Below are 68,186 nucleotides of genomic sequence, written 5' to 3' on the forward strand. Positions count from 1 at the left end.
ATCTGTCAATCTGGTGTCATAGAAAATTCCTCAAGTGTTCCAAATGATATTGCACAATATTAATAAAATCATTCTGAATAGAGAGAAAAAAATCTCTGGAATATGAGCACAATACTAAATGAACTATGTTTGACATATTATTCAAGTTCTTATATTTAAAATCCTAATATTTTTTTTAAAAATGCAGGTGATAGTTATGTGGTAAATTATAATTTTGGAAGAGTAATAAGACTTCTGTCATGCTAGATAGAATAAAACTCAAAAGAAAAATAAATGGACATTTACAAACAGAATAGACTGTTTTATTTTGAAAATGCTATGAATGAATGGATATTAAATTATGCAAATGTGATACAGAAATTCTCTAATAATTTCAAAGTTATGATTTGAACCTGCATATGCACATTGTGAATGATAAAGGTGTGGTTTTTCAAACATGTGAATTCCTTGTGTGTTCTAAAAAGTAATGGTGATGGGTTACTTGTTTCTGAGTATGAATTATCTACAATTCTTTCTTTAAATTCTCAGTGGTTTAGACAGGGGCACCTTTTTGGTTTGTTTCTATGGTCCTATGCCAAGACTGTTGGTGAAAATATTCACCAGACTAAAGGGTGAACACATAGTATTAGCAGTGCCTTGGTGGAGGAATGTTCTTATGATGAACGTACAGCACATCAAGTAAATGTAAAATTTCATAATCAGGTTTAGTCTTTAATAGGAGCAAATATCATCACTTTTTGAAAGCTGGTTACTTTTTTATTGAAGCAAAGTTCTTTTAGCCTAAAATAAACTATTTTAATGTAAAATATAAAAATTTTAATATAAAAATTGTAATATAAAAATTTAGTTTCTCTGATATATTGTGTTGTGCAATTTATAATGCTGCCTCATTCCAAACTACTTTTGTCACCTCAAAGGAAAATGCTATACCCCTTAAGTAGCATCATTGGGTAGACCCAAGGTCATTACAATCTGCCTGCCACAAAGGTCCATTTGGGGACCAAGACTTCTGTAGTTACCCAGCAATTGTATGCACCAGAACACAAATATGTCCCACCAGAGTGGCAGATGTCCTTCTCATGCTAGAACAGGTCTAAGAGCTCCATCAGTAGTTTGAAGCCTAAGATGAAGTACCATGGGGTTTTCCTCAATGGTCTGTTTTACTACTGTGGCCCTAGTGCTTGATTGCAAATCAAAGACCTCCACCCAACTTCCCTCTTCTTCCCCCAAGGAGACACTGCTTCTCTCCTTACTGTACTTTCTGGGATTCCAGATAGGGATGACAGATTCTAGCTGGTCACTAGAGCAAGGGTTCCATCAGAGGGAGCAACTCGGAATCAGAAAACATGAGCTTCTGACAAGTTCCAAGATTTACTCTGGACCTAGTGCTGAGGTCTAAAGCAAAGTACCCCACCCACTCCCCTTCCTTCCCTAAAGCATATGGCACCTTTCTCCATACTATGGTATCTGGGACTGGGGGAGAAGAATGGAGGCAAGGTGAGACTGCACTTCAAGATCTCTTCGATGATTTTTTTCTTATTCTGCTAAAAGAAGATACCATGATCTCTGATTCTGGGATTTTAGTTTTTTTTTTTTTTAAGTATATTTTTTACATGGATACTTTTTTCAAATTAATGTTTCTGAGTAGGGGTGATGGTTGGGGAGACCTACCCTGCCATATGGATCTGATATCTTCTCAGAAAATCTCAATAAGATGTTTAAACACAAAGAGTTATTTAGAGATTTTGAGCATGCATCATACAACATTTGGTACATTCAATAGGGCCACTAGAGTAAAACTTGGAATGCATAATTTTTATATATTGATGTTAATCTTATATAATTTGTGATTTGGCCATCCAATTAATCCTCTGTCTTTTAGTGGGAAAGAAAAGCAAGCGAGAAAAAAATGTAAAGCTACAAATGACACATTAAAACTCCTTTAAAGCTGGATGCACTTTCATTTTGGTAAATACTTGGGAATGGGCAACTTATTTACAGAAATGAAACACATTTTTTCCATAAAATTCTCAAATTTTACTTTTAATGTGAGAGTAGAAATTTTAACTGTAAAGCTCAATACATTTAAAGTAACAATTTACATCATTAACATTGGATTAAGTGGTGGCTATAGGCTATTTTTATTACAAATGAACATTTGATATTCTTTTATAAAAATTTTGGATATAGGATGGATAAATGTGAGAGTTTTTTTTTTTTTTCCCTTTGAAGATGTGTAGCAGAACATTTTCTGAGGGTACATATAAAGATTAACAAAGTTATGCAGATTATTGTAATTGAAGTGTAGAGTTAGTTTAAGAAAAAAACTAGAGAAGACCTAAAAAAATGTTGGCATTAACAAAAAGAGAGACAGAGACATAACTGATACCATAGAAATACAAAGGGTCATTAGGAACTCTTATGAACAACTTCATGCCAAAAAATGGAAAACCTAGAAGAAATTGATAACTTCATGGCACTTAAAACCTACTATCACTGAACTTTGAAGAGATATAAAAACTAATTAAGCCAACAATGATTAACAAAATTGAGTCAGTAGTCCAAATTATCCCATAAAAAACCCCAATACTGGGTCACTACACTGCTTAATTTATCAAAGCTATAAAGAAGTAACATTAATTTTTCTGTAATAATTCTAATAAATTGAATGGAAAGTTATTCTTTTAAACTAATTACATGAAACATTATTATACTGATATCAAAATCAGTAGTGGGTATAACAACAATCACAAAACTAAACAGGTGTTCCTGCTAAATAGAGAGGCAAAATTTCTCCACAAAAATTGCAAACTGAATCCAATGGCAAACTACAATCATTTATCTTGATCAAGTGGGAATTGTCCCAGGGAATTGAGGACGGTTCAACATATGCAAGTTAATATTTACAACAAATAACCTCAACAAAATGAGGAAAACAATCCATAATAACTTAATAGGTGCATAAAAAGCATTCAGTAAAATTCAACAACACTTCATTATTAAAATTCTTAAGAGATTATGTATAAATGGAACATACCTTGACACAGTCTGTAGGTATAACAGAACCACATATTACTGAATAGGGAAAAGTTAAAAACATTTTACCTAAGATAGAAATTAAGAAGGATGCTCACTTGCAACACTTTTGTTCAAAATAGTTCTGGAAGTCCTCCTATCCAGAGAAATTAGAGAAAAGAAAGAAATAACATGCATTCAAAATGTAGAGAATGATAGTATGATCTTATATGTGGTAAAACTGAAAACTCCTTCAATAACTCTTGTGGGATGGCAATAAAATTCAGTATATTTAAAGTCTATTAGTGAGTGTATTATCCTTTACATAAACAGATTTTCCTGTACTAGAAATACAAAAATCAATTATTTCAGACAAAATAGTATACATAAACATCTTTGGCCAAAATTATTTTCTATTAAGAAAATAAATGATGTGGATAAAAATATAAATGAATTGTTAATTAGCAAATGAAGCATTGGCAATAAAAGTTATTATGTAGGGAATTCTAAATGCAGACACAGAGCTACATTAGTAAAACTTTGTGATAAAAGACAGAATAAATTCAAAATAAATTAGTAATAGCAACCTCTGGATTATTTTTATAGCTATTTCCCCTTGTACATGTCTGTGGACAGTTGCCAGTCCTTGGGTCTGATTTTCACAACTCTATACAGTTTTTAAACCACACTACCTGCTCACATTGTAATAAATACAGTGTTGCCCATCTGCTATGCATCACACCATGATGTATATGCTTTAAATTCGTTACACAAGTTTCTACCTTCATCCCTAGTGATTTAAATATTACAGTTTTAATTTCCTCCTTTGAGTGTTGTTGAAATGACTGTAGCATTGAGGAATAATTATGGTGTCCTGTTGGTAATGAGTCTGTATTCTGATACTTATTTTTGACAAGGCTTTAAGCTTCAGTCAAAATAGCAGAATGTATTTTTCCATGACTTAAAATATATATGAATTTCTAGCATTTTCACAGTTTCTATTGTTTCTTGCTTACCCATCTTCTGAAATTTATCATATTGGAAAACAAATAGATTTTGATTCATTATAACTTTCACTATTTTATAACTGCACAAATTTTATTATGCTGTAATCACATTTTACTGAGTAGTACAAAATTCTCTGAAAAAGAAGTTTTTGAAGTTTTCAAAACTAGTTCAACATGAATGGAAATGTTTAGTATATTACCAAAGCACAACTTCAGAATGTGTTAAAATGTGGAGTGACTTGGAGTTACAAGACAGTGAGGAGGAAAACAAAAGGACTAATAAAATTTTAAATTCATTATTTTACAAGGAGGCTAACACTTTATAATTTTTTGGACAGTTCTAAGCTAATTCCATCAGATCTTAAGAGGTAAGTCAGTGAGGAAGCTATAGAAACCTGTTACATGTGTTCTTCCTGTGGAATTATGTTTACTAACCACTGATTCAGGCAAAAATTTAGAAGCTTTTCTCAGGAAGCCTTCTGTGTATTGTAAAAGTGATTCTTATTTTTGAATATAGAAGAATATATTCTATTTTTGTTCTGACTGTCTTTGTTTTCAACCATTTAAATTTCAAAATTATTTGCTGTAAAGACATAAGTAAACACTGATTTTTAAAATGTAGCAGCATTAACCCAATGTTTTCAGCAACACTATTTAAGGAGACAAATTACACTTCCCCACGTTTCTTCCTAACCTTTCCTACTGTAATTATTGAGTCTCACTTCTTCAGATCAACTTTCCCATTGTATCCATAGAACCCAAGAAAATCAGACTGCTGGAGTGACATTCATCCTCCTGGGCTTCTCAGAATACCCAGAGCTCCAGGTGCCCCTGTTCCTGCTCTTCCTGACCATCTACACAGTCACTGTGCTGGGCAACACAGGCATGATCCTGGTCATCAGGGTCAACCCCAAACTCCACACCCCCATGTACTTTTTCCTTAGTCACTTGTCCTTCATTGATTTCTGCTACTCTACCGTGGTGACTCCCAAACACTTAGAAAACTTGGTGGTGGAAGACAGAACTAGCTCCTTCCCAGGCTGCATCCTGCAGTTCTTCTTTGCATGCATATTTGTGGTGACAGAGACGTTCATGTTGGCAGTGATGGCCTATGACCAATTTGTGGCTGTGTGTCATACTCTCCTCTACATGGTTGCAATGTCCCAGAAGCTGTGTTCTTTGTTGGTGACCACATCATACTCTTGGAGTATAGTCTGTTCTTTAACATTCACATACTTTTTGTTGACCTGTCTTTTTGTGGGACTAAGTTTATAAATTTGTCTGTGAACATGCTGCCATTGTTGCTGTGTCCTGCTCTGACCCCTCTGTTAGCCGGAAGATTCTTTTCGTCTTTGCCACATTCAATGAAATAAGCAGCCTGGTGATCATTCTTGCTTTCTATGTTTTCATTTTCATCACTGTCATGAAAATGCCTCAAATGGGGGGCGTACAAAGCCTTCTCCACATGTGCTTCCCATCTGACCGCCTTTACTATCTTCCATGGGACCATCCTTTTTCTCTACTGTGTCCCCACCATCAAGAATTCGTGGCTCATGGTCAAGGTTGCCTCTGCCTTTTACACAGTGGTCCATCCCTATGCTTAACTCCCTGATCTACAGCCTCAGGAACAAAGATGTGAAGGAGGCAGTTAGGAAGTTAATCAACACCCAATTATTTTGTCATAAAATATGACTTCAGAACCTTTTTTTTCTTCAGCGTACTGGTTTCCTTTTTCTAATAAATCAGTGCATGTATCTTTAAGCTTCCTTCACCTAACATTTCAGCATCTTCTTTCTGTAATAAAGTATACTTTAAATGAAATTATGGCATCTGCAGGTAAATAGATGTACCTGGAGTGTTGGGGGCGTTTGCGGGCACCCCCCCAACATTACTCTCTCCAAGATGACGCCTGGCACGGTGCCAAAATGAGTCTGCAGCACAATGCTAGTAAACAGGAAGCGCGTCTGACTGGTGGTTGATTCCTTTCCTGGTCCGTGCTGAGCTCGTGACCAGTGCATGCACCCATCTCCTTAGCCTGGAGCCCATGCATCTTTCACATGAACGCTCACGTGCACTTACTCTGATTGGCTTATGCTTTGCTTCTGCTTATCAGTTTGTTTTACTAAAACGATATATATGAAAGCGAACAAAGAATGGAGAGACCCTTACTACATGTGTGTGTGTGTGTGTGTGTGTGTGTGTGTGTATGTGTTTATCGCCGCTGTACAACGATACTGGAGAACATCATGCTCTTTGACATAAGCCAAATGCAAAACACCAAAGGCTGAATGTTTTCTCTGATAAGCAGATGGAATCCAAAATGGGGGGTGGGTAGGGAATAATGAAGGAACTTTGGATTGTGCAGAGGGGAGTGAGGGGAGAAAAGGGAGTGTGGGGATGGGAAGGACAGTGGAATGAGATGGACATTATTACCCTATATAGATGCAGGATTACACTATCAATGTGACTCTGCACCATATTCATCCAGAAGAAGTTGTGCTCCTTTTATGTACAATGTGTCAAAATGCATTCTGCTGTCATGTATAACTAATTACAACTAATAAAAAAATAAAAATAAAGGTAAATTTTATATTTTGAATCTTATTAGAAATGAAAATTCATACCATTACTGTTACAACCAGCACGACCAAACTCTTGGGTCTGGCAAGGATCAAAGGGGAATTGGAAAATAAAGATTCACAGACACAGATTTTGAAGATGAGACTGGGATCAGGTGGAGCCTGCTCTCTGATGGAGATGCAGATATAAAAAGTTACACCAGCAATCTTTATTTTATATGTCTCATTTTCAGATTAAAAACTATGCATCCATTATTCTTTGTATTCAGGAAAGTTCCAGAAATTAGGACATTCTGTGTGGCTTTTCACAGTTGCAATCCACAGCAGCAAACTACAATGTTAGGAGCTTTGTGTAGCTCTCAAGAAAGTCCATTATTTAAAGTTACTGTAAGGCAGGCAGGAACTGGAGAAGCGGAGCTGGTGAAGGATTGCAGTTGTCTAGCATAAGAATTTCTTCCTTCCCAGGAGCTGTGTGCCTAAGATCAAGGTTAGAACGGATAGGGCTCTTGCACAGAACCTCCTGGTGCAAGGCATTGCTACAGTAGCTAGGCATCCTGTGCCCTTGCACAGAAACAGTCTCAGGAACCGGGCATGCCACAGTCATGAGGCCATCAGAGACCCCTGATCACAGTAACTGCTCTCCCATCCCTTTCTGCATTTATTGAGATGATCATATGGTTTTTGTCCTGTATTCTGTTGATAAATTGTGTCATGCTTATTCTTCTTGCTATTCTTGCACCCCTGGGTTGGATCCTACTGAAGCATGCTAAATAATGATTTTAATATGCTACTTTAATTTTAGTAGTTGATTAATAAGGGAGGAGTAACCATAAAATGCTCCATTCCAATTTCTATGTATGTATGTCTGTGCAAAAGTATGTTTGCAGTTGAATAATGATACTTATAAAAAAATTTAAGAAGTTTTGAGCATGCACAATGGAACACTTGTATATTCAATAAAGTTACTAGGATATAAGTTGGAATATGTTATATTTACATATTTATTTTGATGTTTTTATATTTAAATTTGGTAATCAAGCGAGTTTTTCTGTAATAGATATTAACCTCATAAAATCTGGGAAAACTATCTTGTTACAGTAAGAAATATGTGTTTTTTTTAACATCATGCATCTTCCTTCTGTAGTTGTTGTGTGAATCTTAATTATCAAGTTAATCACTTTTCATTCCCTTGGATAAAGAATATGTACATGAGTTGATATTAAAATTTAAAATAAATAGTTCTTGAAAAATGTTTACATCATCACGTGAGTTACTCTTGAAATCAACTGAGGTTTGGAAGTATTTAGACTACCACTAGTCTATTACTAACTATTGCTATCATGGAAGAGTTATCTAAAAGTTTACATTGCTTAAACCTTTCCTAAACCTGCATCCCTTGGCTCTTCCATTCCAGTATGCCTTGATAATTCCTTCTTTCATCCTCTCTGAGTCCTTTCAAGTACAGTCAACTCTCATGTCCCAAACAAATAATAAACTTTCCCAATTTGGATCACAACTTACTTTCTTTCAAAATATGTTCTGATATCTTAACTAGTCACTCAGGTATTTTATTTCTCTTGAATGCCACTATATTTGTTGTGGTGGTAAAAAATGGAAAAAAAAAAGCTAAAAAACCATATCCATCTTTTATTGTTTACATGACTGAGAATATTGAATAAGTTTTATCTTTGATTATGCAAACTCTTATTGAGATACATCTATGTTTTAATTCAAGGGTGCACATCACCACAATTAAGGTGTACACTTCTTATCTGTTTATATATTGCAAATATCACTTATAGGTTGATACAACCATAGTTTACTTTTGGATCAAAAATCATGTTCACAGCTCAGGAAATAATGCCTTAAAATCCTAAGGAGACTACATATGAGATGAAAAAAATGGTTAGTATCAGATATACAGATTCCTTAACCAAAATCTGCATGCTGTTTTGGAAAGTATATGTACTTTCTGTCAACTTAATAATATATAGAATTAATGGTTTTTAAAAGGTAGAACTAATTAATTGTACATTGCTACGGTGCACACATAGCTTCAGGTATCTTTATTCTTTTAGTTTTGCTGTATATGCCATACTGAGATGTAAAATAGAAAAGAAAAATGAAAGACTTTTTTCAAATGCCAATGCAGATGTGCATTTCTCAAGATTTTTTAGTCAGTCATTAGTGTGGATGGTATGTTTATGGGTAAGTCTTTGATACCACTATCTTTTTTACCCTGTCATGCACGCTACAAGAGTAAATGCAGCAATTACAATAGATGGATTAAATACCAGTGCTATGATCTATAGGGCTGTTCTGAAGAACATAACTAAGTCTATAGTAAAAGACCTGATAGTTAACATATGCCAATTCTGTGAACCCCCTAGCTGAAGGCATATTCAGAATACAATATTAACCCCACACTGTGGTTGCATATAAAAAGAAGTATAATGCTAAATAGAGTTCTATCTAAATACTTGTACACATATGCAAACAAATCAAATAAGTCTGAAAATGTTTATAGCATATAATGATATTATGGTTATTTCAATAATTATGATCCTGTTTTTACACTGATGTTTTTGTGATTGTCACAGTTTTAACCTCCATGTATAAGTCAGGTGTTTTTCAAGGCATGTCAATCATTTAGAAGAAATTGTACTCAACATAACAGAAGAGGAATTTTCTCTATTTTTTCTGTTTTTAGTTTTAGTTTTTCACAATAGTCAGGATTCTCTAGGGCCTGTGTCCCCAGAGGTAAGCAGATAGATATAAATAAACATCATGTTCATGGAATATAGGTTGAAGATCTGTCTTGGGCATTGCTATGCTCCCACTGAAATCTTTTGACAGTTGGAAAAGTGCTCTTATTTCCTTCCTTTTATTCCATTCTGCAAGAGTCACTGACTTAAAGAGAAGTGAAAATGTATAAGAACATTTCAATTGTGAGGGAGAATGTGCATGCAATTTGTTCTTCATGGCAAGAAAGTCAGCAATTAAAAAATGTTTATCAGGAGAATCTCTTTTGGTGACTTGCTTCAATGTTGGCATATTTTCATTTATCTATGAGGTGTGTTGAAATCCAGAAATTGTTTACACCCATGGGGGCTGAGTGAGAGAGAGTAACATCTACTTAGTTCAGCTAATTGTACATATTCAAGGTGCTAAACTCTATTTTCATTGTTCCTGGCATCATTTTGCTGAACACAAAATTTTGTCCTTAATTGCTATGTCTCATACACTAGGAATTAAAGTTAAATTTTTCTCAGGCAATTTAATGAAATCAGGATACTAATGTACAGCACATGCATGCATATATATGTAAAATTTTTTTAAAAAGCTATGCTATTTTTATAAATGTGAATTATGGGTGCAAGGAAACTATAGCATGGGAAAATAATATTTGGATAATTATAAAAGTTTTCTTGGAAGATCTATGTAGGGAAATTGTGATAAAACAAGGTATAGATTAAAACACAAGTGGAGAAATGGAGTCAATTTGGTGGATTAGAAGAAATAAATATTTTCATAGAATAAAATTTTAAGATGTGTGAATTAACAGAATTGCTTGTTTGTGCATTAAGGACATAGTGTCAAAGTTCATATACAAAAGTTTCTACTTAAGCCTTTTGAAAGAGAGTGGACCCAAAATGTCAATGATTGTATTCAAAGGTTAGTTGATAGTTTTTATTACATAGCAAAGTATGTTCTGTTGAAATGCCTGCTGGCAACAGTAGGAATGAAGAACAAGGGCCAACTTGGTATTTCCATATTTTTCTTTAACTCTACCTGACTTTACAAGAGACCCAACCTGAGCTTCTGAAAGGATAAGCAAAAGCCAAAAGCACCAGGCAGTGGTAAGGGAGCAATGTGAAGTGAGGATTATCTAAGCACTGGGGGAAGAGGCCATGGGCACTGGAATTTAATAGGGAATGTGAATTTGAAAACCAAAAGGAGTCAGAATATAAATGCCTAGGGCTAGGTTTTCAAGAGCCTAAGGGTGTAAAAATAGGGTTTGTGGCTTACCAGTAACCCATGGACATAATTTGACATGGTAGTGAACTAACCTGACTCAGTTCAAATAACTACAAAGTGTGCCTTTTTACAGGTATGGATATAATAGTGTCCTGAGTTTTTTCCTTCTTGGTCTTGATAAGACTTTCATGGAATAGTGAGTCTATTGTTAGTACTTGATGTTGGATAAGGAAGGTTAATGTTATAAGAATATTGATTAGATACTCAGATATATTCTAACCTGTATAAGAAAGTAAATAAATATTAAATAAATATAAAGTTGTTCATTCAGGCAAAAGAAGAAGACTACATTAAGTGTCTTGAAATATTTGGAAGTTTATATTGTGAGAATCAACCTATTTTTCTTTGATCCCCAGAATGAGAGATTTACATAACGGTAACCAAAAATTATAAAAGTCAATACTAATAAAGAACATGTGAAGGCACATTATTAAATAAAGAATTGATTATGATGAGTAGTGTTACAAAAATAATTTCATAGCAAGATTTGAAGAGTAGCTTTTTAAATGTAAGTTCAGGATTTCTATTATCAAAATGGGTGGTAGGAGCTTTGTTAATGGAGACTGAACAGAGCTTGTAAAAACAGAATTCTCAGCTTTTTCAGATCTTCATTTAGAGACTCCTAGAATGGGCACTTGGTATGCACTAGCCACTGAGCAGAATCTCCACCCACCATCAAGGAATTATTAAACTAAGCCACCTCGTGAACTTGTACTGGGATGAAGATTTCATCAGGCTTCCCTTTATGAGCAGGAGATGGTACTGCAAAATTGTTGACTAATGTGCTGTTAGCTAAATAAAAAAGCTAAGTTCCTAAATATAAAAGCAAGACATTTTCTCAAACATGTCTGACCAGCTGAATGCAGTTCACAAAGGTCACTGGCTCTCCTGTGCGATGGAGAGTGCAATGGTACAGATGGTGCTTTGTGCAGGGACTAACAGTGGTAGGTTTCATGGGAGCCTGTCACTGGGAACACATCAGCACAAAAGTTCTGCCAGTTCTCATCTGTTAAGATGCCACATCACAGTTGTTGGATTTCAGAGTCAAAATCACTTCCTCAGGTATTGTCCTGAGAAATTTTGAACACTTTGACTCCTTGTGGAGTCCAAATGTAGGACTTTTTAATTATTCATTCTTATAAGTCCTTTCAGTCCTCCTTGGTCAGCACTCCAAAACCCATGACCAAAGAGATTTAGATATTTGTAATGAAAAATTACATTTTTCATACTCTATTTAACTGCTGCTGATGGTCTATTTCTTTGTGTTTAATATAATATGCACTAGAAAATGCATAAATGAAGAAAACAATCCTTGTGAAATCTTTCAGAAGTTTTCCATATACCTACACAGATATCAGTTTCATTATTCAGCATTGTGAACCTTATAAATGACTATATGCTAGTATATAACAGCAACCCATTACTTATTAGTGGAAGTGTTGATGAGACTGAAAGTCCTCTCCAATAGCTGTTTCATGATTATTTGAAAATAGGGAGAGTGGGGCACATCTGTAATACCAGCTGCTTGAGTGACTGAGGAAGGATAATTGCGAGCTCTAGGCTAGCCTCAGGAGTGCAGGGAGATTAGGCCCTCGGCAACTTAGTGAGACCCTGTCCCCCCAATAAAACAACTGGAGATGGAGTTTAGTTGTAAAGCATGAATGGATTTATTCCCAAGGACAAAATTTAAAAAATAAAAAATAAAAGAAGGAAAGAAAGAAAGAAAAGAAAAGGAAAATAGGATATGTACCAATTCATTATGTTGATAAAAAAAAGTGAATGAATGACAAGATACATTCTGTCCCCCAAATTTTTATTCCATTCTTTTTATTTGTGTAGTAGAAGTATTTACTCATCGCAAGAACTCTCATGACATGATCATATGAATGATACGATCATCTGAATGATGGTCTGATATTTCTTTTGCTTGTCTCTGTGGTTGTCATAAATACTTCAATGTGAAGCCTTCCATGCATCAGATGCATTTATAGACAAGTTACATAAAAATAATAATGTTGATCACTACCAAATTTCATTCCAGATTAAAAAAAACCTGCAGTCATAAAGAACGCAGCTACGTGCTCTGAGTCAACAGTCAGTAACTGCCCACGTAGAAATGCAAACAGAAATAAAGACTTATAACTGTGAACTGTCTGCTCTCACCTCATGGGTCACACAGAACATCGCCAACGTCTCTGCCAAAATGTCAAGTTCTGCTGTTCTATTTCATTTTCTTTCCTCATATTTTTAATTTAAAGAAGAATCATGGTACATGAAGTCAGAAACCAGAGCTCTGTGTCCACATTTATCCTATCAGTGTTCTCAGAATTCCCACACCTCCAGGCACCCCCCTCTTCCTGCTCTTCCTCACCATCTACACAGTCACACTGGTGGGGAACATGGGCATAATCCTAGTGAAAAGGCTCAATCACAAGCTGCAAACACCCATGTACTTTTTCTTCAGCCACCTCTCATTTCTGGACATTTGCTACTCCAGAGTATTTATGCCCAAGCTATTAGAGATCTGGGTTGTAGAAGAAAGAACTATCTCCTTCAATGGATGCATGACAGTTTTTCTTTGGCTGTGCATGTGTGATTACAAAAACGTTCATGTTGGCAGTGATGGCCTATGACCAGTTTGTGGCCGTGTGTAACCCCCTGCCCTACACAGTTGCTATGTCTCACAAGTTCTGTGCCTTCCTGGGGGCTGGAACTTACATGTGGGGTGGTCTCTTCTCCATGACACTCACCTATTCTCTGGTAGAACTGTCCTACTGTGGATCTAACATCATAAATCACTTTGGCTGTGAGTACTCTGCCATCCTCTCTTTGTCTTGCTCTGACCCCTTCTTCAGCCAGATGGCGTGTTTCATCATTTCCACATTCAATGAAGCATGTAGCCTCCTGATCATCATGGCCTCCTATGTCTTCATTATTGCCACTGTCATCAGGATGCCTTCCAAGGGTGGCCTCCACAAAGCCTTCTCCACCTGTACCTCTCACCTGACTGCCATCAGCATCTTCCATGGGATTATCCTCCTTCTTTACTGCATGCCCCACTCCAAAAGTTCCTGGCTCCTGGTGAAAGTGGAAACTGTCCTTTTCACTGTCATGATCCCCATGCTGAATCCCCTGATCTACAGCCTCAGGAACAAAGATGTGAAAGAGACAGTCAAGAGGCAAATCCATGCCAAACTGCATTCTTTCCACATAAAATTAAGATAAATATATGTTTTTATTTTTCTTACCCATGTACTATATAAAAATGTTTTTATCAGACTTATATCAGCTGAATACTTGTTTATGTTTATATCCATCCATTATTGGATATGAAATGCTCTGAAATGTTCAGAGCACTTTCTAATTTTCTGTTTTGTTGAAAATATGCTGCTTTTATGTATTTCTTCTGAAGAATTTCAGAATTTCTAAACTTCCCCAATGAACACTATGAGAGTCAGAATGAGGAACGAGAAGTCCATATGAAGAACCCATTCCTTGTATTATAACCCAAATTTATCTTGTCCTTAATATCTAAGTGCTGAAAACACAAATGAAACCTGCCTGCACCAGATTCATACTCAGGTCTTCAGAACTTAATGTGTTGACTCATAAAATTCTTTAAGCATAACTTTTTTTTTCAGCCTAATAGAGTAAGTACCATGAGAACCTTTGGTTACATATGAAAAATACTGACCGACTTTAGCAAGTAGGTATTGAAAATATAAGCTACTATGTAAGTACATCACATTTTTTCTGAGTATCAATGTAACATATTACAGTTTAATGAAATGTATTGAGATAATGCTGAGAGCAACCAAAAATTTATATTTACTTCTAACAGTACTTGGATCCTGTTTTGTGGGACATGACACCATAGTTATGAAATTGTCCCTTTGATCATGCATTCTCACTATAAATTCATCTGATGCCAGGTTTTTCAGTAAATTGTCATATATACCCACTCAGTTGCCTAAACAAAAGAGTCACTATTACATATGTTCCCTCTTCTTCCAAAAATTATAGGATGCTTTCACTAAAAATGAAAATGGATAGTGCACAGATGGCTAGGAAATGTTTTAAGTAACATCTGAGTCAAGAGTCAGTGTTTCCTTGTCTCTATACCCTAAGTATATAGAATATGCAATTGTAAGCATATCTTGAAGTTTTCATTAATCTTGAAATCATGCAGTTGGAACACCAGAAAAAATTATAAGGGTAATACATAAAGAAGGCTTCACCTGTGATTTAAGAGAAGCAAAACTGAGGTTTGATTTTTGAGGTAACATTTGATTTTATAACCAATAACTCATAAATATTTTTGTAGAAATACTAATAATAGAGTGCTCCAATAAATTTCAACAATATATAAACAAACATTTTTCGAGGAATCTTAGGTTGGCATATCGTTTAAAATTATTGATGATCTATTAAAGTAACATAATAAGGGGAAATCAGATTTATTTTAATATACACAGTAAATATATTTCATCAATTAGTACAGGTAAACAGAACAGATAATGTGTATATGTATACCCACATAATCTCTACTATCAGATTCTGTCTATATGAGGGATTAAATTTAAAAGATCAGTTCATGTCATCATTAAATTTGACAAGTCCCAAGATCTGCAGCAGCAGGAAGTGGTTAGTCTTTATTGGAAGGTCAGAGACTAGCAGAGCCATGGGGTGTGGATCCAAGGCAAATGTGAAGATCCAACACTGAGAGAAGCCATTGTCTACATTTGAATTTCTAAAACAGAAAAATCTGATGTCCTTGTTCTAAGACAGTAAGTCAGAGAACTGATTTCTCAAAGAAGCAGGAGTATTTTTTGTTGTTCATTTTTGTAAAACCCAGGCTTTTAATTAAGAATCCACTTTATTCAGGTTGCTGCTTTAAGTGTTAATTCCATTTGGAAATATCTTCACAGAAATCAGACAGAATCATGTTTAACCTATATGTGAGCAACCCATGTCCTAGTCAATTGATATGCAAAATTAACCTTCACTTATTAATGGGAGAACAAAATAAAACACACTTCAACAAAATCAGGAATAGCATAAAAATGAATGAACTATTACAGCACAGTACAAAAGAAAAGAAAATGGTAATCATGATGAGGATAAAGACAATAATAATGATTGTGAGATGTTCATGCTTTGTTGGAATTGAACAGAATGTGATTTATCTTGTAGGAATAAAAATGATTATAATAGTTATTTTTATAATCTATGAATATAGTACGAGTTTGTATGGTCTACATTAAATCCTCTTAAAACATTTTTGAAAATTATGTTTAGAGGAACTTGGCTTTTTTGGATATACGGTGTATTTGATACTATTATAAACAGTAGTTTCTTAAACATCATTTATCTTGCTATTATTTAAACATGCAACTCTTTATTTTGAATTTAAGAGCATTGCAAAAATTTGACCTATTTTTCCATACTCCAGTTTATTTCAACATTATTGTGTATTTTTGTCTGTAAAATATCATACCTTGAGAAAAATAACAGGTATTATTCACTTTTCTCTCATCTTAACGTGTATATGTATGTGTGCAACCACAATGTTTCTAATTGAATGACTGACAAAATAAAAACTAAGAATACTATCTTGTTAAAATTTAAAATACGTTTTTACTGGTTATTTTTGGGTACATATGGCAGCAGGATCCTTTTTTTTTTTTTTTTTTTTTTTTTTTTTCGTTGTTTGGTGGGAGGATACTGGGGATTGAACCCAGGGCTTTATGTGTGCCACACAAGCACTCTACCAACTGAGCTGTATACCCAGCCCATTCATTAATTTTTTTTTGTTGTTGTTGGCAATGGATCATTATTTTCTTTATTCATATGTGCCATTTTGTTATGATTGTAGAAGCACGGAATGTATCTCATTCTAGTTAGAGTCCCTTTCCTGTGGATGAACATACTGGTGGAATTCCCTGTGTTGTTTTCATTTGTGTACTTGGGAAAACTATTTCAGATTCATTCCACTGTCTTTCCTTTGTTTACTCCCTCTCCCTTCCCTCCATTCCCCATTATGTACTCTATTACATTTCTCCTCACCCTTCCTTATTGTGGGTTAGCTTCCTACTACCAGAGAAAACACTTAACCTTTGGTTTTTTGGAACTAGCTTACTTCCCTTAACATGATAGTCTCCAGATATATCAGTTTGCTGGCAAATGTCATAAAGTCATTCTTCTTTATGGCTGAGTAAGACTCCATTGTGTATATATGCCACACTTTCTTTATCCGTTAATCTCTTGAAGGATATCTATTTTGGTTACATAATTTAACTATTGTGAATTGAGCTGATGTAAACATTGATGTGGCCCATCATATAGTATCATATAGTATGCTGATTTTAACTCCTGTGGTCATACACAAAGAGTGGGAAAACAGGTTCAACAATTGATTCCATTACAAGATTTTGAGGAATCTTGTTTTTCATACTGTTTTCCGTAGTGGTTGCACCAATTTGCTGTCCAACCAGCAATGTATGAGAGTACCATTTTCCCCACATCCTCGCTAACATTTATAGTTATCTGTATTCTTGATAATTGCCCTTCTGCCTGAAGTGAGATAAAAGTGAGATAAAATCTAAGTGTAGTCTTCATGTTGAACACTATTCATATATTTGCTGACTATTCATATTTCTTCTTCTTCTGTGAAGTGCCTGTTCATTCCTTTGCCCATTCTTTTGAATATTTGTTTTTCATTTGGTGTTGTTTTTGCAGTGCTTTATATATCCTGGAAATTAATGCTCTATGTGAGGTGCATGTGACAAAGATTTTCTCCCATTCTGTAGGTTCTCTGTTCACATTCTTGAGTGTTTCTCTTGGTGCAAAGAAGCATTTTAGTAAGATGCCATACCATTTATTGATTATCGATTTTACTTTTTGAGCTTTGAGGGGTCTTATTAAGGAAGTCTGTTCCCATTCTGCTATGTTGAAGTATTGGGCCTACTATTTACTTCCAGTTGTGTAAGGTTTCTGTTCTAATACCTAGGTTCTTTATCAACTCTGAGTTGAGTTTTGTGCAAGGTGAGGGATAGTGGTAAAATTTCATTTTACTACACATGGATTTTCAGGTTTCCTTACATCACTTGTTGAAAGGCTATCTTCTCTCCAAAGTATTTTATTGGCTCCTTTGTCTTGTGTGAGTTAGCTGTATTTTTGTGTTTTTGTCTGTGTGTCTTCTCTCCTATTCCCTTGGTCTTCTTCCCTGTTTTGGTGTCAATACGGTGCTGCTGTTTTTATTAGTATGACTCAATAGTGTAAAGTCTTGTATTGCGATGCCTCCTGCTTCATTTTATTTATTTATTTTTGCTATGATTGCTTTGGCTATTCTGGGCCTCTTGTTTTTCCAGATGAACCTCATGAGTGCTTTTTCCACTTTCATAAAGAACATCATTGAATTTTTATGAAAATCGCATTGAATATGTAAAGTGCTTATGGTAGTGTGGCTATTTTGACAATATTAGTTCTGCCTACCAAGAACATGGGAGGTATTCCCATCTTCTAAGGTCTTCCTCAATTTTTTTATTTTGTGCTCTGTGATGTTCATCATAGAGGACTTTTGCCTTTTTTATTAAATCAATTGCCAGGTTTTTTATTTTGAGACAATTATAAGTGGTTTGGTTTGGTTTTCTTCATTTCTTGTCAGCTGATTTGTCACTGGAGTATAGAAACAATGGATTTATGGGTGTTAGTTTTATGTCATGGTATTTGCTCATTCATTTATGGGATCTAGAAGCTTTCTGGAGTCGTTTTTTGAGTCCTCTAAACATAAGATCATGTTGTCTGCAAATAGAGCTAATTTTAGCTCTTTTCCTCTTTGTATCACTCTCATTTCATTCTACTGCCTAATTGCACTGGTTAGAGATTTGAGGACTATTTGAATAAAATGTGAAAGTGGCCATCCTTGCCTTGTTATTGTTTTTAAAAGGAATGCTTTCAGTTTTTCTCCATATAAAGTGATGTTGGCCTTGGGTTTGTTGTATATAGTTTTTCAATATTATTGTATGATTCTTTTTTGTAAATTTGTTTTAATCAGTTATACATGACAGTAGAATGCACTTTGATACATCATATATAATGGAGTATAACATTTCATTCTTCTGGTTATACATGATGTAGAATCCCACTGGTCATATAGTTATATATACATAGGATGATAATATCCGAATCATTCTACTATCCTTCTTACCTCCAGGTCCCCTTCTCTACCTTTACTCACTTATATCTAATCTAAAGTAACTCTATTTTTCCCTAGCCACCCACCCCCCATTGTGAATTAACGTCTGCATATTAGAGAAAACATTTGACTTTTGGTGTTTTAGGATTGGCTTATTTCACATAGTGAAAAGTTTATGAACATTTTACCCCTATTTTTTCTAGTGTTTTAATCATGAATGAATGGGGTAATTTGTCAAATGCTTTTTCTGCATCTATTGAGATAATTATGTGCTTCTTTTCTTTGAGTCTACTGATGTGGTGCATTACATTTAGTCAAATCTTTACACAGATCAATTTCAAGTAATGAAATTGAAGAAGTCATCAAGAGCCTACCAACAAAGAAAAGCCAAGGACCAGGTGTATTCTCAAGCCAACTTGTACCAAATCTTTAAAGAAGTACTATTGCCAGTCCTCCTCTAATTATTCCACACATTAGAATGGAAGGGAACCCGTCCAAGATCATTCTCTGAGTCCAATAACACCTTGATACAAAAATCAGACAAAGATAAATCAAGAAAACTTCAGAACAATGTCCTTGATGTACAGTGATGCAAAACTTCTCAATAAAATACTAGCAAATCATATAAAAATATGCATTAAAAAATTGCAGCATATCAAGTGTGTTTCATTCCAGATATGTGTTTTTTTTTTTTTTTTTTTCTCACTAACTATCTTTCTTCTGTAGTTGTTGTATGAATCCCCCTTATCAGGTTAATCACTTTTCATTTCCTTGGGTAAAGAATACATACCTGTGCTGATATTAATTTTTAAAATGAATAGTTTTTGATAAATGTTTACATCATTACATGAATTGCTTTTGAAATCAACCAACGTTTAAAAGTGTTTAAGCTACCACTAGTCAATTTTAATTCATGATATCATGGAACATTTATCTAAAACTTTACCTTGCTTAGACATTTGCTAAGCCCGAGTTCCTTGGCTTTTTCATTCTAGTCTACCTTTATCGTTTCTTCTTATAGCCTATGGAAGTCCCTTCAAATGCATTTCAACTCTTGCAGCCTAAACAAAAAAGTGCTGCTTGCCGCCTACCAGCGGGACAAACAACACATACTCTTCAGAAGTTCACGAAGCAGCTTCCGCTTTATTCGGATAACACTCTCAATATATAAGCAGTCTCATGCATAAGCAATTATAATCAGATATGTCCATCCAATCCTATTAAAGGTCAAGCGATCACGGGCTCAAGATCAGGAGCTCATGTGGCGTAACCCTGGGCCCCGGGTCTCACCTGCCGCAAATAAGATACTTTCTCATTTTGGATCACAGCATATTTACCTCAAAAATATATTCTGATATATTAACCAGTCACTCAGATTTCTTTTTTAAATTTTCTTGTTGATTTTCATTATATTTGCTATGATAGTAAAAATGAAAAATAAAACTATATCCATCTTTTTATTATTTACATGTCTGAGAATATTTGACATCTTTCTTTTGGACAGACTTTATCTTTGATTATTCAGAATTTTATTGAGATACTTCTATGTTTCAACTTCAGGGTACACATCACCACAATAAAGATGTGCACCCCTTATCTGTTGATATATTGTAAATACCACTTCTTTGTTACTACAGTCATAATTTGGTTTCTGAATAAAAAAACATGTCTGCAGCTCAGGAAAATAATGCCTGAAAAATATAACATGATTACATATGAAATGAAAAAACAGTATCAGATAGATCACATAACCAAAACCTGCATGCTTTTTGGAAAGTATATGTACCTTTTGTCAAGGTAATAATGTAATTAATTAATAGTTTTTAATACTTAGAACTAATTATACAATTACCCTAGTGCACACATCGCTTTGGGTGTCTTTTATTTTTTTTAGTTTTGATTTATATGCCATTCTGCAATTGAAGTAAAATAGAAAAGGAAAAAAAAAAGTCTTTTGTTTCTCAACATTCCCTTTTAAAGTGATCATTTGTTTTGATTTAGACGTATTTTTAGTGATTAATCTCTGCTGTGATTCAACTCATATACCAGACCAAATATACTGATGTGAGTCAGCCAGCCAAAATGCTCCCAAGCAAATATTTATAATTTGCTGGTTATCTTCAATTAAAAAAGCTGATGCTCGAAACGATGAACACAAAATGCTGCTTCACTTTTTCCTACCAATTTCTCCAACTCCTCCAAATGTTAACTCTACCAGAATTTCAAATCCCTTGTAAAATATCTTCATAGTTTTTGTGTTCAAATGCCAGTGCCTCTGTGCATTTCTTAACATTTCACAGTTCATCATGATTCTGGGTGATGATTTTAAAAAATTTTCAAATTTGTTCCAATTACTTATATATGACAGTAGAATATATTTATGCACTTTGATATATCATACAAAAATGGAGTATAATCTCTCATTTTTCTGATTCTACATGTTATATAATCACATTAGTCATGAAGTCATATATGTACATAAAGTAATAATGAATATTTCATTCTACTTTTGTCCTATTCTACTATTCTTCCCCATATCCCCTTCCTTCCATTCTCTCCCCTGTCTATCTAAAGTAACTCCATTCTTCTTTAGCACCCCCATCCCTATTATTGGGAATTAGTATTTGAATATCAGAGAAAACATTGGCCTTTGATTTTTTTTGGATTGGCTTATTTTACTTAGCATGATATTCTTTAACTTCATGCATTTACTCGTGAATGCCTTAATTTCATTCTTCTTTAAAGTTTAGTAATATTTCATTGAATACACACATATATATATATATATCACAATTTCTTTTTCCATTCATTTATTGAAGGACAACTAGGTTTAGCTGTGTGAATTGAGCTGCTATAAACATTAACATTGCCATTTCACTGTAGTATGCTGATTTTAAGTCCTTTGTGTATAAACCAAGGAATGGGATAGCTGGGTCAAATGGTGGTTCCATTCCAAGTTTTCTGAGGAATTTCCATACTGCTTTCCAGTGTGGTTGCATCAATTTGCATTCCCACCAGCAATATGTGACTGCATTTTTGCTCCACATCCTCACCAACATTTATTGTTGTCTGTATTCTTGATGATTGCCATTCTGACTGGAGTGAGATGAAATCTTAGAGTAATTTTGATTTGCATTTCTCTATTGGTAAGTTTTTGACATCACTTTTTTTTTTTTTTTTACCCATAGATACACCCTACAGAAATAAATGCAGTGTTTATAATAAACAGATTAAAAATAGCAGTGCCATGATCTATAAGGCTGTTCTGGAGAATAAAGCTAGGTCTACAGTGAAAGCCCTGAAATTTAACATATGTCAATTCTCTGAAGCCCCTAGCTTAAGGCATATTTAGTATACAATACCAAGTCCATAATGTGGTTCAATATAAAAGAAAATAAAGTACAATGGAGAGTCTGCTTAAATACATGTACTCATATGCAAGCAAATCAGAGAAGACTAAAAATGCTCATAGCAATAATCATATCTGGATTATTGCAGTAAATATGGTCCTGTTCTGACATTGATGCTTTTGTTATTTTTTTCAGAGTATAACCTCCATATAGAAGTCATATCCTTTTAAGACACACCAGTCCACATAGTACTGATTTAGAAGAAATTATATTCCAAGTAACAGAAGAGAAATGTTCTCTAATTGTGTTGTAGGTTCTTCCCACTAGTCAGGATTCTCCAGGGTCTGTGTCCCCTGAGTTGAGCTGCTAGATGTGAACAAAGAACATGGAATGTATGTTCAAGATCTGTCACTTCTTTGGGGCATCACTGTGCTCCCACCAAAAACTTGTAACTGTTAGAAAAATGTTGTTAATTCCCTCCCTTATTAAATTTTACTCTGGAAGAGTCACCGGCTTTAAAAGGATGTGAAATATATAAGATCATTTTATTTGTGAGGGAGAATGTGCATGCAGCTCGTTCATCATGGCAAGGAAGTTCACAACTAAAAACGTGTATCGGGAGAATCTATCTTTTGGTAGTTGCTTTAAAGTTGGGCATCTTTTCCTTCTTCTATGAGGTGTGTTAAAATCCTGAGACTGCTTTGAGAGAAAAAAACAACGAAAATATGGAGAGTGAGGGAGAGTAATGTCCACTTATGTCAGTGAATGGTGTATATTCAAGGTGCAAATCTCTATTTGTATGATTCCTAGTGAAGCCAGAATTGAGGACATGCAGTTAGTTTAGGGAATCTGGTAAAGTGGAGGAATTGAGTTCATGAGAGTCTGGGAAGCGGAGACCATCCCTGGGAGATTGGAATGTCAGGGTCTCCAGAGCACTTTTGATCACCAAGGTTACCTGCCTAACTACCCCTCCCAAAATGCTGCAGGCAGGGAATTGCTGATTAATGTCCCTGGGTCCCCACCTGAATCTCCATTTGGCCCTTCCCCTGCCATCTGCTTGTCACCTTTTTTGCTATGTCACTGGCATCTGCTGGGCCTCTCCTAGGCAGGAAGGAGAGATAAGGGGGGAAGAACAAAAGAGACCCTAATCTATAAAAGATGAAGGGTGCACTCACTTCTTAGGATTCTAGAACATCAGCCATGCCCCCTTCTCCTTCCCAGGAGAAGTCTGTATTATTACTACTTTTAAATAAAACCTGCTTAATATGCATGTCTTGGCTTGCTTCTCTAATATTCAAAATTCAACATTTGAAGAAGCAGAACTCATCACCGGTAACTGGCGTTATTAGATTTGGAGGTCCCACCAAGATCTACAACACAGTAAGCTTCTCTCCATGCTCCTCCATCTGTTTGAGGTGCACTTTCTATTTCTGGAGGGCAAAAAAGGCATCCATCAGCTACTTAAATCCAGTTAGTGCAGCCACCTTCCTTCAAGACACAGGTGAGGTTTCCCAGTCCAGGCAGTTCCTATTCACATGCTCTATGCAGAGCAGGCATGTTGGACTCTGCCAAAGCTACTTCCTACTTTTTCTGTCCAGGTCCGAAGTGCAATTGTTGTCAGTACACAGTGTCCCTAGTCCTGAATCTACCTTGGATGCATAGAGAGAGATGAAGGGTTGGAACAAATGAGGGGTTCTCTGACATGGGTTACTCTAGGGAAGATCCCAAAGGTTCCTTATCCAAACTCTGCTCCTGACTGCCCTAAGAGGTATCTAGGGTGATCAGTTGATGAATGGCACTGAGGAAAGTGCCAACCTTTGCCTCTGTATGGGCCACACAGCACTCACCCACATCCACTCTCTTCTGGGTGCTACCCTTCCCTTGCTTGGCAGACCTTAGAAATTCAAGCTGTAGGATTAAGAATGGTTAGTAAGAAAATGACCAGGTTCCCTTTGTTTTCATAGTTCGCCTTCACTAGTCTATCTATAATCTCCCCGTTACTGTTGCTGGGCTTAAATGTGCTCACTGTGTTCTCTTTAAGTTGCAAGAGGGAGGCATTTAAAATCAACCTCTTCCATGAGACCCTCCAAGAAAAGGGCTTTATATACCCAACAACCAATAGATGTCCCCTCACCCTCCGGCGATTCTTTTGGTCTACAGAGCAAAAAATAGGCAAAAAATGCGCAACTTTTACTTTTGTCATTTTTTTCATAATTAGGAGTTTACAGTGGCAGGGAGGAAAGCAGTAATGCCTTTAAATCTAAATTCTCAAAGAGTCTCTAGCACAGGGCAAACTGGGACCCTAGCACTTTGCCAAATATGGCCAGAAATAACTTGGACAAAGCCAGGTGGTGAGAGATGGGTCTTCTGAGTAAGGAAGCTCAAACTTAGGGATATGTCCCTAATACTTCTAACTCAGATGGAAGCTTCTCTCTCAACAGTATTGCCAGGTTCACTCCTAGCCTATGTACTGCAAAATTACAAAGGATCAAGAAAGTGCCTTTCATATGTTAACAGGTTTGGCCACAATAATCTCTACCATGAGAGGAGAAATCCTTGAGGAATCACCTACTAAGGGAGAAAAATCAAGGGGACCCCTAACTTAAGACAGATAGAAATGAATTTAGGGAAGATTTTGGAGAATCCAAATAAATTTCCATTCAAACAATGAGTAGGATATCTGGAAAACTATTATGTAAGACCTTCAGAAAAAACCTACAATTTTCATAGAGAGACTCAGGAAGGCAATAAGAAAACACACTACCCTGAATCCTGAATCCATAGAGGGCCACCTACTTTTAAAGGATAAATTTATCATTCAGTCCGCCACAAATAGTTAGAGAAAATTACAAAAATTGGTATGTGGCCCTGATCAGTCCTTAGATGATCTCCTCCAGCTTGCATCTTCCATTTTTTTTTTATAAAAAAGATCAAGAAGAAAAGAGAAAAGAGGTAGCATAAAGATGAGAAAAAGCAATTATTAAAGATCATTCAAAACCTGAAGAGAAACTTTTAATGCCTTTCAACAACCCATGCTATTCGCCCATTTTAGGAGTTCAAAAGGAAACTACTTCGTCCAAAACCTTAGAGTAATCAATGAAGCAGTCATTTCCCTCCACCTTGTAATTCTTAATCCATACACTCTGTTATCTTGGATTTCAGTTGCTACTAGGTTGATTGTGTTACATTTAAAAGATGCCTTTTCCTGTATATCCCTAGACTCTCAATAGCGATATATGTTTACCTTTAAGGAACAAGATAGTGTATCTCAACTAACCCAGAGAGTGTTGCCTCAGGGATTTAGAAATGCCCTCCCCTGTTCAGACAAAGCCTAGCTAAGGACTTAGCAAAATTCAGAGATAAAACATCTGTAATCATTCTCCAATATGTAAATGACATTCTTTATGTGCCACCACACAGGAGAAATATCCAGGCATTACAGAGTTCTTAAACTTCTTAGCTGATATGGATTATAAGATCTCAATGAAGAAAGCTGAATTATGCCATTAACAGGTTCAATACTTAGGATTGCAACTGTCTCAAGGAACTCACAAGCTAGGACAGGAAAATTAACCACCATAGAACAATATCCTCTGCCCAGGACATAAGGCAACTCAGAGGCTTCCTAGGGATAAGTGGATATTGCACACATTGAATTCCTGGGTATGGGAAATTAAGCCTCTTTACAGTCTCCTTAAAAATCTCTACACCAAGGAACAACTGCCCTAATGTGGGAACCAAACCATACAAAAGGTTTTTAAAATATCAAAAAGGGGCCTTTGATTAAGCTCCTGTCCTCAGCTTACCTATGGAGCAAGATTTAACCTGTTTGTCACTGAGAGGAAAATAACTCTAAAAATATTCACCCCAAAATACTGAATTGGCAGCCATGGACAAACCAGCTCAATAACCAAAGACATAGCTCAATAAGGAACTTAGTATAGTAACTTCAATCTTAAAAGTAATGGAAAATAAAGTCTCATAATTTCCTTTGACATCCAAATCTGTCCTGATAGAATTGGTTAAAGTACCCTAGGCATCAATTTTCTACTGGAACAAGTAATCTCAGCTCATTCCAGATCTCATTCAAGAAGACCAATCTCAAATCCAAGGAAAAAAAAGAAAGAAAAGGAAAAATGAAAAAGAGTCTTTTGCCTGAACTCCAACAAAAGTAACTTGTATGGTGCTTTACTAAAATAATTAAATAATTAAAGGTCATGCCTTTTTTCTAGAACTCTTGTTTTTTTTCCCTTAAATTCTATATTTTTTGAGCTCCTGACAATTTTTTGATCACTTCTATTTTTTATTCAACTAGAGTTTTTTAATATCTGTTCTATTGCAATGGAGATTCACCTATAAAAACTACAAGGTCTTTGCTTCTGTGTTACGTGTATATCATGTTGTTTGATAGCATGTTGTCTATGTATGTGTGTCCAAATATCATGCACATGATATCAAAATTGATATATAATGAGCAGTTATAAACTAAAATTAAAAAATGGATCCAAATGCTTTAAATCATGTGATTTTCAAAGGTTCAATTTAAATTGGGTAAATAAATAAAGGTAAAATATCTTTAAAATTACTTAATGCACAAATCTCTCTAGGTGGTTAAACTAAAGAAATGTTGCTCTCTATAAAATGTCTAATCCATTTTTTCCAGGGCTTTTCTTCAACAGGAAAGAGGCAGCAGATACTGTTTAAAAAACTTGTCTGATATCTTGGTTTTTACTGTAAAATAAGTAAATTAAATTATTCAAATGTGTTTGTTAGAGACATCTGATTAATTTATAAAATTAAAATGCTAACTGTTAAGTAAAACATCAAGTACTCTTAACTCCTTAAATTACATGGGATAACATACTTAAATGTTACTGGTGTTTTCATACATCGGTAAATAAAAAGGGTTTAAAATTGCTTTGTGTCATCACTAAAAAAGAGGTTCCTAAGAGTTAAGTCCTAACTGGTACAATTCTATATGCAAAGGGATCCAAATTTTCAACTGTTTTTCAAGTATAGTACTATAAATAACATAAGGTATTTCATCTGATTAAAATGGAGTAATTTACCTAAATTCAAAAATTTCAAAAGAGTTGTTTTAGAATGTGAACAAAAAGGGCTCAACAGGAAAGACAAAAATAAAAGTAGAAGGGAGAAGAAAATGTTTCTGGTTAAGAAAGTGTTTGCATGATGAAATACATGAGGGTCTAAGTCAGTGCAAAGAAAGTCTGTGTAAATAAAGGGAAAATTTCAACAAGTTTGTGTGCAACTAAGTTGGTTATAAGTATGTGAGACAATCAGTGAAAGCTATTTAAGATTTTTCCTAAGGTCAAAAACTAATGTACTGATATAAACCAAAGTTTATTTCATATGTTAAACTGTCAAGGATTTCTTAAAAACACAAATTAACTCTTAACACTGTGTCTGTTATGTTTTATTCTTCAAAACAATTGGTCTTAAAGAAATTGGGATTTATACAATTACAGTTAAACAACTTCTAGATGTTACAAAGTCTAAATTTTTCTTTAAAAGCTGAACTTGTTTAATATAAAAACATCAAGATAATTGTGCTATTACTCTTTATTTTAATTGTGTTCATATTTTCCAGGTAAACAAGTCTTTAAAGCAGAAAATTTATCAAGTTGCTCTTCTCCAAAAAAAAACTTGTCTGTAATGGTAATTTTAAACTTATAAGAAAAATAAACTTTATTGAGCACTTATTTATATCATTTAATGTTCAATAACAGGACACATTATCAATAGGGTATATGTAAAATTTGTTACCTTTTACACTGAGATAAAAAATTTAAATGTAAATATATTTCTAAAAGTTAGTGACAGCCTGATTTGTTTAAAGGTTAATATTGTGAAACATGAAAGCATTTTGCCTCTTTGTCACACAAAAGAAAAGTTAAAAGCTCTCTCAGTCTCTCCTTGATTTATGTTTTGGATTTAATGTCATCTTATGTTCACTAACATTCATATAGACTGAGACTACAATATATGTGAACTTTGTAAAATGATGTTTAAAAGGAGGCAAAGATCAGCTTCAGAACTAGAACACTTTACCTAAGATTTGTGAAGAGCCCCTTACCTGAGATAAGGCTCTGCTTCCCACATTACTGCATGCTAGAATGACTCCAAAATAAGTCAGACTTCAGCTCATTTAAGGTTATATTCAAAAGAATGGTTTTCATTTTATAATTACTGTGATATCAAACAGGGATATAATATATAACTCAGCCAAACTTCAAGATAGCTATTACACATACTAAAATGTTTTTACTGTTGTTACTTCCATTTTGTATTTTCATTCTAAACTCTGCTGTCTGATTATTGTTTTGCAAAAGTACTGCTTCAAGAACAAACAACCTAAATTAATTTGAGATAATAAGCTATCACCTATAGGACAGATAAGATGATATAGACACCGATTAAATAAAAGGGGGTAAGTGACTGTAAAGTTATAAATATTGAAGTTAAAGACCAGTACTATTACTTTATGACTGGTGAGATTGACTTGCTGGATATTTAAGACCAAACTTAGAGATTGAGATTAAAATACAGGAACCAAGCAAACCAATATTTGGCTCTTGCCCTCAAAGTCAGCCTGAAACCAGGTAACAAGAGAATTTCTCTAAAGAGCGCTGCAACTCTAGGCCACACAATCTCCCAATCAGGGAGACTGATGAGACCACTAGCCAATCACTGCACATGCTGCACAGGAGGGTCAGGGGAAAAGGGAGACATCCATGATGCTTCCAAGGGAAGCTACCTCATCAAGGATTTCCTACCTAGCAAATGGCACTAAAGGAGTTAAAAAGCTGCTTTCAAGTTCCCCACAAGTGACTCCTGTGGGAACTCAGCTGACTCTTAACAATCAACAGAAACAGATCAATTTGACCAGCTTGATCTTGTACACTGAACAAAAGAGTTAAAACCAAAACATAGCCTTTCTTGGACATTTTTTAAAAAGAAACAATAGTTACATGTAACTTAAGATGTATACTTGTGTTTGACCCTAGAATAAGTAAAAACTGGAAGCTATAAATGAGTGATTCTTAGGCAGGTGTGCCTGATAACTATCAAGGGAATCTGCCAGAGTCAGAAATTTTTGGTAAGTTTAAGGCCTACAGACCTTCCTAACCTCCTACACAGTCAAGCTTAACCAATGTTTCTTGGTATAATTATCTAGCCCTAACAGAAATACAGAAATCTCTAATAAACATTGGTTATACCAATAAAAGGATATTTTACAAAACTAAAATGACATTAACAAGCTTAACTATATTTTCTGGGGACATAAATGGCATTAAAAATTAAATGTGTTTACATTCCTGATTACTCTGACAATATTAATGTTCCAAAATAAAGACCTCGTCCTCTCCTGCCTTTGTTATGTCTTGTTGTAGGAAAAACTTCTCAGTTCTTCTGCCTCTTGCTGAGAGATATTGACTCCTGTGATCTTCATGATATTCACTGACATGTTCCAGATGCTACAACATTAATTTGTATTAATCTCAATTCAGTACTCATGTCTTTTTGTTTCTCTCTCATACAAGCACCCACCCCAGATGACTTTACAACCTGTTTTTTCCCCAACCAGACTTCTACCATAGAACCATTGATTGACCCAGTTTCTAAAAGGGAACTCCAAAGTGCTTGCCCCATGCTGCCCCTTCCAGCTTGAAGCAGCCAGAGCAGTCATCTCCCATTTCCTTACAGCAGTAAGGAGTTCCTAAAACTAGTGGGGGGAATGAAGCCAGAATTAAGGACAGGCAGTGCTGTAGAATAGAGAATCAGGACAAAAGGAGGAGTAGAGGCCATGAGAGTCTGGGAAGTTCAAGATAGCCCCTGGGAGATTGGAATGTCAGTGTCTCCAGAGCACTTTTGATCACCAAGGTTACCTGACTAACAACTCCTCCAAATATGTTGCAGGCAGGGAATTGCTAATTAATGTCCCTGGTTCCCCACTTGAATCTCCATTTGGTCCTTCTCCCTGCTTCTCACCTTTTTTGCTATGTCACTGGCATCTGCTGGGCCTAATCATGTAGTCAGGAAAGAGAGATAAGAGGGGAGAGAAAAAAAGAGACCCTAATGTATGAAAGATGTAGGGTGCACTCACTTGTTGGGATTCTAGAACATCAGCCATGACTCCCTTCTCCCTCCTGGGAGAAGTCTGTATTACTACTTTTAAATAAAATCTGCTTAATATATGCTTGCCTTGGCTTGCTTCTCAGATGTTGTATTTCAACATCTGAGGAAGCAGAACTCATCACTGATAAATGGCAGTATAACTAGAATAATTTTACTGAGCTTGATACTTTGTTCTCAATTGCTAGGTCATACTACAGAATTTCAGTGAAGTGTTACAGGTAAGGTTCTTTTTCATTACAGTTTTGGATTTAGTAAAATAAAGAACACACATGACTACAAATTTGAAATAGCAAATCTTTTATGGTCTCATGAATATTCTGATAATATATGTACAAAGACTAGCATGGAAAAAGTAATATTTAGATAACTAGAGAAGTGTTTTTGGAAGAGCTGTGTAGGGAACATGTCACTAAACAAGATACAGTTTAAATCATAAGTGGAGAAATGATGTCAATTTGGGAGATTAGAAGAAATAGAATACAAGTTTAAGCACCCCATATGAATTGACATAATTGGTTGTTGATGTATGAAAAAAATTGTGTGAAAATCCATAGGCTTCTATTCATGCACTTTGAAAAACAGTGGATTCTAAAGCTTTAATGATTGCACTCAAGGCTAGATGATAGTTTTTATTAGATAGCAACAAATTTTCTATTGAAATGCCTGCTGGCAACAGTAAGAATGAAGAATGAGGGACAACTTGATATTTCCTCATTTTTCATTAACCAGCATGATTTTACAAGAGCCCACAACTGAGCTTCTGAAAGAATAAGCAGAAGTAAAAAGCACCAGGCAGCCTTGTGTTAGCAATGTGAAGGATTATCTAAGCTTTGGGGGAAGAGAACATAGGCACTAGATTTCGAAAAGGAAAGTGAATTTGAAAACCAAAGGCAGTCAGAATATAAATGCCTATGGCTAGTATTTTAAGATCTAAGGGTATTAATATGGGATTTGTGTTTTACCAGTAACCCATGGACAAAATTTGACATGGCAAGAAATTAACCTAACTCACTTCAAATACCTAAATATGAAGTATGTCTTTTTACAGATATGGAAATAATTGTTTCCTCACTTTCTTCCTTCTTGGCTTTGATAGATTTTTGGGGGGATAGTGAATCTAGTGTTTGTACTTGATGTTGGATAAAGAATGTTAATGTTACAGGAATATTGATCAGACACTCTGAGATATGTACTAACACTATGAGAAAGTAAATATTGAATGGATATCAAATAAAGTTGTTTATCCAGGCAAAATAAGATTTCATAAAGTATTTTGAAATATTTGAAAGAACTTATAAAAAGAATCCACCTTATTTATTTTGATCCCCCTAAATGAGAAATCTATGTGTTATTAAATAAAAAATTATAAAAGTCAATACTAATAAAGGACATGATAAGATACATGTTGAAATGTAGAATTGAGAATGATGACGAGTGCTTCACTTTTTTTGCAAGACAAGTTTGAAGAGCAGTCTTTTCAATGTGACTTTAATGGCTTTATTGTTAAAATGGGTGGAGGAATGTCAGTATTTGAGCTCGAATTGAGTTTGTAGAAACAGAATTCTCAGCTTTTAAATGATGCTCTGTCATGCTCAGATCTTGGTGTGCGGACACTCAGGATGGGCACTTAGTATGCACTATGCATCCAGGAATTCTCTATCCAAGTCAACACTGAGAATCTTCATTGAGAGTATGGTTTCACTAGACTTCCTTTTTTGAGCAGAATATGAAGCTACAAAATTTTTGACCAGTGTAGTTTTGCTTAATAAAAGTAATCTAAGTTCCTGGATATAAAAATAATACATTTTCACCAATATGTGTGACCAGCAGAAAACTTAAAACAATGCTGATCACTGCTCCCTTTTTTTTCCAGATAAGAAAATTACAGTCCTGAAGAATGCAGCTACTTGATCTGAATCAATAGTCAGTAAGTGGTCAAGTAGGAGTTCAAAGGGAAGCAAAGACTGACAATTGCAAATTGACTCTCTCATCATCACTGGACCACACTCAATGTCACCTAATTCTCTGCCACTCCACCATGTCACGTCCTGATGCTCCATTTCATTTCCTGATATTTTATCTTTAAAGAAGAATCATGGTACACAAAGTCAGAAACCAGAGCTCCATGTCCACATTCATCCTAGTGGAATTCTCAGAATTCCCACACCTCCAGGCACCCCTCTTCCTGCTGTTACTCACCATCTACACAGCCATTCTGGTGGGGAACTTGGGCATAACCCTAGTGAGAAGGCACAATTCCAAGCTGCTAACACCCATGTGCTTTTTCCTCAGCCACCTCTCATTTCTGGAAATTTGCTACTCCAGTGTAATCACACCCAAGCTGTTAGAGACCTTGGTTGTGGAAGAAAGAACTATCTCCTTCAATGGATGCATGACACAGTTTTTCTTTGGCTGTGCATGTGTGATTACAGAAATGTTCATGTTGGCAGTGATGGCCGATGACTGGTTTGGGCTGTATATATCTCCCTGCTCTACACAGTTGCTATGTCTCACAAGCTCTGTGCCCTCCTGGTAGCCGGAACTTACATGTGAGGCAGTCTCTGCTCCATGACACTCACCTATTCTCTGGTAGGACTGTCCTATTGTGGATTGAACATCATAAATCACTTTGGCTGTGAGTACTCTGCCATCCTCTCTGTCTCCTCCTCTGACCCCTCCTTCAGCCAGATGGCATGTTTCATCATTTCTACATTCAATGAAGCATGTAGCCTCCTGATCATCATGGCTTCCTATGTCTTCATTGTTGCCACTGTCATCAGGATGCCTTCCAAGGGTGGTCTCCACAAAGTCTTCTCCACCTGTACCTCTCACCTGACTGCCATCAGCATCTTCTATGGGATCATCCTGCTTCTCTACTGTGTGCCCCATGACAAAAGCTCCTGGCTCCTGGTGAAAGTGGAAAGTGCACTCAATACAGCCATGATCCCCATGCTGAATCCCCTGATCTACAGCCTCAGGAACAAAGATGTGAAAGAGACAGTCAGGAGGCTAATCCATGCCAAACTGCATTCCCTCCACACAAAATTTGTATAAATGTTTTTGTATGTCTTAATCATGCACAATTTAAAAAATGCTCTTGGTGGTGTGTATTTCACCTCAGTATTTGATTATGTTTACATCCATTCATTATTGAATATGAAATGTTCTTAAATATATAAAGCACTTTCTGAATTTGTTTCATTGCAATTAGGCTGCTTTTGTATATTTCTTCTGAAGATTTTCAGAAGGTAATAACCTTCTAATCTTCCCCAACGAACACTACTAATGTCAGAAGGAGGTGCTAGAATTCCACGTTTAGAATCATTCCTTGTGTTACAAACCAAATTTAGCTTGTCCTTAATATTTAAGTGCTGAAAACACAAATGAAAGCTGCCTGCACCAGATTCGTACTCAAGTTTCAGAACTCGCTGTATTGACTCAGAAAGTTCTGTAAAGCATAGTTTTTTTGTTTGTTTCTCCTCAATAGATTAATCAAAATGAGAGCCTTTGGTGATATTATGAGAACAATTGATTGACCCTAGCAAGTAGGTAAATATAAGCTACTATTTATATGCATCACACTTTTTCTCAGTATCAATGCAACATATTTAGAGTTCAATGAAATGCACTGAGATAATGCTGATAGGAACAAAAATTTATATTTATTTCTAACAGTGACTGGATCCTCTTTTGTTGAACATGACACTATAGTTATGAAATTGTCCCTTTGATCACACATTCTCACTATAAACTCATGTCTTATGGAAGTTTCATCAGTAAATTGCCATGTATACCCATTCTGTTGCTTAAACAAAGGAGTCTCTATTACATGTGTTCCCTCTTCTTCCAAAAATCATGTGATGAAAGTCACTAAAAAAGTAAATGGATAATGCACAATTGTCTAGGAAATGAATTAAGTATCATCTGAGTTAAGAGTCTGTGTATCCTTGTCTCTGCACCCTAAGCATATAGAATATGCAATCTTAAGTATATCTTGCAGTTTCCATTAGTCTTGAATCATGCAGCTGCAACATCAGAAAAAAATTATAAGGGTAATAAATTAAGAAGATTTCACCTGTGATTTAAGAGAAGGAAAACTGAGGGTTGATTTTGAGGTAACATTTGGTTTTATAGTCAATAACTCATAAATATACTTGTAGAAACACTAATAATAGAGTGCACAAATAAATTTCAATAATATATAAAAGAAAACATATGTTTATTCGAGTACTGTTAGTTGGTATATCATTTAAAATTATTGATGATCTATTACATTGACATAATAAGGGGAAATCACAGGCTTATTTCAATATACACAGTAAATATATTTCATCAATTTTTACAGGTAAACAGAGCAGATAATGTATACATGTATACCTACATAATCTCTTCTATCAGATTCTATCTATATGAGGAATTGAATTTAAAATATACATTCATGTCATCATTAAATTTGACAAGTCCTGAGATCTGCAGCAGCAGGAAGTCATGAGGGCTGATGCTGAAGCTCCAGTCTTTATTGGAAGGTCTGAGACCAGCAGAAGCATGGGTGTGGATCCAAGGCAAATGTGAAGATCCAACACCTAGAGAAGCCAATGTCTATGTTTGAATCTGTAAAGCAGAAAATTCTAGTGCCCTTGTTCTAAGGCTATAAGTCAGAGGACATCTGATTACTTGAAACGAAACAGTAGTTTTTTGTTTGTTTGTTTGTTTTATATTTTTGTAATTAAGTTATTTAAAAATCTATTTTATTCAGGTTGCTGATTTAAGTGTTAATTCCATTTAGAAATATCTTCACAGAAATCAGACAGAATAATGTTTAACCCACATGTGGGCAAACCATGACCTAGTCAATTGATAAGCAAAATTAACCTTCACCTATTAATGGGAGAACAAAATTAAAAAAAAAAATTCAACAAAATCAGGAATAGAATAAAAATAAATGAACTATTACCATACAGTACAAAATAAATGAAAGTGGTAATCATGATGAAGATAAAAACAATAATAATGTTGAGATGTTCATAATTTTTTGGAATTGAAAAGAATATGATTTATTTTGTAGGAATAAATATGATTATAATGGTTATTTCTACTAATTTATGAATATAGTATAAGTTTGTATAAGTTTGTTTACATTAAATCCTCTTAAAATATTTTTGAAAATTATGTTTAGAGTGACCTGACTCATGTTGAATAATTGGTATATTTGATAATATTATGAACAGTATTGTGTTAAATATATCATTTAACTGGCTCTTATGTAAGTATGCATATTTTTGTTTATTTTGAATTTAAGTGCATTGCAAAATTTTTGTCAACTTTTCCTGTATTCCCTTTTATTTCAACATTATTGTACATTTTTGTCTGTAAACTGTCATATTTGAGAAAAATAACAGGTATTATTATACTTTTCTCTCAACATCTATACATTATGTGTGCAAGTATTCAAAACTATACTGTTTCTACTTCAATGACTGGCAAAATAGAAACTGAGAATATTATCTTGTTAGAGTCAAAAATACAAGTTTTTATTGGTTATTTTTGGTTTTCTGTGGAGGCAGAATCTATTTTGTTATAACTGTAAAAGCACGGAATGTATCTTATTCTAGTTAGAGTCCCATTCCTATGGATGTACATACTGGTGGAATTCCCTGTGTTGTTTTCATATGTTTACTTGGGAAAACTATTTCAGATTCATTCCACTGTCTTTCCTTTGTTTACTTTCTCTCCCTTCCCTCCATTCCCCATTGTCTATTCTACTACACTTCTATTCTTCCCCTCATTCTACTCCTCACCTTTCCTTATTGTGGGTTAGCTTCTTACTATCAGAGAAAATATTCTACCTTTGGATTTTGGAGACTGGCTTACTTCCCTTAGAATGATGGTCTCCAGATCTAACCATTTACTGGCAAATGTCATAAAATTATTCTTCTTTATGGATGAGTAAGACTCCATTGTGTATATATGCCACATTTTCTTTATGCATTCATCACTTGAAAGATACCTATTTGGTTCCATAATTTAGCTCTTGTGATTTGAGCTGATATAAACATTGATGTGGCCCATCATATAGTATGCTGACTTTAAGTCCTGTGGAAATACACCAAGAAGTGGGATAACAGGTTCAAAGAGTAGTTCCATTCCAAATTTTTTGAGGAATCTCCACACTGTTTTCCATAGTAGTTGCACAAATTTGCTGTCCCACCAGCAATGTATGAGTGTACCATTTTCTCCACATCCTTGTCAATATTTATAGTTACTTGTATTCTTGATAATTGCATTTCTGCCTGAAGTGAGACAAAATCTTGGTGTAGTTTTAATATTCATTTCTCTAATTCCTAGAGATGTTGAACACTATTCATATATTTGCTGACTATTAATAATTCTACTTCTGTGCAGTGCCTGTTCTTTCTGTTGCCCATTCTCTGATTATTTGTTTTTCCTTTGGTGTTAAGTTTTTTTAGTTCTTTATATATGATGAAAATTAATGCTCTATGTGAGGTGTAGGTAACACAGATTTTCTCCCATTCTGTAAGCTCTCTGTCCACATTCTTGAGTGTTTCTCTTGATCCAAAGAAGCATTTCAGTTTGATGTCATTCCATTTATTGATTATCTATTTTACTTTTTGAGCTTTGACGATCTTATTAAGGAAGTCCGTTCCTGTTCTGATATGTCGAGGTGTTGGGCCTACCTTTTCTTCTAGTTGTGCAAAGTTTTTGTTTTAATACCTGGATCCTTGAGCCACTCTGAGTTGATTTTTTTGTACGGTGAGGATGGGGTAAAATTTCATTCTACTATACATGGATTTCCAGTTTTTCTTACACCATTTGTTGAATAGGCTATCTTTTCTCCAAAGTATGTTATTGGCTACTTTGTCTATTTTGAGTTAGCTGTATTTTTGTGTTTTTGTCTTTGTATCTTCTATTCTGTTCCCTTGGTCTTCTTCTCTGTTTTGGTGCCAATACAATGCTGCTGTTTTTATTATTATAGCTCTATATTATATTAGGTCTGGTGTTGAGATGCCTCCTGCTTCATTTTGTTTATTTATTTTTGCTAAGGATTGCTTTGGCTATTCTGGGCCTCTTCTTTTTATAGATGAATTTCATGAGTGCTTTTTCCACTTCAGTAAAGAACATCATGAATTTTGATGAAAATTTCATGGACTATGTAAAGTGCTTTTGGTAGAATGGCCATTTTGACAATATTAGTTCTGCCTATCCAAGAATATTGGAGGTATTCACATCTTCTAATGTCTTCCTCAATTTAGGATACAATACTAAGCCCATAATGTACTTGAATATAAAAGAACATATAGTACAATGTGGAGTAGATGTCTGCTTAAATACATCTACACACATGCAAACAAATTCAGAGAGGACTAAAAATGCTTGTAGTATATAATTATATTAGGGTTATTGCAATGCTCTTACATTAATGTTTTTGTGATTTTGTGTAATCTCCATGTAGTAGTCAGATATTTTTAAGACAGGTCAATCAACATAGTACTGATTTAGAAGAAATTATATTCCAAGTAACAGACAACATATATTTTCTAATTGTATTTTTAAATTTCCCAACAGTCAGGATTCTCCAGGGTCTGTGTCCCCTGAGTTAAGCAGCTAGATGTAAACAAACTACAAGGTCATAAAATATATGATCAAGATCTGTCACTTCTTCGGAGCACCACTGTGCTCCCACCAAGAACTTGTAACATTTGAAAAATTGTGTTAATTCCCTCCCTTATTGAATTGTATTCTGAAATAGTCACTGTCTTTAAAGGGATATGAAAATGTATAAGAATATTTTATTCACGCGGGAGAATGTGCATGCAGCTTGTTCATAGTAGCAAGGAAGCCAGCAGTTAAATCTGTGTATCGGGAGAATCTGTCTTTTAGTGGGAGTTTTAATCTTGGCCATCTTTTCCTTTTTCTATGAGGTGTGTTGAAATCCAGAGATTGCTCTGAGAGGAAAAACAACAAAATCAACAACAAAAACCTCTGGGAGTCAGGGAGAGTAATATCCACTTAGGTCAGTGAATGGTGCATATTCAAGGTGCTAACCTCTATTTTCATTATTCCTAGAATAATTTTACTGAGTTTGAGACTTTGTTCTCAATTGCTAGGTCATACTAGAGGATTTAAATGAATTGTTAAAGGTAAGTGTTTTCCTCATTACATTTTTTGAGTTTAGCAAAATAGAGAACACACATGAATGCACATTTAAAATAGTAAAACTGCTATGCTTTTCATAAATATTCTGATAATATATGTGCAAAGTAATATTTGGATAACTAGAGAAGTTTTCTTGGAAGAGCCAAGTAGGAAATATGTCACTAAACAAGATCCAGTTGAAATCATGAGTGGAGAAATGAAGTCAATTCAGTAGATTAGAAGAAATAAATATTTTCATAGAATGCAGTTTTAAACATCCCATAAAAATTGACAGAATTGTTGGTTGTTGATGTATGAAAGAAATTGTGTCAAAATTCATAACTTCTACTCATACACTTTGGAAGAAAGTGGAGTTAAAAATTCAAGGACTGTGTAGAAGGAATTGAGAGGGAGGAGGTAGGAAAAATGGTGGAATGAGACAGACATCATTACCCTATGTACATGTATAATTATACGAATGGTATCTAAGCACTGGGGGAAGAGGCCATGGGCACTGGAATTCAAAAGGAATGTGAATGGACATCTAGAAGGTATTTCTAAGGCTGTGTTTTGTTTTGTGATGCCCTAAACAGGAGCGTTGGTGAGGCGATCCCAGCAGTCCTCCAGGTACCTAAGTTAATGACTTCTAAGGAGCACCATGACTGTCACAGGGTCATCACACAATGTTATTCTAGGAATGAATGTGGTGTGTGCATTTTAATATACCAGTTTATTTGTAAATAAATCATTACACACTCCAGACCTCCTCAAATTGATAGTGAGGTGGCTAGGGAAGGAATATCTTTATGTGCTCCTAAACCCTTCCATGTTCCCATGCCTCCCTATGGTAGCATACTAAAATCATAGTGTTGACCCACTGTGGACAATATAGTTGGGATGTAAGAAAAGTCAAAAATTGCTTAAGTAATTAATTGCTCAAATCATAATGGACTGTAGAAAACTGGATTGGTCTCTAAAAGAAAAGGAAAAAAGTATGAGGGCTGAAAAAACTTTTATTTTTCCATTTCTGACAATACAGAGACAAATTATCTCAAAGGAAATAATAATGTGGTGGCTTAAGAAACATCTCTAACAATTAGAGAAATGCAAATCAAAACTACTCTAAGATTTCATCTTACTCCAGTCAGAATGGCAATTTTTAGGAATACAAGTAACAATAAATGTTGCAAAGGATGTGGAGGAAAGGTTACACTCATACATTGCTCCTGGGACTGCAAATTGGTGCAGCCATTATGGAAAGCAGTATGGAGATATCTGAGAAAACTTGGAATGGAACCAACATTTTACTCAGATATCCCACGTCTCAGTTTATACCCAAAGGACTTAAAATCAGTCATATCAATGTTTGTAGCAGATCAATATATAATAGCTAAACTATAGAACCAACCTAGGTGCCCTTCAACAGATGAATGGATAAAGAAATTGTGGTATATATACACAATGGAGTATTACTCAGTTTTAAAGAAGAAAGAAATCATGGCATCTGCAGGTAAATGGTGGAGCTGGAGAAGATAACAGTAAGCAAAATAAGTCAATCCTCCCCCCCCCCAAAAAAAAAAAAAAAAACCAAAGGCTGAATATTTTCTCTGATATGTGGATGCTAATTCTCAGTGGGGGAACTTAGGGAAAAATAGAAGTACTTTGCATTAGGCAGAGGGGAGTGAAGGGAGTGAAAGATAGTAGAATGAATTGGACATTATTACCCTATGTACATATTTGATTACATGAGCAGTGTGATTCTACATCATGTAAAACCAGAAGAATGAGAAGTTATACTCCATTTATGTATGCTGTGTCAAAATGCATTCTACTGTCATGTATAACTAATTAGAAAAAATTTAAAAATAAACTAATTTTAGAGAAATAAATAAGATTGGTGGAAAGGGAAATAATAGTCCAGGATTCTAAGCAGATATAGATTTTTGATTTTACATCTTTTCCTTTAGGAGTCTTATTGAGAAAGTTGGTTCCTAAGCTAACAAAGTGGAGAGCTGGTCCTACTTTTTCTTCTAGTAGGCTCAGAGTCTCTGGTGCAATGCCTAGGTCTTTGAGCCACTTTGAGTTGACTTTTAAGTTGTTTATTATTTCTTCTTATTTGCATATTAAAAGTTTTTACTATTTCCAAGGACTTTCACGGTATGATAATATAAATAATACAGTCATCTCTATAATACTCTGACATTAGTACATTTCTCCTTGTTTATCATAAAATAATATTTTAATGTGAAGTCTTCCATGCATCAGACACATTTATAGACAATTTTTATAACATAGTAGTGTTGAACACTACCACTGTTTTATTCTAGATAAGAAAACTACAGTCCTGAGGAATACAGCTGCTTGCTTTGAATCAACAGTCAGTAAGTTATCAAGTAAGATTCCCACAGGAAGCAGAAGACTCATCACAGTAAACTGATCACTTTCATCCTCATTGGGCTACACTGAGCATCAACTCACTGCCAGTCCACCATGTCAAATTCTGCTGCTCCATTTTATTTTCATTCCTTATATATTTTTTCTTTCAAGAAGAATCATGGTACATGAAGTCAGAAACCAGAGCTCTGTGGCCACATTCATTCTATCAGGGTTCTCAGAATTCCCACACCTCCAGGCACCCCTCTTCCTGCTGTTCCTCAGCATCTACACAGTCACTCTGGTGGGGAATTTGGGCATAATTGTGATCATAAGGATCAATCCTAAGCTTCAAACACCCATGTACTTTTTCCTCAGCCACCTCTCATTTCTGGACATTTGCTACTCTAGTGTATTTACGCCCAAGCTGTTAGAGATCTTGGTTGTGGAAGACAGAAAGATCTCCTTCAATGGATGCATGACGCAGTTTTTCTTTGGCTGTGCATGTGTGATTACAGAAATGTTCATGTTGGCAGTGATGGCCTATGACCGGTTTGTGGCCGTGTGTAACCCCCTGCTCTACACAGTTGCTATGTCTCACAAACTCTGTGCCCTCCTGGTAGCTGGAACTTACATGTGGGGTGGCTTCTGCTCAGCGACACTCACCTATTCTCTAGTAAAACAGTTCTATTGTGGATCGAACATCATAAATCACTTTGGCTGTGAGTACTCTGCCATCCTCTCTTTGTCCTGCTCTGACCCCTCCTTCAGCCAGATGGCGTGTTTCATCATTTCCACATTCAATGAAGCATGTAGCCTCCTGATCATCATGGCCTCCTATGTCTTCATTGTTGCCACTGTCATCAGGATGCCTTCCAAGGGTGGCCTCCACAAAGCCTTCTCCACCTGTACCTCTCACCTGACTGCCATCAGCATCTTCCATGGGATTATCCTTCTTCTTTACTGCATGCCCCACTCCAAAAGCTCCTGGCTCCTGGTGAAAGTGGAAACTGTCCTTTTCACTGTCATGATCCCCATGCTGAATCCCCTGATCTACAGCCTCAGGAACAAAGATGTGAAAGAGACAGTCAAGAGGCTAATCCACACCAAACTGCATTCTTTCCACATAAAATTCAGATAAATATATGTTTTTGTATATCTTAACCATGAACAATTTTTAAAAAATGTGTTTCATGGTACTTAAGTTTCAACTGAATATATGGTTATATTTATATTCATCCATTAAAATCTACCTAAATGTTCAGAGTGCTTTCTAATTTTCTTGTTTCATTACAAATATGCTTCTTTTGTATATTTCTTCTGAAGAATTTCAGAAGATTATATGGTTCTAAACTTCCCCACTGGACACTACAGAATTCAGAATGAGGAGCTAGAAATCCGTATTTAGAATTCACATCTTGTGCTATGGCCAGTCTTTACCTTGTCCTTCATATGTAAGTGGTGAAAACAAAAATGAAAGCTGCCTGTATCAGATTCATACTGAAGTCCTCAGAACCCACTGTGTTGACTCAGAAAGTTCTGTAAAGAGTAACTTATGGTTTCACTTTAATGCTTTAAGTGCAATGATTAACTTTGGTTATTTATGAGAAATATTGACTGACTTTAGCAAGTAGGTCTTGAAAATATGAACCACTGTTCATATGTATCACCCATTTTCTAAGAATCAATGCAATATATTACAGTTCAATGAAATGTACTGGGTTAATGCTGATAGCAATAAAAATTTACACTTCTATCAATACTTGTATTCTATTTTGAGGGACATGACCCCGTAGTTAAGAAACTGTATCTTTGATCATACTTTCTCACAATAAACTCATATCTTAAGTACGTCTTTAACAGTAAATTGCCTTACATATTCACTCAGTTGCTTAAACAAATGAGTCAATGTTAATTATGTTCCCTTTTCTTCCTTGAACATCTGTAAATTACATTTGTATGTCTCCAAAATAGATCAATCTACTCATTTCCATTCTCTCTGATTCATCATTGTAATCAATTTGGATATTAATAATGCAACATTAATATGGTCATTTTATTTACAAAAAGTTATTAATGAGATTAACTATTATGTTCCTTGAAAATATGTCTGTATTTCCTTCTGCTCCTTAGAATTATCTTATAGTTTTCTATTACATTTATAGTGAAAAGTTCTCTTTTTGAAAAACTGTAGTAATTGACTCTCAGATATTGTCAGTAAAATTTAAAAATCTATTATAAGATAATGTTTAAATGCCCATTGAGCTCTCAAGTAGGTGGAGATGGAATATTACCAGCAATGTAAAGCTAATCACTTGCCATTTCTCCTGACTCCCAGCAACAGTAAAAATATTGCTTTTATCATAAAGATGAACTATTTTTTTCTATTGGTATTAACTATCTTTTAAAAACTCAAATTAATATTTTCAATTTCCAAACATTATGGGAAGTCATGTAGTGTGCAATCCATGTATCTTACTTTTATAATTTATCAATATAACTTTACAAATCATTCATTTTGGTGCATGAACTTATTATTTTAAAATTTTTGTTCCTATCTAATATTTCAACAAGTGAATACTCCATATATTTTTGTAACTCCATATAGAATGAAGGACATTTGGCATGCTCCAAATTAGAAAATATATTCTGTTGTGCTGCACATAAATATGCTTATTGTAATGAAATTGCACATGTATTTAGATCTCAATATTTTAAATTGGTCCTATCAATTTACAGTTTTAATAGTAGTGTTTGAAAGTTAAAGAGATGTCATCTTCTTCCTCATCAGCACTCAGTAATATTAGTCATTTTTATCCATTTGTTGTAGCTATTTCACTGTGACTTTAATTCGAATATTTATGCTTATTGAGATAAGGCACATCTAATGTGCTTATTGCTTTATTTCTTCTGAATACCTAAGTAGGATGCTTTGCCAACATCTTAAATTATTTGTGATTTATTTATCTGAAAATTTTCATGTACATTGTGAAAATTACTCCTTTCTCAGCTGTGAACCATGAAATATTTTCACATTGTGGTTTACTTTTCTCATTACTAATAGCCTTTGACAAAGAGCAAGTTTGAATACTGACTTAGACAAATATATTTTTTCTACTGTTTTAAACATTATTTAATATCATCAATTTCTTTGAAATCAAGAAGATATTCTCTGCAGAATTCAAGATAATATTGTCTACATATTCTGTCCTATTCATTAACATTTATTTGGTAGAGTTCCCCAAATATGCTACCATTAACATAAATGTTTAATGATATATCATTTTAAAGTGACATAATTTTTTTTTGCCAAAACAATTATATATTCAAAACATTTATCAGCAACCTCATTGAAAATGCGTATGCAATGTGAGTTTGAATAGATTAGAAAATCACTGGGGGAAAATGTCAAAGAGGCACAAATTAGATCAATATGCAGATATTACTGTTATTTACAAAACAAAAACAAATGCAAGCCCCTCAAAACAAACAAAAATTTGTATGTACTAAAGCAGGATGTGATTTTCTTTTTTTTTTTTTTTGAATTCCAAAGGTTCATATTTTCAATAAAGGATAACACATTTTCTAAAATATGGATTTAGTATTATGGGTTGGTTGTATTTTTCTAATGACCAGTAGGTCAACATCTTCATTTTTCCCATCTGATTTAGTGATTTAAATTAATTATAGCTTAAATGAGTAATAAGGAATTTTCTCCAAATTGTCTTGTTTATACTCATGGAAAACACCTGGTTAAGATTCTCTAGGGTATGATTCCCCAAGGTCAGGCAGTTCCTCTTAAAATACTTAACATGAGGCCTGAGTTTGACTTCTGAGTCTGACTCACACACATAGAGACTCTCTGATGCCCAGGTTTGTTTATCATAAGAGACTTTTTATATTCTTGGTACCTTCCATGGTATATATTTTGAATTAAATTCTCATTGCCTAATTACAAACTAGAACAATTTGTAAAATAGCTACTTTTTTGAGAAATAATTTTTAGTAATTTGTTAAATAAAAGAAGACTTCAATAAATAAGTTTGGATTTTATTGAATTATTTAGTCTGTTATATTATGATTTTCATGGGGGAAATTCTATAAATGAACATTATAATTTTTTTTTGGCCAGTGGAACACGTTTTTAACCTAGTGACAGTTGTATCTATCTCCTTCAACTGAGAATAAGCATTCAAAGTATTGAACTCTCTTTCCTACATCTTTAAGTCCTAGGCATGGTCTTGGCTTAAACTTCATTTGTGTTCTTTAATAATGATTAATAACTCTGAAAGATATTAATGTAATGTTGATTACCCATTCTCAATTTTTAAGAATGTTTAAGAGGGAGATTTTAAAGAGATTATAACACTGAAGAGGAAAAATAATGTGCTTTGTGTATAATTTCTTACTTTGAAGCCATGTGGGTGGAAGCAAATCTGAACGGTTTAACTGTGAAGTTCCTATTTATCATGGAAGTTTTCTGGAAGAGTGTACCCTGGAATCTGACATTAGGAGGTGATGCTTCTTAGGATTTGAGGGAAAATTTGTTGTCCTATTTGGAAGAGATATTTTGGTGAAGGTGTTGAATCATAAAAAATTGCATGCATGAGGGATCGAAAATGCTGGGTAAAAAGAAGGAACTGCAGTAGCCTATGGGTGTGAAGCTACTGTAGAGATTATGGGTCATCACACAGAAGTTCTTAGATGACAGTTGCTTTGTGAAAAGATCGTTTTGTAAATGTATAAGGATTTGAGCACCACAGTAATGTAAAATTGAAATTTAATGTACAGGGTGGGAGTAGACCTGTCCCCTGAGGATCCCTTGTTATCTAGCTGATTATATGTGAGCTAGGCAATACCTTGAGAGCACATTTTGAGGCCTTTCATTTGGCTCTAAGTTGTTTTTCTTAGCCTGAAGCCAAGATGAAAAGGGAGCTGGAGGGAACAAGAGAAAGACAGGGAGCAGGGAATAAAAGAGAAAATTAATGATTAGACTTTGTATTAGGTCAATCTAAGTGGAAATTCTGACTCAGCTGCCTTTTCATAAGTGACTCTGGAAGTTATTAGTGCTCTCTGAACTCTTCTCCTTAAATATGCAAATAAAATAGTCCCACAGGCATTGAATTATTATTAATATTTTTGTCATCATGATTATGGTCATTATTATTATTAGTGTCATGAATACATTTATATGATATCATAATGTATATGGGGCATCTCAAATTAGAAAATGATGTGAAAACATCCAGGACTATTCCACATTTAGGGAATGTCCCCAGAATTTAGTTTTTTTTTCTGTTCTTTGTAACATTATTTTTATTAATTGAGTAAGAAACTAGGTTTGAAGGTTGGAGATCCTGGATAAAATTTGTAAATAAGACCAAAGGAGCTCTCAGAATGAAATCAACGAAGAGTAACTGCTTTTACAAAAACTCTGCCAAAATTTTTGTACTTCTTGTTCCCTATAGGTGTACACTGATTTCTGAAATGATATCTGGCTCTATATTACAGAATTTTTCTTCATTCATTAAAAATTATGAGTAAATTTAAAAAGACATCTTTACAAAGAATCGAAAAAAAAAAAAAAAAAACTGAGTCCTGGGGACAATCTCTACAATGTAGAATACACCCTTGGATGCTTTAACTTCATTTTCTAATTTATGATATCCCATATATATCATTTTATCATGTAAATGAGGCAGTGACAGTAGTGATAATAATAAGGATAATCTAATGCTTGCAGATTCTATGTTTGTATAGATAAGGAGAAGAGGTGCAGAGAACATGAACAGTTTCTCACAGCAAATGCACACAGTCTGCTGAGGCAGAATTTCCAAGCAGGGGGATCTGATCTGAAGTCTAAGATTTTTACAAAGGTGTACATATTTTTAAGAAGATCCAGTAAATGACCTATTAAACAAGGTTTGACTAATCAACAAAATCATTACCAATATTTGAAATACTGGTAATCTGTCAGAAGGATGTCAGGATTGTATGACCAATTAAAAGGAAGCACACTTGAAGGGAAAAAAGGGGAAAGAGTCAGGTAGATTTGAAGATTCAGACAGTGTTTTATACACAGTGGGTGTAAATGTTCAGCTCTAAAATCTTATGAAAGTGTTGCATATGTGCTGGATTTGTCCCTTTAGAGAAAACTCAATAAACAGGCTTAGGGCTATCTAATTAAGTTATCTAATACTCACAGTTGATTTCAAGTGTGCTTTATTGAGGAAGAATATCTTTAGTTTTGAGAGTTGCTCTGTCATTCCAAAAGGTCAAAGCACAGTACAATATTAAGAGTTTAAAGGAAATCCAGACATTAGTATGAAAAAGTTTAGAGACATGGATTTGTGAGGAGCCACCGAGTAATCTAGGCACCCTTAGCCAGGCAAAGGTGAGAGCAATAAATACTCGCTCTTGGAATTAGATAAGTGGGGACTTACCATGTGCAGGGGTGGTCCTTTTCTAAAACATCCCAATGGACAGAACGAAACCCAAATCGAACTCTGCAGATGTGAACTTTAAGAAACAAAGGGAAAATATTACTGATGATGTTAACACAGAAGCATCATTGTGTTTCCACCTACCTTGGCGTGGTTCCCAATCTTGTTCCACAGACTTCAACTGCTTGACTTGTTTAATTATATCACACTCATGAAAATGAAACTCAAGTTCTGCATCATGTGTTGATCTCATAGATTGGTCTACATTTCTGGGATTTCTGATAGAAATAGTGATTTATATCTCAGCCTTCCAAATCTGCAAGTATTCCCCAAACAAAGCAAATCATTTCTGTATTTGAAAAGAACTATTTGTTCAACCACATGAGCAATACAGGAAGTTGAAAATGAGCCAACCCAATGACTCCATGCCCTTGATATGGGTGCAGTGTTTGTAGGGTGAATTAGCCATGGTAAAATATCGAGAAGGTCATGATTTTTATTTTTTATTTTTTATTTATTTATTTTTTGGGTACTGGGGATTGAACCCAGGGCCTTGTGCTTGCGAGGCAAACACTCTACCAACTTATCTATATCCCCAGCCCAGGTCATGATTTTTATAACTGAGAAAAGTCCATGGAAGTTGCTTTTTACAGTTCAGACTAAATATTTTTCCAGGTTTCATGTATAAAAATGTTAGAATTATTTCTGCTTGTGAACCCAAACTCTAGCATAATCTTCAATCCTTATTGCATGTTTATATAGTAGTATTTCATATCCAACATCAAACGTTGCTTTTTGTTAATTGGAATTTTTAAAAAAACTATTTTTAGTTGTAGATGAACACAGTACCTTTATTTATTTTTATGTGGTACTGCAGATTGAACCCACTGCCTCAATATACAATGTTTTATATGTAGTTTATATATATATAATTTCTCTGTATACAAGAGATTATATAATTTCTATGGTTTTAGTTAATGCACATTTTACTGGTCTGAATTTCTGGGAAATATAATATTTTCATTTTAAAAATATATAATAAATATATATTCAATAAATATTTGATATATATAGTAAAATGTATATTTTACTATATATAGTAAAATATATTACTATATTTTACTATATAGTATACTATATATAGTATATATAGTATAGTATAAATATATAGTATAATATATATAGATATATATATATATCTATATACATAGATATATATATATATAAGAGAGAGAGAGAGAGAGAGAGAGAGAGAGACTGGCAGAAAGACAAATAAATAGACATATGGAGTGAAATGAAGTACTATACCATCATAAACAAGATGATAATTTTCTGAAAATTAAAAGACTGCCTAGCATTTTTCCTCAGGGGTAAAATTGTTTAGATACTAGAGCTTTTTCAGATGGTCAAAGGGTAACAACAGCACTGAGAAATGCGTGTCAATATTATTAGAGAACATGGATCAGTTTCTGATGACCAAAGGAGATTCTAAGCAACTTTGATTACAGGATGTTTCTAGGAATAGTAAAACTAAAATATCCATAGAGAACTGCTCAGTACCAACGAAGCTGCAGGATGCTTATCTGCTGTCTTCCCCGACTGGATTAAAAACAAGGAATATCTGGCGAAACCCGCTGGGAGGATCCCCACTGGCAGGCGTGCTTAGCCACCTCGGCTCTGTGATGTCCTGAGACATGCTCCTCTGCTCTCCTTTCATGACACCAGTCTCTCTGCTCTTTCAGCTGCTCAGGATGAACTCTCAGATTTCCTCCAACAAGAGCTGGATGCAGGAGGGGAACCAGAGTGCAGTCTTTACCTTTGTCTTCTTGGGCTTCTCAGAATATCCGAAGCTCCAAGTGCCCCTGTTCCTGGTGTTCTTGACCATCTACACAATTTCTGTGCTGGAAAACCTCGGCATGATATTGATTATCAGAATCAACCCCAAACTCCACACTCCCATGTACTTTTTCCTCAGCCATTTATCCTTTGTTGATTTTTGCTATACCACCACAATTGCACCCAAACTTTTAGACCTCTTGATTGTGGAGGACTGAAGCATGTCCTTCAAAGGATGCATAGCACAGTTTTTCTTTGGCTGCACGTGTGTCATTACACAAACATTTATTTTGGCAGTGATGGCCTATGACCGGTTTGTGGCTGTTTGTAACCCCCTGCTCTACACGGTTGCTATGTCGCGAAAGCTGTGCGCTCTGCTGGTGGCTGGAAGTTACATATGGGGCGGAATCTGTTCCTCCACGCTCACGTATTTTCTCCTGGCACTATCTTACTGTGGCTCTGGGATCATCAATCACTTTTGCTGTGAGTACTCTGCCATCATCTCCGCATCCTGCTCGGATTCCTCCATCAGCCAGCTGGCGTGTTTAGTCATCTGTATGTTCATCGAGGTTTGCAGCCTGCTGATCATCCTTACCTCCTATGTCGTCATAGTCATTACAGTCATCAAGATCCCTTCTAAGGGTGGCCTCAGAAAAGCCTTCTCCACCTGTGGCTCCCACCTGGCTGCCATCGGCTTCTGCCATGGGGTCATCCTCCTTCTCTACTGTGTGCTCAAATCTAAAAGCTCCTTGCTCCTGGTCAAATTTGCCACGGTGTTGTACAGCATGGTCATCCCCATGCTAAACCCCCTTATCTACAGCCTAAGAAATAAAGATGTTAAGGAGACCTTGAGAAAGTTGGTGCACTTAAAAGTGCTTTCTCACTCATGATAGTTACACATATACATGTGTTTCTCTTCCAACTTCAAAATAACTTGAATTCAACATTGCATTGTTTTCAATTGTCTCTTCAAATAATGCTATGACATTGTTTAGAGAATTTGTGAGATTGTGATATATATATATATATATATATATATATATATGATTGTCAAATCAAGTTATAATTTAATGATCACTTATGAGTGAAGGGGAAAAAAGAGAAAGGTAATCCTGCTTTTGCCTCAACTAAAATGTAGTAGGCTAAACCATGGTCCTCTATGATGTCTGCAGTAGATATTTTAGAGCTTAAGTATTTATCTTTTATTTCAACCTTCCCTTCCTCTTCACTCTCTTCCCCTTCTCACACTTCATTTCCTTTCTACATTTTCAGTGTTCTGTCATTCTCTCTCCCAATGTGGCATCCTTACACACGAGAACTTTTTAATAATGATCTCTGTGTATACCTCCAACAAAGCGAAGGCAGAACACAAGCAACACTATTTAATTGGCATATAAGCACCTTCCACCTCCTTTGTTTGCTCTGCCTGGAGATTGTGGTATCCATAATCTTTCTCTTTACAGTTACAATCTGTACATATGGATTTTGAACATGTACCTTTAATTTTTTTCTGCATTTGAAATGCATTTAAACTAAATCTTAACATAGACATTCCATTTTATCTGACATCATTTTTAAGGATTTTGTTCACAACTGTGTTTAAGTCATAAATTGTAAATACGCTTTATTTTTTTATTGCTGAATTGTGTTCCATCAAATGAATCTCCCATAATTAGCTTATTCACACTACTGTTTATTTTTATTTGGCATTGTTTCCTTTTTAGTCTTTTATTGTAAATGCTTCTATGAACATTGTTCTGAAAGTCTGCCTTCTGTTGATTTCTGTTAATCTAATTTGAGTTATTTCCAAATTGTTAGAAAACTTGTTTGTAGAAGAAGAAATCATGTCCTTCCCAGGATGCATTGAGCAATTCTTTGTGTGCATTCTCTTGGGGGGCAGATATATTCATACCAGCAGTGGTGTGTTAAAAGTGGTTTACAGCAGTTTGTAACCCTCCTTTCCACACAGTTGCAATGTTCTAAAGCTCTCACCTTTCCATCCACTGTGACATACTCTAGGGCTTTCATCAGTTCCTTATTATCCATGTACTTGTGGTTGACTTTGTCTTTGGTGCAACTATGTTGACATATAACTTTGTGAACATAGTCCTGTTGATGCTTTTCCTCCTCTGTCCCCTAGATAATGCAGAACAGTACTTTTGCATTTGCCTTTTCTAATGAAATATGCAGGCTTTTGATCATTGTGTGCCCCATGTTTCATTTTGATCATGAAAATGCCTTCAACTGGGGGTGTTACAAACCTCCTCTACATGAGTTTTTATCATACTGTCATTGCTATGTTCATGGCACAGTCCTTTTCTTTGCTGTGTTCTTACTTCTAAAATGCAATGACTTGTTGCCAAAGTGGCCTGCCTATCATAGAGTGGCCACCCCATGCTCTGCCCACCATCTATAGCCTCAGGAGCAAGATGTGAATTGAGTCATCTGGAAGATTACCAAAACCCATTGTTACATCATAACTTTAGCGATACCAATTACTTCTGAGACTAGTAGGGCTATTGTTCAACAACAAATCAGCACATGAATCTGTAACAAATCTCCAAGCAGGATCCTGATGTCTGTTCGCCCTACTCTTTAGTACAATAACTTTCAAAAACTAGAATTATCTTGCTTAAAATCTCAGAAGACTTATATCAAATATTTGATTTAGATGTCATATTAAAGGTTTCTGTTTTACTATACCATGTCGTTGTCAGGTCAACATTAAGTTCAATTCAAATCTTGCGAAATATTAGTTTTGGGGAGTGTTATCAAAAATTATAATTTGCATAAGGACATGTGCCACATAGTGTAAAACTAGTAAGCAAAGAGCTGCTTATCATAAAAGATGAAACCTCTAAAATTATTCATATTTAGTTCCACATGGGTTGCTGGAATTGAATGTTTTGGAGGCAAACAAAAACAAAATCTTACCTATCTTTAAAATTTCAGATTTTTAAGTGGTCAAATTTTATTTGGCATTTTATGTATTTATTTTTGTTCTGTTTAGTTATAAATTCCAGTAGAGTCTATATGGTCCATTTGTATACAAAGAGTATATTTTAATCTAACTAGTATTCCAGTATAGTGGATGTACAAGATGTTGACATTCACTGTGGCGTATTTATATATGAACACAAGGAAGTTATGTCAGATTCATCCTACTGTCTTTCCTAATTCTATCCCCCTTCCCTTCCCTTCATTCCCCTTTGTCTAATCCACTGAACTTCTATTCTCCCCCCTCTCCCTATCATGCTGTGTGTTTGCATACACATATCAGAGAGAACATTTGATCTTTGGTTTTATGGGATTGGTTTATTTCAATTAGCATGAGAGTCTCCAGATCTATCCATTTACCAGCAAATGTCATAGAGGCATTCTTCTTTATGGATAAACAATATTCAGTTGTGTATACATACACCACATTTTCTTTATGCATTCATCTATTGGACACCTGAGTTGGTTTAGTTGCTTACCTATTATGGATTGAGCTGCTATGAACATTGATGTGGCTGTGTCACTGTAGTAAGCTTATTTTAGCTTTTTTGCATATGCATACTGAGGAGTGGTATAACTGGATCAGTTGGTGGTTTTATTCCCAGTTTTTTGAAGAATCTCTATCCTGCTTTCCAGAGTGGTTGCAACAATTTGCAGTTCCCCGAGAAATGTATAAGCATTCTTTTTTTTTTCTTTTTTCAAATCCTCACCAACATTTATTGTTACTTTATCTTGGTAACTGCCATTCTGACTGGCATTGTAATTCATGTTTTCTCTCTACATGCTAGCACAAGAAAATGTAGCATGTTTTATAAATATGCATCTGTCACCTAATTTTGCCATTCATGTCAATGTGATTGTGCATCAATTTTCCATCATTTTTGAAAATTTGACTAGAATAATTTTAGATGCATTTTCATTTGTGAAAAAATGTAATGGTCTCAATTATTTTTCACCCCATTTATTTTATAATCTTCAAGTGAAATAAGAATATTGAGGTAACACACACATGTTATTCAATTATCAGCTACTTTTTGATGAAAAATGTAATATGCAGTCTTTAACTACTAGATCAATGACCGAGGTAGTTCTGTTGATATGAATTGAACTGTTTTGGCTTGAGAAGGAGCTGACTCGCTCAGCTTACCTTCAACTTAAGTCTGTCTGTCATCTTTCCTGGACCATTTACCTACTTGTATTTGTTCATAGTAAAAGTTACAATAAACTTTGCCAATAAAAAGTATTACAAGTTGCTGATTGACTCTCCAGTGGTAAATTTTATGAGTCTGAACAAATAACATGGTTAAGTAAAAAAAATCAAGTGGAGAGAAAACAATCTCCCTCTTGTAGAAATAGAAAGTTATATGTCAGGGTACTGGCAGGAGTGAGGAATTAGACTCAAAATCTCCAAATTCATGAAAATTAGTATAACTCAACACATTCTTTCTTGATAGTTCCAGATGACTTAGTATGGATAAAAAATAACCCATGAATGTAACTTGATTTACTGAAGCTTTCTATTATTTTTTTTTAGTTCACTTGATTGCCTTCAATTAACAGCTCATTGAGATAAAATATAAGAACTTCTCTTGTCTTTGTTTCTTGACCACCATGTAGCATAGAGAACAGGGAACATACCCATACATCTTAGGTTCACTCTAACCTATTAGGAGATACCTGTTTTCCCTGAGATTTCTTTTTTCTACCAAATAAAACTTGAAAAAAATCTTCCTATAACACTATCTCAAAACACATGCCTTATACACTTACCATTTAGATATATTCAACACTTATTGAATATTGCAATATTTAAAAAATCACCTCAGATTTTAATTTTCAGTCAACCATAGATTACAATTTAATTTCCAGTGTATTAGATTATAAAATGCATAGGTGAGTGTACATATTTTATTAAAGATTTTTGAAATTTTTATGTCTAATTTTGTATAATTTTACAAATTTATAGAGAAGTGTTTTTCAATACACATGTATTTAACATAGTGGTCAAATTCATGCATGTAAAGTATTTGTCACTCAAACATTTGTATAACATTAATCTTTACATTTTTATGTTTTTTTGTGTGTGTAAAAAGTCATGTCTTCTGATGATGATACATTTATCTACTTATATAGCATCTCCCTCCCTATCATTTGTTTAAATGTATGTATGTATTACCAGCTATACCTCTTAAAATTTATATGTGATCAAATATGAAAAAGATTATAATATCTCATTATAATTTCAAAATTATTTGATGTTTCACTAAAACACAGTTTTTGTTTTCATGTGAATATCCTTTATCAAATCGAGTCACTTCTTATCGTTTTGACTGAAGAACTACATGGATTGCTGTTATATTTTTAAAGGAATAGTTTCTGAAAATATTAATATCACATGTCTTTACAATCTCAATCTGTTTGGATTTAGTGGTGTGTAAGTTAACACTAATTGATTGATAATTATTATTATCATGGAAAATTTATTGAAATTCCAAGAAGGTATGGACCACATATTCTGGAGACTGAGTGTACTAGATTTATTATCCTTGTCTACTTTCATATTTTATTTCATTAGCGTCCTTTTCACTGGGGACGAATCTACTTCTTAAACAAATATTTTCTTTCTTTTGAAAATTGTTTTCTATTGTTAAAATATTTTTATCAATAAGACTGGGTCCATTTAAATTTTCTTATAATTTGAGTCATACTTCCTAGATCATATTTCTTCGTTTTTGGGGGAGGGAAAGGCCTGGGATTGAACACAGGGGCACTTGACCACTGAGCCACATCCCCTGCCCTATTTTGTGTTTTATTTAGAGATAGGGTCTCACAGGGGCACTTGACCACTGAGCCACATCCCCAGCCCTATTTTGTGTTTTATTTAGAGATAGGGCCTCACTGAGTTGCTTAGCACCTCGCTTTTGCTGAGGTTGATTTGAACTCTTGATCCTCCTGCCTTAGCCTCCTGAACTGTTGGATTATAGGTGTGAGCCACCCCACCCAGCTACATGTATATATATATTTTTGTAAACTGTCATTTATTTATTTACTTATTTTCTGTATTTGCTGTGGGAATGAAAATGACACATAGTATAACCAAGTCCATTTTCTATTGGTTGCATGACATCTTTCTTCAAAGGCGATCTACCACTGACCTACAGTGAAGTTTTCACTTTTCATTTTGAGACAGGGTCTCCCGAAGTTACCATGACTTGTCTCCAACGTGCAATCCTCATCCCTCTGCCTCCAGAGTTGGTTATATGGATGTGAGCCACCTTGCCAGATGACATCTTTCTTTTAAATAAATCTTATCATCAATTATACAGAATCTCATTGAGATATTTCTACATTTTAACTGAAGCAGAGAACATCTAATCCACAGTTAAGACCTGTACTTCCCATCTGTTTATGTGATACATGTCCTGCTTCATTATTAATAGAGCCAGTGAGTGGGTTTTGGAATCTAAAAGCATGCTCATAGTTTATTTAAATTATGAATTAAAACCAAAAGAAAACCACATATTGGATGATGAAAAGAAGTGAAAACCATATACCCAGATTTCCTAAGCAAAACCTGCATATCAGGCGGGAAGCGCCTTTCCAGGCTAGCTTCTTGGAGCAGACTGCCCAGTGAGAGCTTTCTACACAGAGCCAGCCACAAGTCCCCAAGCCAGCGGAGACCTCCAGCCCGCAAGCAGCCTCTGGGACCAGGGCAAGGCAGCCAGAGACCTCTCCAGGTGGACCTGCCCCTCGCCCCCCCGGACGCAGGCTTTTTCCACGGGGTGATCCAAGATGGTGGACTAGAGGGTGACTGCATCTCCAGTAACTCCAGAACCCAAGATTCAAGAAGGGGAGGCATTGAGAGACTCGGACGAAAATAGAGCCACGGGGTGAGTCTCCCCCACCCGGTGAAGTGATGCCTGGCCTGCAGGCCCGAATTCAGATGGCTTATTAGAGTAGGGTAGGGCAGCTAGAGTCTTCCCCAGGCAGCCCTGTGCACTCCGGTGGTGGGCTCCTACCACAGGGACAGATTCTCCAGCATCTTGGAGCAGGCCCCCAGTGAGAGCCTTTCTGCACAGAACCAGCTCCAAGTCCCTGAACCAGGGAGGCAAGTTCCTGCTCGCAGGTTGCTTCAGGGACCAGGACAGGGCAGCCAGGGACTTCCCCAAGCAGCCCGCAGCCCGGCCCTCTCTGGCGGGAAGTGCCTTTCCAGGCTAGCTTCTCAGAGCAGGCCCCCCAGTGAGAACTGTTCCACACAGAGCCAGCTCCAAGTCCTGGAACCAGTAGCGGGATAGGGGCAGCTTTCCTTGGAAGCACTGCATTATGGAGTTACTCCAAGACTTCAGGCTACTGAAGGCAGGAAGGTGATACACTGGAAATCTACAAGGACACTATAAGCCAATAGAAGAATTCTGTAATATCACAAAGTCCCACTGACATCTGACCAATATGAGAAAACAAGGGAAGAAAATGTCTCAAACAAACGTAGATACGATATCAATAAAACCCAATGACAGCACAGCAGAAGAAATGTCAGAAAGGGAGTCCAGAATGTACATAATTAAAACAATCAGGGAAACAAACAAGGAGATGAATGAGCAAATGCAGGCATTGAAGGAGGAGATGAAAGAGCAAATGCAGGCATTAAATGATCGCACCAATCAACAGTTAAAGGAGCAAATACAGGAAGCAAGAGATCATTTCAATAAAGAGTTAGAGATATTGAAAAAAAACCAAACAGAAATCCTTGAAATGAAGGAAACAATAAACCAAGTTAAAAACTACATAGAAAGTATAACCAATAGGATAGAACACCTGGAAGACAGAACCTCAAATATTGAAGACAAAATATTTAATCTTGAAAACAAAGTTGACCAAACAGAAAAGATGGTAAGAAATCATGAACAGAATCTACAAGAAATATGGGATATCATGAAAAGGCCAAATTTAAGAATTATTGGGATTGAGGAAGGCTTAGAGAAACAAACCAAAGGAATGAACAATCTATTCAATGACATAATATCAGAAAATTTCCCAAATCTGAAGAATGAAATGGAAAACCAGGTACAAGAGGCTTATAGGACTCCAAATATACAAAATTACAACAGACCCACACCAAAGCACATTATTATGAAGATACCTAACATACAAAATAAAGACAGAATTTTAAAGGCTGCGAGAGAAAAGAATCAAATTACATTCAGGGGGAAACCAACAAGAATATTAGCAGATTTTTCAATCCAGACCCTAAAAGCTAGAAGGGCCTGGAACAACATTTACCAAGCCCTGAAAGAAAACGGATGCCAACCAAGAATCTTATACCCAGCAAAACTTACTTTCAGATTTGACGATGAAATAAGATTATTCCACGATAAAAAGAAGCTAAAGGAATTTACAAAAAAAAGCCAACATTGCAGAAAATTCTCAGCAAAATATTCCATGAGGAAGAGATGAAAAAGAACAATACAAATCAGCAATGGGAGGAACTAGGCTAAAGGAATAGCCAAAAAAAGCAGACACCAAATCTTGTTAAAAAACAAAAATGAGTCAAATGACTGGGAATACAAATCACATCACAATAATAACCCTGAATGTTAATGGCCTGAACTCATCAATCAAAAGACATAGACTGGCAGAATGGATTAAAAAGAAAAATCCAACAATTTTCTGCCTGCAAGAGACTCATCTCATAGAAAGAGATACCCACAGACTAAAGGTGAAAAATGGGAAAAAACATACCATGCACACGGACACAGCAAAAAAGCTGGAGTATCCATCCTCATTTCAGATAAAGTGGACTTCAAGCCAAATCTAGTCAGAAGGGAGAAAGAAGGACATTACATACTGCTTAAGGGAAGCATAAATCAGCAAGACATAACAATCATAAATATCTATGCCCCGAACATTGGCTAATCCTTGTACATCAAACAAATCGTTCTCAATTCCAGAAATCAAATGGACCACAACACAATAATACTGGGCGATTTTAATACACCTCTCTCACCACTGGATAGATCATCCAAACAAAAATTGAATAAAGAAACCATAGATCTCAATAACACAATCAACAATTTAACTTAACCAACTTATATAGAATATACCATACAACAAAGAACGAATACACTTTCTTCTCAGCAGGACATGGATCCTTCTCTAAAATAGACCATATCTTATGTCACAAAGCTACTGTTATCAAATACAAGAAGATAGAGATACTACCTTGTACTTTCAGATCATAAAGGATTGAAATTAGAAATGAATGACAGAATAAAAAACAGAAACTTCTCCAATACCTGGAGATTAAATAATATACTAGTATATGATGAATGGATAACAGAAGACATCAGGAGGGAAATTAAAAAATTTTTAGAAATAAAGGAGAAAAAAGTCACATCATATCAAAATCTCTGGGACAGTATGAAAGCAGTACTTAGAGGAAGATTTATTTCATGGGGCGCATTCAACAAAAGATGTTGAAATCAACAAATAAATGACTTAACACTACAGCTCAAAGCCCTAGAAAAAGAAGAGCAGACCAACACCAAAAGTAGCAGAGGACAGGAAATAGTTAAAATCAGAGCCGAAACCAACGAAATTGAAACAAAAGAAACAATCGGAAAAATTAACAAAATAAATAGTTGGTTCTTTGAAAAAATAAACAAAATTGATAAACCCTTAGCCACACTAACAAAGAGAAAGAGGGAGAAAACTCAAATTACTAAAAGTCAAAATGAAAAAGGAAATATCACAACAGACACAAGTAAAAGACAAATCATATTTAGAAGCTATTTTGAAAATCTATACTCCAACAAAACAGAAAACCTCAAAGACATCAACAAGTTTCTAGAGACATATGAATTACCTAAACTGAAGGAGGAGGACATACACAACATAAATAAATCAATTTCAAGCAATGAAATAGAAGAGGTCATCAAAAGCCTACCAACAAAGAAAAGTCCGGGACCAGATGGGTTCTCAGCCGAGTTCTACAAAACCTTTAAAGAAGAGCTCATTCCAATACTTCTCCAAGTATTCCATAAAACAGAAGAGGAGGGAACCCTCCCAAACTCAATCTATGAAGCCAATATCACCCTGATACCTAAACCAGACAGAGACACATCCGGAAAGAAAATTTCAGACCAATATCCTTAATGAACATTGATGCAAAAATTCTCAACAAAATTTTAGCAAATCACATACAAAAATATATTAAAAATGATAGTGCACCCCGATCAAGTGGGTTTTATCCCAGGGATGTAAGGTTGGTTCAACATCCGAAATCAATAAATGTCATTCACCATATCAACAGACTAAAAGTTAAGAATCACATGATTATTTCAATAGATGCAGAAAAAGCATTCGATAAAATATGGCATCCCTTCATGCTCAACACACTAGAGAAGATTGGGGTAGTGGGAACATTCCTTAACATTATAAAGGCCATCTACGCTAAGCCCATGGCCAATATCATTCTAAATGGTGAAAAACTGAAAGCATTCCCCCTAAAAACTGGAACAAGACAGGGATGCCCTCTTTCACCACTTCTATTCAATATCGTTCTTGAGACTCTAGCCAGAGCTATTAGACAAACCAAAGAAATTAAAGGGATACGAACAGGAAAAGAAGAACTCAAACTATCCCTGTTCGCTGATGACATGATTATATATTTAGAGCAACCTGGAAATTCCACCAGAAAACTCTTAGAACTCATAGTTGAATTCAGTAAAGTAACAGGTTACAAGATCAATACTCATAAATCCAATGCATTTTTATACATAAGTGATGAATCTTCAGAAAGAGAAATTAGGAAAACTACCCCATTCACAATAGCATCGAAAAAAATAAAATACTTGGGAATCAATCTCACAAACGAGGTGAAAGACCTCTACAATGAGAACTACAGAACACTAAAGAAAGAAATTAAAGAAAACCTTAGAAGATGGAAAGATCTCCCATGTTCTTGGATAGGCAGAATTAATATTGTCAAAATGGCCATACTACCAAAAGTGCTATACAGATTCAATGCAATTCCAATTAAAGTCCCAATGATGTACCTTGCAGAAATAGAGCAAGGAATTATGAAATTCATGTGGAAGAATAAGAAACCCAGAATAGCTAAAGCAATCCTCAGTAGAAAGAGTGAAGCAGGGGGTATCACAATACCAGAACTTCAACTCTATTAGAAAGCAATAGTAACAAGAATGGCATGGTATTGGTACCAAAATAGACAGGTAAATCAATGGTACAGAGTAGAGGACACAGACACAAACCCAAATAAATACAATTTTCTCATACTAGACCAAGGTGCCCAAAATATGCAATGGAGAAAAGATAGCCTCTTCAACAAATGGTGCTGGGAAAACTGGAAAACCATATGCAACAGAATGAAATTAAACCCCTATCTCTCACCCTGCACAAAACTCAACTCAAAATGAATCAAGGACCTCAGAATCAGACCAGAGACCCTGCATCTTATAGAAGAAAATGTAGGTCCAAACCTTCAACTTGTTGGCTTAGGATCAGACTTCCTTAAAAGGACTCCCATGGCACAAGAAATAAAAGCAAGAATCAACCACTGGGATAGATTCAAACTAAAAAGCTTTCTCTCAGCAAGGAAACCATCAGTAATGTGAAGAGAGAGCCTACAGAGTGGGAGAATATCTTTGCCATTCATACTTCAGATAGAGCGCTAATTTCCAGAACATATAAAGATATCAAAAAACTCTACACCAAGAATACAAATAACCCAATCACCAAATGGGCTAAGGAAATGAACAGACACTTCACAGAAGAAGATGTACAAGCAATCAACAGATATATGAAAAAATGTTCAACATCTCTAGTAATAAGAGAAATGCAAATCAAAACTACCCTAAGATTCCATCTCACCCCAATTAGAATGGTGATTATCAAGAACACAAGCAACAATAGGTGTTGGTGAGGATGTGGGGAAAAAGGTATACTCATACATTGCTGGTGGGGCTTCACATTAGTGCAGCCACTCTGGAAAGCAGTATGGAGATTCCTCAGAAAGCTTGGAATGGAACCACCATTTGATCCAGCTATCCCACTCCTTGGCCTATACCCAAAGAACTTAAAATCAGTATACTATAGAGATACAGCCACATCAATGTTCATAGCTGTTCAATTCACCATAGCCAGATTGTGGAACCAACCTAGATGCCCTTCAGTTGATGAATGGATAAAGAAACTGTGGCATATATATATACAATGGAATATTACTCCACCATGAAATGATAAAATTATGGCATTTGAAGGCAAATGGATGAAATTGGAGGATATCCTGCTAAGTGAGATAAGCCAATCTGAAAAAACTAAAGGACGAATGTTCTCGCTGATAAGCAGATGAGGACTTATAATGGGGGGGAGGAGGGGTTAGTGTTAGGATTAGGGTTAGGTTTAGGGTTAGGGACAAGGAGGGTGGTAAGAATGGAGGAAGGAAGGACTGTATAGAGGGATAAGAGTGGTGAGAGGGGTGGGGGGAAGGGAAAAAATAACAGAATGAATCAAGCAACATTGCCCTATGTAAATTTATGATTTTTAATAAAAAAATGCATATAATTGTAAAAAAATAATAATAATACAGCTTCGAATATCTTCATTCATCTTTTTGCTTTTGTTAATTTCTTGTAAACCTCCCAAAATCTTGAATAAAGAATATGAGCATTGTTATTGAAAAAAATGTTAACTCTTCCTACCCAACCTCTACGTATCTGCCAATAAGTCATATTGTTTATATCTACAAAATTGGGAATTTCTTCACTTTTCCGTTCTCAAAACCATTATAATAATGCATTTAACTTATAGTAGTTAATATAAAATTTCCCTGCATTTCTTTTTCTTTACTTTTCATAATTAATTAATCATAGATTTCCCATTGTTTTGTAAAACATTCAATCTGTTTCATTTTTCTAAATGGTTAGAATTATCTAACCTTTTTTGTTTTAAAATGAAAATCAGTTTCTTTGAAAACATGGCATTTGCCTCTCTTGTATCACTAATTAAAATTTAATACATACAGAAGTTCTTTTTTAAGGAAATATTGTGTAACTCCCAAACAGATCAGAGTAAAACTATTTCCAGTACTATAAAAATCATTGATTATTTCTCCCCACTTGTGCATTAGCCAAAATTAAGACTTTAACAATAAAGATGCAACTTGTTATAGAGATTCACTATCTAAAGATATCTTCCTCAAAATAGTAACTGATATTTCCTATTCAAAAACTTTATAATGATATATTGCTTATTTCATGTATCATACTTTATATACTCTATGACTTTATAAATCATTCAAGATTTTGCATATATTTATAGTTTGTACAATCTTGTCCCTGTTTAGCTGTTTTTTTGTTTTTGTTTTTGTTTTTGTTTTTTTGGAGGGGAAGGGCTTTCATTCTTTTTTCTTTTCTTAATTATTTTTTTAATTTCTAAAGACCACATTTTTGATTCATTGTACACAAATGGAGTACATCTTTTCCTTCCTATGTGCATGATGTAGATTCATACCATTCATGTGCATGTACATACAGTAATGATGTCTGTCTCATTACACCATTTTTCATACTTCCCTCTCTTTTTCCTCTATGAAATCTAAAGTTATTCCATTCTTCTCTCCCCTCCTACTCCCACCCCCATTATATATCATAATTCACTTATTAGAGAAAATGTTCACCCTTTGGTTTTTGGGTATTGCCTTATTTCACTCAGCACCATATTCTCTAACTCCATCTATTCACCAGCAAATGCCAGAATTTCAATCTTCTCTAAAGCTGAGTAATATTCCATTGTGTATGTATGCATGTACCTGAGTGATAATCCTAGGCAGGTTGGGTGTGGCTGGAGGAGGTGAGTCTTTGGGGACATCTCACATTTTTGTCCATGGTGAAGGAATCTCTCCTCTTTCTCTCTCTCTGCTTCCTGTGATATATATATATATATATATATATATATATATATATATATCACATTTTCTCTTTCCATTTATCTGATGATGGGCATCTAAGCTGGTTCCATAGTTTAGTCATTGTGAATTGAGCTGCTATAAACATTGATGTGGCTGCATCACTGTAGTATGTTAATTTTAAGTCCTTTGGATATAAATGAAGGAGTGGAATAACTGGGTCAAATGGTGGTTCCATTCCAAGTTTTCTGAGAATCTCCATGAGAATGAAATTTATTACTACAAGAACTGTGCACATATATGTAGCTCCACTTTTTCAAAAAGGTTATATCAATTTATAATAAATAACAATGTCTGAATATTCCAAAGTCATAATCTACTCCATCAGCTCTCAGTATTTTCAGACTTGTGGAAGTTTAATAATTTGTTCATGGTAGATCATGAATAAATATTTGCAATTACTGAGGTTGGGCATATTTTAATATTTCCATAGATATATTTATTTTCCATATTGTCTTTGTATGCCATGTTACCAACCCTTCGAATTATTTTCCTTTTGCAATTGTTTTATGTGTATTGTGGATATTATTCCTTTTTCTGTTTATAGCATAAATATTTTCATATTTTGCTTTATTTTTCAATAATTAATAACCTTTGAAAAGGAGAAAGTTAAATTTTAGCTTAAAATTAAATTTAATTAAAATTAAAAATAACTTAGAATTAAAAGAAAACTTGTTTTAAATAATGGTTTTGTTAATTGTTTGAGACCATACTCATCTTCCCTTGAAGTTCTGGAGAATTTCTACTTTATTATATTCAAGAGTGCATTAAATTCTTTATATTTTGCCCTATGAATTTCCTCACATTCATTTTGTGGCAGATGTGAGGCTTGGGTAGAGGATAATGATATAGTCACCATCATTATTTGTTCTGTTGTCTGCATTCATCCTGCAGGTTGACAGAATAATTCGATGTGACTCGCCCTAGACAATGTGAAGTTGGTGAATATGTTGTAAGCTACTGCACAGAAGGGGCCTTCAGTATGTCTTCCTGGTTCAATTCTTTCCTCCTGGGGTGGATGCCTTCCACCTACAGATAAGCACAACACAAAGAGTGAGCATACCTTCAACCCAGGTTCTGGAATGAGCATTTACAAGAAGCTAACCAATGATAGTGAACACCAGCAGAGCAGAGGTGCAGTCAGCATCAATACTCCTTAGCTCCTTCATTTTTACCCAGATGCATATTCCATTGTCACATGCTATTCACTGAATAAAATATTGTTTATGTTTTGTGCTCTAAAGATGCCAAAGAATGTCATAAAGAAAGCATTTAAATCTGTGATTCTCAGGAGCACTTGAAACTACTGCCTCGGCACCTCTTTAAAACCATTCCATAGTCAATAACTTAAGAGTCTAATTAATTATTTTTCTAGAAACTGTGGGCATCCTGATGTGGGTCTGCTGTGAGCTACGTACTTTAGGAAAGCCTTGCTTCACAGCACATTGCTGCTGAGTATGGGTTTGATCAGCCATCTCTCATCATTTTTAGAATAGCTGGCTATCTATGGACTGTGGTTTAGAAGTGAGGTGTCCCCCAGGAGGTCATGTGAGAGACAATGCAAGAAATTTTAGAGGTGAAATTATTGGCCTACAGGAGTCTAAATCCAATCAATGCATTAATCCCCTGATAGGGATTACCTGAGTGATAACCCTAGGCAGGTTGGGTGTGGCTGGAGGAGGTGGGTCTTTGGGGGCATTCCACATTTTTGTCCATGGTGAAGGGATCTCCCCTCTCTCTCTCTCTCTCTCTCTCTCTCTCTCTCTCTCTCTCTCTCTCTCTCTCTCTCTCTCTCTCTCTCTCTGCTTCCTGTTACCGTGTCCTGAGCTGCTTTCCATTGCCGTACTTCTGCCATTGATATTCTGACTTACCTTAGGCCCAGAACAATAGAGTTGGCCATTTAAGGACTGAGACCTCTGAAACTGTAAGGCCCCAAATAAACTTTTTCTCCTCTAAAATTGTTCTTGTTAGTCTTTTGGTCACAGCATTGGAAAAAGTATCTAAAAAAAGTAATGGTCGTGTCAGAAAAATAATAGACCAAAGGCAATATTCAAGGTTTTCTAAGCCTAAACTGTTTTCAAATGTCAGTCTCAGCAATTCAGTGAATACGTTTAAAAAAACCATTAGAAATGTGGTTCAGTGGGAAAGTGCCCTTGGGTCCAAAAAACAAATCCTCAGCTCACATTTCAACTGTTTTTGGTAGTTTACATGCTATGTATATTGTAGAATTTGTCACACTTCTTACTTTTTAAGTTTGAAACAGGGTATTGCTAGGTTAATCTTGTTGGCCTTAAACTCATAATCCTCCCACTCAGCTCCACAAATCACAGTAATTATAGGAGTGCACCACCAAATTTGTATTTGCCACCCTTCCAAAGAAAAATGATATTGCCGGGTGTGGTGGGGCATTATGTAATCCCACTGTCTCAGGAGGCTGAGGCAGGAGGAATGCAAATTTGAGGCCAGCCTCAGCAATTTAGCGAGGCCCAAGCAACTTAGCTAGACTCTGCCTCAAATAAGAAAAAGAGACTTAGTATTTTTATATACCTGAAATATTTATGAAGTATATGAAGTAGTATGATTTCTACCCAATTACAGCTACCATGTCCAGTCAGTAGAAAAATGAATTTATATAATTCAAGGAAGAATGTACAGTAGGCCAATTTTGACAATAAGCCAGGATCCCAGAGAGATGAGCCAGATACTGCACCTGCATTTCCCTGGAAACCAGTCATTGAACGTATGAGCTACAAGTTTTATGGTCGCATGGACACATATAGGGAAAGGTTTAAATTTTAATGGTAACCAAAGTTGAAAAATTTCCAGATTGAGACCCTGAACTGATGCCACAGGTATAAAAATGATCATGTGATAGACCACACTTACTGAGATGTGACTCATTTCAGTGACCAGAAAATGCTAGGCCTGAAGGTTGGGTGAAAGAGTACTGCAAAGCCTGTGCTCTAAGTAACTTAGAAGGAGAGACATTTTGGTCCTGATTAGATGCTTTGAGACCTCAAGTTATCTTTACACCTGAGTTTTGAACATAATGTTCAGTGCTTAATCAAAGTTTGCAAAGTACATTAAAAGGTAGGAGAAGGGCAGTCTCTACCTCTGGAGATGGCCTGCATTCTTATTTGAGTGTATTTTTTTGCTTCACCCCAAAAGTTTCTTTCTCTGAAGACGGTACTGGTTCTTTCTTAAATGTGTATTTCTTGCTTTACTTCAAAGATGTGTTCTCTCTTGAGAAAGCCTGCATTCTCCCTTGAATATGTGTCTATCTGTGGTACATGAATATGTGTCTCTGGAAAGAGAGAGAGAGAGAGAGAAAGTAGAGAGAGAGAAATGTAAAGAAGCCTGTGAAATAATACACAATATTATATACAAAATAGTATACAATACTTTTAGAATTCATCAAAACTTCAAAACATTTCATAAATCAACCATACGTTCCATGAATAAGAACATTATTTTAGTCAACTTTTTAATCACTGTGCCCAAAAGATCTGACCAGAACAATTTTAGAGGAGGAAAAGTTTATTTGGGGCTCATGGTTTCAGAGGTCTGAGTCCATAGATGGCCAACTCCTTTACTCTGGGCCTGAGGTGAGACAGACATCATGGTGGAGAGTGTGGTAGAGGAAAGCAGCTCAGGACTTGAGAGTCAGAAAGCAGAAAGAAAGTTCTGCTCACCAGAGACAAAATATATACCCCAAAAGCACATCCCGGGTGAAGCACCTCATTCAGTCACACCCTAGGTGCCTATAGTATTCCCAGCTAGTCCTTATTGGTGGATTAATGCATTGTTAGTTTAAGGCTCTCATAACCCAATCATTTCACCTCTGAAGTTCTTGCATTATCTCACACATGAGCTTTTGAGGGAAGCCTTGTATCTAAACCATAAAAAATATAAAACAAAATCAAAATTTAAAATGTTTAGGACACTATAAGCTGAGATAAATAAAAAGAGTGCTTTTCTTAAGAAAAAAAAAAAACTAAATAGAAATAGAATAAAAATATAGTAACCGGTGTTAAAATTTCAAATAGGGGCTGGGGTTGTAATTCAGTGGTGGAGCACTTACCTAGCATGTTTGAGGCACTGGGTTTGATCCTCAGCATCACATAAAAATAAATAAATACACTAAAGCTATAAAAAATAGTTTCATTTTGAAAAAAAAAATAATCCAAATGGAAATTTAAATACTGAAATAAGTATAGTTGATGAAAGTAATAATCTTTGAGATTTATCAGAATGGAAAATAGAATCAAAGAAAATATTTACGAACTTTAAATCTGATGAGAGGTTAACATCCAAAATATATAAGGAATAAGGAGCTCCTAAAATTCAGTAACAAATAATGAATTAATCACAATTTATATTGGATTAAGAGCTTGAGTAGATGTGTAGAAAGGACATACAAATAACCTGAATTTCTAAGAAAAAAAATGCTCTGTACTATTAATTATCAGGGAAATGCAAATCAAAATGGCAGTGGGACATTATTTTTAGTTATGGACAAGTGGTGAAGTCTGTGTTTTTTTTTCAGTGAGTGAACTTTCATTATTTCATTAATTCAATACCCAAAAGCCGTTAATGGAATAAATACTGTAATGTAATTATCCCTAGTGCTTCAGAAGAAAACAGCTATCACAATGATGCAAAACTGTTTCAACTAATTGTATGTTTTTGCAACCCACTCCTATTATAATTCCCTGATGCCGCTATCTCCACAGTCTGGGGAAATGACTAAGACCTGGAGTTTGGCAGAGTTTAGACTATGTGTTCCACTTTCAGGTGTTTCTTTGTAAAATGCCATTTCATTGCCATTTTACTGTCCACTTCTGTAACAAACCTCATGCATATTGCTCTGTGAAGTAATATTTACTCACCGTGGACAGAAATACCTGACCTTCATTAATCTTAAGAAGAAATTCTTAGTGAATTAATCAAAAACTTCAGGTTTCAGGTCTGTTCATTTATTTTTGGACTTTCAATGCAGGTGGAAAACAGGGGTGCAGTTCACATAGATTTTCTATAAAATTAAAGCGGTCTCTTT

At 35.2% G+C, this 68,186-nt stretch overlaps 2 protein-coding genes and 2 pseudogenes across 4 annotated transcripts; all 4 read left to right on the forward strand.

Moving 5' to 3' along the window:
- Positions 1-1,486: 1,486 nt before the first annotated feature.
- On the forward strand, positions 1,487-13,864 carry LOC306639741 (olfactory receptor 1165-like; the record flags this gene model as incomplete). Its single annotated transcript, XM_079103501.1, has 3 exons — positions 1,487-1,497; positions 4,778-5,075; positions 13,211-13,864. 3 exons carry the CDS (start codon positions 1,487-1,489, stop codon positions 13,862-13,864), a joined length of 963 nt encoding a protein of 320 aa, XP_078959627.1.
- An 18,574-nt stretch (positions 13,865-32,438) lies between these two features.
- On the forward strand, positions 32,439-33,397 carry LOC306639742 (olfactory receptor 1165-like; annotated as a pseudogene). Its single transcript has one exon. The product of its transcript is annotated as an olfactory receptor 1165-like (transcript).
- Positions 33,398-40,593: 7,196 nt separating this feature from the next.
- LOC306638913 (olfactory receptor 1165-like) lies at positions 40,594-42,243 on the forward strand. The gene has a single exon (XM_079102368.1). It carries the CDS (start codon positions 41,052-41,054, stop codon positions 42,009-42,011), a length of 960 nt encoding a protein of 319 aa, XP_078958494.1. The 5' UTR covers positions 40,594-41,051; the 3' UTR covers positions 42,012-42,243.
- Positions 42,244-48,896: 6,653 nt separating this feature from the next.
- On the forward strand, positions 48,897-50,039 carry LOC306638889 (olfactory receptor 1165-like; annotated as a pseudogene). The gene has a single exon. The product of its transcript is annotated as an olfactory receptor 1165-like (transcript).
- Positions 50,040-68,186: the final 18,147 nt, after the last annotated feature.

The sequence above is a fragment of the Sciurus vulgaris genome (genome assembly GCF_902686455.1).
Source record: "Sciurus vulgaris genome assembly, chromosome: 11".
Lineage (NCBI taxonomy): Eukaryota > Metazoa > Chordata > Mammalia > Rodentia > Sciuridae > Sciurus > Sciurus vulgaris.

Excerpts from the sequence above, each read along its gene's own strand:
- LOC306638913 (XM_079102368.1), top strand. The coding sequence starts at position 41,052 with ATGGTACATGAAGTCAGAAACCAGAGCTCTGTGGCCACATTCATTCTA.